The sequence below is a fragment of the Hevea brasiliensis genome, chromosome 1 (assembly GCF_030052815.1).
Source record: "Hevea brasiliensis isolate MT/VB/25A 57/8 chromosome 1, ASM3005281v1, whole genome shotgun sequence".
Taxonomy (NCBI): domain Eukaryota; kingdom Viridiplantae; phylum Streptophyta; class Magnoliopsida; order Malpighiales; family Euphorbiaceae; genus Hevea; species Hevea brasiliensis.
The window spans coordinates 17687231-17759319 of NC_079493.1; the positions used below are offsets into that span (position 1 = coordinate 17687231).

The 72089-nt window shown below is 33.4% G+C and overlaps 2 protein-coding genes and 2 non-coding genes across 4 annotated transcripts; 1 reads left to right on the forward strand and 3 right to left on the reverse strand.

The window, feature by feature from the left end:
* The first annotated feature begins 6720 nt into the window (after positions 1-6720).
* On the forward strand, positions 6721-7326 carry LOC131183042 (isoflavone 2'-hydroxylase-like). Its single transcript, XM_058152771.1, has one exon. It carries the CDS (start codon positions 6721-6723, stop codon positions 7324-7326), a length of 606 nt encoding a protein of 201 aa, XP_058008754.1.
* A 5778-nt stretch (positions 7327-13104) lies between these two features.
* LOC131169794 (small nucleolar RNA R71) lies at positions 13105-13212 on the reverse strand. The gene has a single exon (XR_009140705.1). It is a non-coding gene; the product is annotated as a small nucleolar RNA R71 (small nucleolar RNA).
* Positions 13213-23827: 10615 nt separating this feature from the next.
* Positions 23828-23930, reverse strand: LOC131169554 (U6 spliceosomal RNA). The gene has a single exon (XR_009140487.1). It is a non-coding gene; the product is annotated as a U6 spliceosomal RNA (small nuclear RNA).
* A 4039-nt stretch (positions 23931-27969) lies between these two features.
* Positions 27970-29078, reverse strand: LOC131183046 (cytochrome P450 81E8-like). Its single transcript, XM_058152779.1, has 2 exons — positions 28191-29078; positions 27970-28071 (listed from the first exon to the last, which is right to left on the reverse strand). Exons 1-2 carry the CDS (start codon positions 29076-29078, stop codon positions 27970-27972), a joined length of 990 nt encoding a protein of 329 aa, XP_058008762.1.
* Positions 29079-72089: the final 43011 nt, after the last annotated feature.

Below are 72089 nucleotides of genomic sequence, written 5' to 3' on the forward strand. Positions count from 1 at the left end.
TAATTCCAAGAAGAAAATAGAAAAGAAAAATTTTAAAAACTCAAAATATTTTACCTACAAAAAGTTTTCATCGGTAATTACCAACAAAATCGATTATTGTAGGTAATATTAAAGAGAAAATAAAAAATAAAATTTTAAATTAAATAACTACGAAATTTTTTCATTGGTAATAACCAACGAAACCATATTTAGTAAGTAATTCTAATGAGATAATAGAAAAGAAAAATTTTAAAAAGCTCAAAAAATTTTACCTACGAAAAATTTTCGTTGGTAATTACCAATGAAATCAATTTTTATAGGAAATATTAAGGAGAAAATAAAGTATATATTTTAAGCTAAATACCTATGAAAATTTTTCATTGGCAATTACCAACGAACCGTATATAGCTGGTAATTCCTGGAAGAAATAGAAAAGAAAATTTTTAAGAAGCTCAAAACATTTTACCTACAAAAAGTTTTCGTCAGTAATTACCGACAAAATCGATTTTCATTGGTAATATTAAGGTGAAAATAAAAAATAAAAGTTTCAAATAAATACCTATGAAAATTTTTCATCGGTAATTACTAGTGAACCGTATTTAGTCAGTAATTCCAAGAAGAAAATAGAAAAGAAAAATTTTAAAAAACTCAAAACATTTTACCTACAAAAAGTTTTCGTCGGTAATTACCGACAAAATCGATTTTCGTAGGTAATATTAAGGAGACATTAAAAAATAAAAGTTTCAAATAAATACCTATGAAAATTTTTCATCGGTAATTACCAACGAACAATATTTAGTCGGTAATTCTCAGAAGAAAATAGAAAAAAAATTTTAAAATTGTACCTATAAAAAGTTTTCGTCAGTAATTACCAACGAAATCGATTTTCATAGTTAATATTAAGGAGAGAATAAAAAATAAAATTTAAAAATAAATGCCTATGAAAATTTTTCGTTGGTAATTATAAACGAAATATAATTACTCGGTAATTCCAAAAAGAAAATAGAAAATAAAATTTCTAAGAAGCTCAAAACCTTTTACCTACGAAAAGTTTTCGTCGATAATTACTGACAAAATCAATTTTCGTAGGTAATATTAAGAAGAAAATAAAAAATAAAATTTTAAAATAAATGCCTGCAATATTTTTTCACCTGTAATTACCGATGAACTGTATTTAGTCATTAACTCGAACTAGAAAATAGAAAAGAAAAATTGTAAAAAACGCAAAACATTTTACCTACAAAAAGTTTTCGTCAGTAATTACCAATGAAATCAATTTTCGTAGGTAATATTAAAGAGAAAATAAAAAATAAAATTTGAAAATAAATACCTATAAAAATTTTTCATCGGTTATTACCAATGAATCGTATTTAGTCGGTAATTCCTGGAAGAAAATAGAAAAGAAAAATTTTAAAAACCTCAAAACATTTTACCTACAAAAACTTTTCGTCGGTAATTACCAACGAAATCTATTTTCGTAGGTAATATTGAGGAGAAAATCGAAAATAAAATTTTAAAATAAATACCTATAAAATTTTTTCGTCGATAATTACCAACGAACCATATTTAGTTGGTAATTCCAAGAAGAAAATAGAAAAGAAAAATTCTAAGAAGCTCAAAATATTTTACCTACGAAAAGCTTTTGTCGATAATTACTAACGAAATCGATAGTCGTAGGTAATGTTAAGGGGAAAATAAAAAATAAAATTTTCACATAAATAACTATGAAAATTTTTCGTTGGTAATTACCAATGAATAATATTTAGTCAGTAATTCTATGAAGAAAATGGAAAAGGAAAATTTTAAAGAGCTCAAAAAATTGCACATACAAAAAGTTTTTGTTGGAAATTACCAACGAAATCGATTTTCGTAGGTAATATTAAGGAGAAAATAAAAAATAAAATTTTAAAATAAATACCTATAAAAATTTTTCATCGGTAATTACCAATGAACCGTATTTAGTCGGTAATTCCAAGAAGAAAATAGAAAAAAAAAATTTTAAAAACTCAAAATATTTTACCTACAAAAAAATTTTCGTCGGTAATTACCAACAAAATTGATTTTCGTAAGTGATATTAAGGAGAAAAAAAAATTTTAAAATAAATACCTATGAAATTTCTCGACGATAATTACCAACGAACCATATTTAGTCGGTAAATTCAAGAAGAAAATAGAAAAAAAAAAATTCTACGAAGCTGAAAATATCTACCAACGAAAAGTTTTCATTGGTAATTACCAACGAAATCGAATTTCGTAAGTAATATTAAGGAGAAAATAAAAAGTAAAATTTTAAAATAAATACCTACAAAAATTTTTCATCGGTAATTCTAAGAAGAAAATAGAAAAGAAAAATTTTTAAAAACTCAAAACATTTTACCTACAAAAAGTTTTCGTCAGTAATTACCAAGGAAATCGATTTTCGTAGGAAATATTTAAGAGAAAATAAAAAATAAGATTTTAAAATAAATACCTACAAAATTTTTTCGTCAGTAATTACCAATGAACCGTATTTAGTCGGTAATTCCTAGAAGAAAATAAAAAGAAAAATTTTAAAAAACTCAAAACTTTTTACCTACAAAAAGTTTTCACCGGTAATCACCAACGAAATCGATTTTCATCGGTAATATTAAGGAGAAAATAAAAAATAAAATTTCAAAATAAATACCCACTAAAATTTTTCATCGATAATTATTAACGAACCATATTTAGTAGGCAATTCCATGAAGCAAATATAAAGAAAAATTTTAAGAAGGTCAAAACATTTTACCTACGAAAAGTTTCTTCAGTAATTACCAACGAAATCGATTTTCGTAGGTAATATTAAGGAGAAAATAAAAAATAAAATTTTAAAATAAATACCTACAAAAATTTTTCATCGGTAATTACCAATAAGCCGTATTTAGTCAGTAACTCCAAGAAGAAAATAGAAAAGAAAAATTTTTAAAAACTCAAAACATTTTACCTACAAAAATTTTCGTCGGTATTTGCCAATGAAATCTACTTTCGTAGGTAACATTAAGGAGAAAATAAAAAATAAAATTTTAAAATAAATACCTATAAAAAATTTTCATCGGTAATTACCAATGAACCGCATTTAGTCGATAATTCCAAGTAGAAAATAGAAAAGAAAAATTTTAAAGAACTCAAAACATTTTACCTACAACAATTTTCGTCAGTAATTACCAACGAAATCGATTTTCGTAGGTAATATTAAGGAGAAAATAAAAAATAAAATTTTAAAATAAATACCTACAAAAATTTTTACTCGGTAATTAGTAATGAATCATATTTGGTCGGTAATTGTAAGAAGAAAATAGAAAAGAAAAATTTTTAAAAACTCAAAACTTTTTACCTACAAAAATTTTCATCAGTAATCACCAACGAAATCGATTTTCGCAGGTAATGTTAAGGAGAAAATAAAAAATTAAATTTTAAAATAAATACATACAAAAAATTTTCATTGGCAATATCCAATTAACAGTATTTAATCGGTAATTCCAAGAAGAAAATAGAAAAGAAAAATTTTTAAAAACTCAAAACATTTTACCTACAAAAAGTTTTCGTTAGTAATTACCAACGAAATCGATTTTTGTGGGTAATATTAAAGGGAAAATAAAAAATAAAATTTTAAATTAAAATTTTTCATCGGTAATTACAAACGAACCATATTTACTCAGTAATTCTAATGAGTTAATAGAAAAGAAAAATTTTAAAAAGCTCAAAAAATTTTACCTACGAAAAGTTTTCGTCGGTAATTACTAACGAAATCGATTTTCGTAGGCAATATTAAGGAGAAAATAAAGTATATATTTTAAACTAAATGCCTATGAAAATTTTTCATTGGTAATTACCAACGAACCGTATATAGTCGGTAATTCCAAGAAGAAAATAGAAAAGAAAATTTTTAAGAAGCTCAAAACATTTTACCTACTAAAAGTTTTTGTCGGTAATTGCCAACGAAATCAATTTTTGTAGGTAATATTAAGGAAAAAATAAAAAATAAAGTTTTAAAATAAATACCTACAAAAATTTTTCATCGGTAATTACCAATGAACCATATTTAGTCAGTAATTCCAAGAAGATAATAGAAAAGAAAAATTTTAAAAAACTCAAAACATTTTATAAAAAAAATTTTTAAAGTGAATATCTACAACAAATTTTCGTCGGTAATTACCAATGAACCGTATTTAGTCAGTAATTCCAAGAAGAAAATAGAAAAGAAAAATTTTTAAAAACTTAAAACATTTTACCTACAAAAACTTTTCGTCCGTAATAACCAACAAAATCGATTTTCGTAGGTAATATTAAGGAGAAAATAAAAAATAAATTTATAAAATAAATAACTACAAAAATTTTTCATTGATAATTACCAATGAACCGTATTTAGTCGGTAATTCCAAAAAGAAAATGGAAAAGAAAAATTTTAAAAATCTCAAAACATTTTACTTGCAAAAAGTTTTCGTCGGTAATTACCAACGAAATCGATTTTCGTAGGTAATATTAAGGAGAAAATAAAAAATAAAATTTTAAAATAAATACCTACGAAAATTTTTCATCGGTAATTACCAACGAACCATATTTAGTCAGTAATTCTAATGAGATAATAGAAAAGAAAAATTTTAAAAAGCTCAAAAAATTTTACCTACAAAAAGTTTTCATTGATAATTACCAATGAAATCGATTTTCGTAGGTAATATTAAGGAGAAAATAAAAAATAAAATTTTAAAATAAATACGTATGAAAATTTTTCATTGATAATTACCAACGAACCATATATAGTCGGTAATTCGAAGACAAAAATAGAAAAGAAAAATTTTAAGAAGCTCAAAACATTTTACCTACGAAAAGTTTTCATCGGTAATTACCAATGAATCCGATTTTTGTAGGTAATGTTAGGGAGAAAATAAAAAATAAAATTTTAAAATAAATACCTATGAAAAATTTTCATTGGTAATTACCACCGAACCATATTTAGTCGGTATTTCTCAGAAGAAAATAGAAAAGAAAAATTTTAAAAAGCTCAAAAAATTTTACCTACGAAAAGTTTTCGCCGATAATTACCAACGAAATCGATTTTCGTAGGTAATATTAAGGAGAAAATAAAAAATAACATTTTCAAATAAATACTTATGAAAATTTTTTATCTATAATTATCAACAAACCATATTTAGTCGATAATTCTAAGAAGATAATAAAAAAGAAAATTTTTAAAAGCTCAAAAAATTTTACCTACGAAACTTTTTCGTTGGTAAATACCAACAAAATCGATTTTCGTAGGTAATATTAAAGAGAAAATAAAAAATAAAATTTTAAAATAAATACCTATGAAAAGTTTTCGTCGGTATTAACCAGTGAACCATATTTAGTCAGTAATTCCAAGAAGAAAATAGGAAAGTAAAATTTTAAAAAACTCAAAACATTTTACCCACAAAAAGTTTTCGTCAGTAATTACCAACGAAATCGATTTTCGTAGGTAATATTAAGGAGAAAATAAAAAATAAAAGTTTCAAATAAATACCTATGAAAATTTTTCGTCGGTAATTACCAACGAACAATATTTAGTCGGTAATTCTCAGAAGAAAATAGAAAAGAAAAATTTTAAAGAGCTCAAAAAATTGTACCTACAAAAAGTTTTCGTCGGTAATTACCAACAAAATCGATTTTCGTAGGTAATATTAAGAAGAAAATAAAAAATAAAATTTTAAAATAAATACTTATGAAAATTTTTCATTGGTAATTACCAACGAACCATATTTAGTTGGTAATTCCAAGAAGAAAATAGAAAAAAAAATTTTAAGAAGGTCAAAACATTTTACCTACGAAAAGTTTCTTCAGTAATTACCAACGAAATTATTTTTCATAGGTAATATTAAGGAGAAAATAAAAAATAAAATTTTAAAATAAATACCTACAAAATTTTTTCATTGGTAATTACCAATTTAGTTGGTAATTCCAATGAACGAACCATATTTAGTTGGTAATTCCAAGAAGAAAATAGAAAAGAAAAATTTTAAAAAACTCAAAACATTTTTCTTACAAAAAGTTTTCGTCGGTAATTACCAACGAAACCGATTTTCTAGGTAACATTAAAGAGAAAATAAAAATAAAATTTTAAAATAAATACCTACAAAAAATTTTCATCGGTAATTACCAATGAACCGTATTTAGCAGGTAATTCCAAGAAGAAAATAGAAAAGAAAAATTTTAAAAAACTCAAAACTTTTTACCTACAAAAATTTTCGTCTATAACCACCAACGAAATCGATTTTCGCAGATAATGTTAAGGAGAAAATAAAAAATTAAATTTTAAAATAAATACCTATGAAAAATTTTCAATTCAAAAGGTTTCATTTTTGAAGAAATTTTAGTCAAAATTGAAAACCATTTTGGGGAGAATTTAATTTAATTTTGCTCGTGAAGATTTTGTAAAACAAGATCCAAGGATGTTTTGTAAAGAATTTATAAATACATGGCCCAAATGTGAAATTATCAATTAACTGGTTAATTAAATTTTAATTTTGGCTTTTCTTTTTTTAATTTTCAAGTTGAAGTCAATTGATTCAAATTTAAGACGTTCATATAAAATCATCAATAAATGTAAATATTTGAATTTTTTTTTATTTAATTAGCCTCAAATTATTCATTTTAAATTTTTAAATCTTATAGTTTAAAATGATTCGATTAACACTAAATTATTCATTTTGAATTTGTATAAAAATAAAAAACCATTTTCTGCAGGTAATGTTGACTGCTGGAATAGAAGCCTCGTCTGTAGCTTTAGAATGGGCAATGTCAAATTTGCTCAACAATCCAAATGTTTTAAAGAAGGCTAAAGCAGAGATAAACACTCATGTTGGTGAAGACCAATTAATAGATGAATCAGATTTGCCAAAACTAAACTATCTTCAAAGCATCATCTCAGAGAACTTGAGATTGTATCCAGTTGCTCCACTCCTAGCGCCACACTTGTCATCTGATGGTTGCGCCATTGAAGGCTTCAATGTGCCCTCCGATACAATGTTATTTGTAAACGTTTGGGCCATTCAAAGAGATCCTAACTTGTGGGAAGACCCAACAAGTTTTAAGCCAGAGAGATTTGAGAATGGGAAAGCTGAAGCATTCAAGTTCTTGCCTTTTGGATTGGGAAGGAGAGCTTGTCCTGGGGAAGGCTTGGCAAATAGAACAATGGGATTGAGTTTGGGTTCACTAATTCAATGCTTTGAGTGGGAAAGGGTTGATGGAAAGGAGATCGATATGACTGAAAAGATAACAATCACTATGTCTAAAGTAAAACCCTTGGAGGTCATGTGTAAATCTCGTTCAATACTTCATAAGGTTCTCTCTTAAGCTACCACACGAACAATAGAAGAAGTACAGTGATTTTCAGGTAAACTCATTAGTAATTACATTATTTAGAAATATCATATATTTCATAGCATTAAACGAGTTCAGGTGCAAACAATCTTATCTAGATTTGCCTAACAAGTCAGCTTAAAAAAAAAAAAAAAAAACTTTGGTTTAAAGCATTGCTTTTCCTTAATCTTCTTCTACCTTTGAAGATAGCAAGGGCATTGAAGCAATACCTAGGCATGATGGTGACACACACCCAGAATGCCATTCTAATTGGATGATTATGGACATATCTAAAATAATTTCCTCAAGCTATGGAGGAGAATGTCATTCATTTTTTTATCGATAGAACAAAGTTTGTGTATTCAATAGTTGGCAATGAGGGCATTGCCCCACTGCCCCACAAAAATTTGAATGAATATATATCTTATTTTTGTTATTGCCCCATGAAAAAAGAGAATGTTGCTCCCACTATCCCACTAACCCTTCACTATTATGTCAGTTTCTCGTGTTAATATTTAATTGGATTTAATAAATAAATAGTTACTCATTTATTATACTCATATTTATATCTTAGCCTTTTTCCTTTTTTTTTTTTTTTTATTTTTTTTTTATTTTTTATCATAAGATGAGTATGGGTGTCCCCCTGAAATTATATCTTGGATCTACCCCTGGGTTTAGTCACGCGATTCGTTCAGTCAATTCAATCACTGTAAAACTCACTTAATAAAAGCAAAGAATCTCGATCAAAGATAGCAATCTCTATCTTGGTGGAATTATCAAAGATAATAATGCCATAATTATGTACTATAAATAGAAATATATTCTATAATTATGTTAGCTATTATTCACATAATTATATAATTGACTAACCGTAACCAACTATTGTCTACATAGAGATTAGATCATCTTCGGAGGTACTTACTTTCCCCCTAATTAATTTTATTCACCATTCTCTCATGCTAGCCTTAATTTCAACATCGGAGGGTCTCCACTAGGAACATTTTTTTAATGGACCTTTAACCCATTTGTTCTCAATTTTATAGGACTATACCTATAAAAAAATTTTCATGAACCGCAATAGGAATATCACCTATAGAAAACGACATAAAAAGCTGTGTCTTTGGCTAGAAAAGCCAACTTCGGCTGCCTGTCTACTTTTCATGCTTTTGACTTAAAAAGTTTTGCTCTTAATTGTTATGCATCCTTTGTTCAGATAGCCTTGATTTTTTAGTTGTGAAATATTGCATCGAATTGTGCCATTATTTTATGGAATTTCGAATTATGCCATTATAAATGTCGTATTCTCTGTCCTTCTTGCTTTAAATTAAAATAAAATTATTAATTTTTAATTTGTGTTAAAGGTTATATCTAAATTTATAAAAGTTAGGTGACACTTTTATAAAGTCATTATTTTAATATATATATATATATATATATATATATATATATATATATATATATATATATATATATATATATATATATATATATATTAACTTACTATGTGAAGAGCTAGGAAATGAGTGCACGCAACTTCTTTTGATTCCATCCATCTTAACAAATGGTATAAATAAAATGATAAAAGATCAAATAAGTCGAAAATCGATATTTTAACTAAATAGACCGTAGTGGAAGTATTTGCTTATTTCTGACTTTGAGTGGATCAATAGTGTAACTTTCACCTTGTAACACCCTAGGCAAATCCCACATCGACAAAACACGGGAGAGATGCTCGGTTTATAAGTTGGTGGTTCGTAACCCCTAGTGACGCTTTTTAAAACCGTGAGGGCTTCAGCCCAGAGCGGACAATATCACTAGTGGGCCGGGCCATTACATTTATGGTATCAGAGCCGCTTCGCGTGCAACCTTGAACGATGGTGGGGCAAACCTCAGCGAGGACGCTGAGTCCCATAAGGGGGGTGGATTGTAACACCTTAGGCAAATCCCACCTAGGCAAATCCCACATCGGCAAAACACGGGAGATATGCTGGATTTATAAGTTGGCAGTTCGTAACCCCTAGAGAAGCGTTTTAAAACCGTGAGGGCTTCGACCCAGAGCGGACAATATCACTAGTGGGCCGGGCCATTACATTTGTGGTATCAGACCCGCTCCGCGTGCAACCTTGAGCGATGGTGGGGCAAACCTCATCGAGGATGCTGAGTCCCATAAGGGGGTGGATTATAATACCCTAGGCAAATTGTAACGCCCTCACCGTAGGTAGTCCGTACATTTTACTGTTCCGACGACTAATGTCTGTTCGGACAGTCAGGATGTCTGGAACTACACTTAAACTATAGTGAGGAGGCATAAATTAATGAAATAAATATTAAAAAATATAGGAAAAATTTTGAGAAATAAAATAAAATTTAGAGAATTTATTAATTGGTATAAAAAAAATAAAAATAATCCGATGAGCACCATGAAAGGCATTTTGGTCATTTCACCCCTAGAGGTGAATTTTGACTTAAATGTCAAATTAAAATTTGGAAATAGAATAATTAACATAAATTAATTTTATGAATTTGAAATTGAAAAATGAGAAGAGAAAGAAGAAGAAAAGAAAAGAAAAGAAAAGGAAAGAAAAGAAAAGAAAGGAAAGAAAAGAAAAGAAAGGAAATAGATTTATGAAATTTAAAAACAATAAAGTACACATAAATGTATATATATACCCACAAGAGACAAAATCCCACCAACCATCTACTTCTTCCTCTTCTCTCTCCCTCCTTGCCGTCTCCCTTAGTGTCTCCCTCCCTCCATTTTTGTTCTTCTTAAAGCTTGATTTTCCAAACTTTCTCCTCCCCAAAACCCATAGACCCCTTCACAAAAAATTTAGCCCACACCATAAGGAAGCTTTAGATACCCATTAGAAGAAGAAAGATTAAAGTTTGAAGTGGGTCACAAGAGGTTAGTGCACTAATCCCTCTTCTTCTCTTTATTAAACATGAAAAGCATGTTTAGCTAAGCATAAATACCATTAAAACAAAAAGAAAATCTAGAGAAAAGAACCCTTGAATTTTTGGCAGCCATGGAACTTGAAGTTTATTGCTTTTAAGTGATGAAAAATGGTTCCATGAGAATGTGTAATTAGTTGAAATGTTTGGGTGTTTGATTGTGTAAATTTGAAACTTTGAAAACTAGGGTTTGTGTAAATGTTGAGGACTTTGTGTAAAATGTTGAAATTGACCTATTGGGATGATATTGTTGCTTATAGAAGTGTATTGCATGCAAATTGAAGTAAGGAAGTTGGAGGAGATTGAGTTTTGGAAGTGTTAATTTTCTGCAGGTTGTGTTTGTTGAGGGCAGTGTACAATTTAGGCCATAAATAAAATTGTGTGACCCCAATTGGTATGAGGCCAATTGGAAGTGAAACTAGACCCAAAATAGCCCATTTTCCATGAAGAAACTATGCCCAAATTCTGTTGATGCATACATTTTGCATAGTCATTTAGGTCTAATTTTATAACCATTTTTATTTGATTATTAACCATTTTTAGCTAATTTCATTAGTTAATTAGTTAGTTTTTCATAGTTGTCAATTTTGCATTAATTTGTAATTTTTACTTTGTTTTGTAGGAAAAATGATGTTTTTGAAGGACTAAAGAGAATTTTTGCCATTGAGGAGTGTCTTCTACAGCAAAAAGAGGTCAAAAACAAGTTTTCAAGCTGAAATATGCATTGACCAAACTGTGCATAACTTGCCGCATAAGCTATGCAGATCTGCATAAGGAGAAAGATCACTGTTCAGAACCAGTTAAATGTGCATAAGGAGACGCATAGCTTATGCACATTCTCACCTCCCTTATGCACATTCACGAAATTGTGCATAACCTATGCACCAAGTCATGCAACTTCTCATAAGTGACCTGAACCAGTGAAAGCGCATAAGGGACGCATAACTTATGCAGTCCACTTATGCAGTCCCATGAAGAGTTCATTAATGAGCTGGCAGGAGATTCCCTCAAATAATTCCTCCTAGAACATACCATTTTAGGGCTCCATGTCAGAAAAATGCTATAAATAGTCCCATTTTCCCATTTTAGAAGGGGGAGGCAAGGAGCAAAGAAGAGGAGGAGAAGAAAGGCAGAATTTGAGGAGTCATTTTCACCTTCCACACCATTTTCAACCAAGATTTGCAGATTTCTTCCTTCCTTTACATTTTTCTACATTTCTAGTGTTTAATTTCTTACTTCTTAGTTTAGATTAAAGCTTTATTTCCATCTAAACTCATCATATCTTGTAAGCATTATGGATAGTGAGTAGTTTACTTTTGATTCTGGAGTAAGGGATGTAATATTTTAGTTATTTTTGTGGATTTGAACTGGGTTAGTCCCAATTTAATGAATTTATGAGGTTTAATCCATTTCTTGTGTGCTTATTTACATGCTTAATGAAGGGCCCCATTAAGTTATGTTCTTAATCCTTGGTTGAAGCACCGAAAGGAGAAAACCAAGTGATAGTTAATCAAGAAATTGGACTTAATTAACTTAGATCTAGAAATAGACTAAGGGTTAAGAGGGTTTTAATAGATTGATTAAAGAACCTAATGGGTCTTGGTTAATTTTAACTCCACGAAAGTAGGATTAAGTTAATTAAGGCACTCTTTGTCTCACTCGAAAGAGTTTTCAAAGGATTTTAGAATTAATCTCCTTTAAACCCATAAATTTCATGGATTGGGCTAGCTAGGGAAAATCCCAAAATAGCTTGAATATGAAATCCCGAACTCCGGAATCGCCTTTTTATCATTGTTAATTTCTAATCGAATTTAATTACTTGCCATTTTGAATATTGCCATATTTGAATTTGCTTTATTTTAATTTGATGCAAATTTAGTTAAATCATTACATAGTTGAATAGATTATTAAATTTGCACATTTAGATTTCATACTCCATTACCCATTAAGTCATTATTTTAATTTCATAAATACTTCAATTTAGTCAACTTTTATATCGAAAATTCAATCATTAACACAACTCCTCGTGGGATCGATATTTTTCTATACTACTTGTACGACCCGTGCACTTGCGGTTGAGACGCATCAAGTTTTTGGCGCCGTTGCCTGGGAGTTGTTTGTTTAAGATTGAGTTTTTGATTATTTTAGTTGTTTATAGTCTTATCTTTGTTATCTTTTCATTTTTGTGTTTGTTTGTTCTTTTTCAGGTACTTTTAACCTTTTATGAGAAGAGCTAGAAGCTCAAGTGACACAACCTTATTGTTCAATCCTGAAATTGAGAAATTTTGTAAGGCCAACAAGAAAGAAATCAGAAAAAGAAAGGAAGCTTTGAGAGAAACCGAAATTGAAGCAGACATGGCTGATGAAAGAGTTAGAATTGGTGTTGGGAATGCTGGAAATGGTCAAAACAATGAAAATGAAGCCCAAGGGGAAGAAGTTGTTAATGCAAACGTGCCTAGGGGAAGTATGATGGATCATGCTTTTCCACGTTTTGATGACTTGAGAGAGAGCATAGCAAGACCAAGGATTGATGCAAATAGCTACAAGATGGATTTTGGAGTTCTTCAAATGATTCAGAATTCTCAATTTGGAGGACATCCTTCTGAAAATCCACACACACATCTAAAGAAGTTTGCTATGATTTGTGACATGCAAAAACAACCTGGAGTATCTGATGATGCGAAGGCTAAAATTGTTTCCATTCTCTTTGAAAGATAGAGCATTGGATTGGCTTGATTCTTTACCTCACAACTCAATTACAAATTGGGAGCGACTCACTGATGCATTTCTTGCCCAATACTTTCCACCTGGAAAAACTCAAGAGTTGAGGAATCAAATGATTGCTTTTAGACCAAGAGAAGATGAGACTCTTTATGAGTCATGGATGAGATGGAAGGAGTTGGAGAGACAATGTCCACATCATGCCATTCCTAAATGGATGATAAACCAGAATTTTTACACAAACGTCACTCCTGCTATCAGAGGAATCATTGATGCTCAAACTGGAGGGGAATTCATCATTAAGCATGAAGATGAAGCTTATGAGTTATTAGAGAAAATAGCAAAGAACAGTCATCTATGGAGTAGTCCAAGAGGGTCAACTCCAACTCAAAAAAGGCAAGTTCTTTGGAATGTATGAGCTTGATCCATTCAACATGATCAATGCCAAATTTGATGCACTCACTAATGTCCTTGCTAAGAAAATGGAGGATTTAAGTATGCTAGTTAGTTCATCATCATGCTCGGAAGTTCTCAACAAGTTACTTATGCGAAGGAACAATGAGTCGTGGAGTAGATTATCCTTCATATGCTTGGAGGAATCATCCCAATTTTTCATGGGAGAATCAAGAAAATCAAGCTTCAACTCAACTTTCCATCACAACAACAAGAGCATCAATACCAACAACCTAGGCAACCACCACCTAGTTTTCAAAGAAAAGAATGCAAATCGCACCTTTACCAAGACAGCAAGAACAAAGTTCCACCACAGAGGCTTTATTACAACAAATTCTTGCTAATCAAATTAAGCGTGATGAAGAGTTGAGAGAGATGAAAGCAAGGCTGGAACAAATGCAAACACACAATAGGATGCTGGAAAATCAGATTGCACAACAAGCATGCTCATCAAGTACCAAGTCTTTTGGAAAGCTTCCAAGTCAACCAGAAAATCCAAGAGAGCAGTGTCAAGCTATTACTTTAAGAAGTGGAAAAGTTATAAATGATGAGAAGAGTGAAAACAGTGAGAAGAGAGAAAATGAGAAAGGGACTGATGAGAGTGAAAAACAAGAGAGTGCAGAAAAATGTAAGGAGAAATTTGAAGAAAAAGAAGAGAAATATATACCTCCTGAACCCTACAAGCCACAGCTTCCCTTTCCACAAAGATTTCACAAAGCCAAGCTTGATAGGCAATTTGGAAAGTTCTTAGAGGTTTTGAAGAAACTTTACATAAATGTGCCTTTTGTTGATGCTCTTTCACAAATGCCCTCTTATGCAAAATTCTTGAAAGAAATTCTCTCAAACAAAAGGAAACTTGAAGATGATGAAACTGTAGCTTTGACAGAGGAATGCAGTGCTATCCTCCAAAGGAAACTTCCTCCAAAGCTCAAGGATCCAGGGAGTTTTTCAATTCCATGCCACATTGGGGAGTCATGTTCTATAAAAGCTTTATGTGATTTAGGGGCTAGTGTAAGCCTTATGCCCCTCTCCATCTATGAGAAGCTCAACATGGGAGATCTTAAGCCAACCCACATTTCTCTTCAGTTAGCTGATAGATCAATTAAGTATCCTGAAGGGATTTTAGAGAATGTGCCTCTGAAGGTTGGGAAATTCTATATACCTGTTGACTTTGTCATCTTGGACATGGAAGAGGATTCTAATATCCCAATCATTTTGGGGAGGCCTTTCCTAGCTACAGCTGGTGCTTTGATTGACGTGAAAGGTGAAAAGCTTACTCTCAGAGTCGGAGAGGATCATTTAGTCTTCAACATTGGCAATGATAAGAAGAAGCAACATGAAGATGTAGACTCTTGTTTGAGAATTGATATAGTTGATGAGTTAGTAAAAGAGCACTTTAGAAAGAGCTATCCGAAGGCTTCTCTTGAAAGTTGTCTTATCCATGAAGGGAGTATCAATGATGAAAATCCAAAAGAGGCTGCATTTGCACAACATTTAAAGGGTAATCCATCTTGTCCTATGGCACCAATCTTTCAAGTTGAGCAAGTGGAGAAAAGTGAAGTAAAACAACCATCTCTCAAAGAAAAAGATGCACCAAAGGTTGTCAAGAAAGAAATGGTGGGATTTTTAGACAAAGCAACAAGGATCTTCTCATGTGATGGAAAGAAAATGAAGTATAGATTCATTGAAGCACCTATTGGAAACAGAGGCAATAAATTCCAATTTCAGCCACCATGAAACATGAAAAGAGTCCAGCTAAGGACTATAAATTAGCGCTCTTGGGAGGCATCCCAAGTCCTTTTATTTTACTTTTGCTGATTTACTTTTACTTTCATTGCTTTTGTTTTTATCTTGAATCTCCCCAAATTCAATTTTTGACATTGTTGAATTTTGTCCCTTGTAGATGTATTTCAATGGAGGAAGGTTGGTGAATTGCTGGGGAGTGATTCTTAACTTGAAAATTTTGTCCTTCAAACTCTCCCAAAAACTGATTGGTTTTTGCTGCATAACCTATGCAGGAGCTGCTACCTGGTTTATGCAGAGCAAAAAATGACATTCTGCAGCAAAGAGGGTGTCTGCAGTAGATGGCTTATGTTCTTGGTGAGGTTGGGTGTGTAACTTTTAAGTAAATGTGCTTTTAATGTTAATATGGTGGTAAGTGAGCCATTTTTGCAGTTATGAGCTTATTTGGGTTGTGGGATTTAAGGTGGAAATGCTGCATTTTTCTTGGCATGACTTGGAGAGTTCATCATTTGTGAATAGATACAACTTTATGCAGATTTTATTGAGTTTTAATGTGCTAAATGTTGATTTGCAGATTTTGAGTCAAAATGGCATGGGTCACAAATGCCTTTTATGCAGGATCCATCTTCTACAAGATTGTGTGATGCATTTTTGATGAACTTTGTATATATTGATGTGTTTTTGGTGAAAATTTCTCATGGTTTATGCTTCATGGAATTATATTTCTTCATTCTAGGGTATTTTTCACACTTGCAAATCATGTTCCATTGCAATCTTAATCTTGTTGAATTGTGCATAAGCAACTGCATAGCTTATGCAATCCTGCATAACCACAATTCTTGCCATTTTCCACCTTTATTGCAAGTGCATAAGCAGAGTGCATAGCTTATGCAACTCTGCATAACCTCATTTTGTCAAATTTCATATCTGTCAAAACTTGCATAAGGTGAGTGCATGACTTATGCACATTTGCACAACTTCAAATTCTGCATTTTCTCTCTCTGCCGAAGTCTGCATAAGCAGAGTGCATAACCTATGCACTTCTGCATAACCAAAAACTCTGAACTTCCAATTCTGCCGAGGGGTGCATAAGGAAGGTGCATAACTTATGCACTTCCGCATGACCAGAAACTCCAAAAATTCAAACTTGCCGAGGGGTGCATAAGCAGAGTGCATAACCTATGCACTTCTGCATGACCAGAAACCCAGAAAAACCAAAATTGCCGAAGACTGCATAAGCAGAGTGCATGACCTATGCACTTCTGCATGACCCAAATTTCTGAAAAACCAATTCTGCCGAGAGGTGCATAAGGGGAGTGCATAACTTATGCACTCCCGCATGACTTCGCTCCTCAAAATTTCAAGGGTCACCGAAACATGCATAAGGAAGGTGCATGACTTATGCACTTCCGCATAACCACCAACTCTGAATTCCAAGACCAGCCGAAACATGCATAAGGAAGGTGCATGACTTATGCACTTCCGCATAACCACCAACTCTGAATTCCAAGACCAGCCGAGACTTGCATAAGGAGAGTGCATAACTTATGCACTTCCGCATGACCAAAAAAAAAAAAAAAAAAAATATTTTTATAGCCTATGCAACCCTTATTGCCACTTATGCAGCACCGCATGGCTTATGCACCCTACTTATGCACAAAAAAAAAAAAAAAAAATATTTATGCAAATATTTTACATAGCCTATGCAACCCTTATTGCCACTCATGCAGAACCGCACGGCTTATGCACCCTACTTATGCACAATCCAAAAAAAAAAAAAAAAAATTTATGCAAATATTTTACATAGCCTATGCAACCCTTATTGCCACTTATGCAGCACCGCATGGCTTATGCACCTTACCTATACACATGCTCGATAAAGACTTAACTCTGCATAACACATGCGACTTCTTATGCATTCCTTTATCTTGAATTCTCATACTGTAACTCTTTCTTTTTGCTCTTCATTTTTTACAATTCCTGGTCAATATTATTTGCTTTGAGTTTTGGTTATCTGCTGCTTGAGACATTGAGGACAATGTCCAATTTTGAGTTTGGGGGTGCACATTTTGATTTTTGGCTTTACTTTTCACATTTTGAGTATAGGAGCATCTCATTCCATTCCATTTACATATATTGTAAATATTTTACATATACATCCATACACACACACACATTACACATTTACACACACATTATACATTACATTGCACACAAACATACAAATAGACTTCCTCCATTTAGTTAATACATTACTCATCTTAGGAATCATACACCATGCATTAAAATCTTTTGCCAAATCCCTTGAGTATTGAAAATGTGCCAATGAGAGTGATTTGACTCACCCTTTAGCTAGGTTTGTGGATTGAAAGTTTCCTAAGAGGTGCAAGGTTTTGAAGTGTCTATCCCTTGCCCATATCTTCTTAGCCAAAAAGCCACCCAACTAGTCATTTGGAGATGGAAGTGTTTAGAGGGAATTATTGGATATAAGGTAGTCAAATGATGTCTCACCAATCCTAGAACAAATTTTCTAAACCTTTCAAGGCGAAATACCAGCTTGTACTTGAAAAGAGAGATGATTAGGCATTCTTTGATTTAAACCTTCTCATTTTAAACCTTTGGCCCTTTTCCTAATTAAAATTGACCCTTGCAAACCCCTTTGAGCCTTTTTATCCCTAATTTTTCTTGAAATCCTTATTGTTACCTAGCCAATGAACCAAACACTCCAACCCTTTTCATGAGAATAATTATTTATAACATTAGGTACAAAAAAAAAAATAAAAAAAATAAAAAAAAAAGAAAAAGAAAAGAAAAGAAAAAAATATATACAATAAAAGGGAGAAGAAATGCTTGTCATCTTGTAAAAGTGCTAGTATATGTTTTTTTCACTATTGCCATTCAAAATGAAAGAAATCCACCCAAAGTATTAAAAGGAATGAGTTTGGGGGTGGCAATTTTAGGGACAATCATCAAAAAGAAAATGCAAGATACAAGTTTAAAATATCAAAATGTCCCTCCATTTTTATGTGTTTTGTAAACTATGCTAGCACTTGACAATTCTCATTGTGTATTTCTCTCCTCCATATATATATATATATAAAAAAAAGAGAAAAAGAAAAAAAAAAGTATAATAAAATAAGAAATGTACCTTAAGTTGTCAAGATTGAAAATATTCTCATGCTTTGAATCCTTTTTACCCATTTTTCTTCTTAGCCTCATTTTTGAACCCCATGGCCCCATTACATCCCTAAAAAGACCTTTGATCTCTTGATAGTATTTGCTACATTAGTGGAGATAGGAGTAGGGAATTTGCCTATGGGATTGGAAAATTATCCATTCATTCATTTAATTCCATCATTCTATATAGAGACACTTTGACTATTGATTGTTCTAGAATTCCTTTTGAGCATGACCCTCTCTTTTGATTGGTTGGTTTGGGGATTTTGAATGATAATTGACTTGATGGCTAAGCGGTGAAAGCTTGGATAAGCATTAAATTCCTTGCATTTTGAAGGATGGGTATATGGATTGCTGGTATGGCTGAAGGTGTGTTAAGTTACTTCAATTGGTAATTTTCATAGCTCTTTGGATAAGGCACCCCTAAAAACTTTGCATCACATTCTAAGGTTTGCTTGAGGACAAGCAAAAGCTTGAGTTTGGGGGTATTTGATGCATACATTTTGCATAGTCATTTAGGTCTAATTTTATAACCATTTTTATTTGATTATTAACCATTTTTAGCTAATTTCATTAGTTAATTAGTTAGTTTTTCATAGTTGTCAATTTTGCATTAATTTGTAATTTTTACTTTGTTTTGTAGGAAAAATGGTGTTTTTGAAGGACTAAAGAGAATTTTTGCCATTGAGGAGTGTCTTCTACAGCAAAAAGAGGTCAAAAACAAGTTTTCAAGCTGAAATATGCATTGACCAAACTGTGCATAACTTGCCGCATAAGCTATGCAGATCTGCATAAGGAGAAAGATCACTGTTCCAGAACCAGCCGAAATGTGCATAAGGAGACTGCATAGCTTATGCACATTCTCACCTCCCTTATGCACATTCACGAAATTGTGCATAACCTATGCACCAAGTCATGCAGCTTCGCATAAGTGACCCAGAACCAGCCGAAAACTGCATAAGGGACTGCATAACTTATGCAGTCCACTTATGCGATCCATGAAGAGTTCATTAATGAGTCAAGGAGATTCCCTCAAATAATTCCTCCTAGAACATACCATTTTAGGGCTCCATGTCAGAAAAATGCTATAAATAGTCCCATTTTCCCATTTTAGAAGGGGGAGGCAAGGAGCAAAGAAGAGGAGGAGAAGAAAGGCAGAATTTGAGGAGTCATTTTCACCTTCCACACCATTTTCAACCAAGATTTGCAGATTTCTTCCTTCCTTTACATTTTTCTACATTTCTAGTGTTTAATTTCTTACTTCTTAGTTTAGATTAAAGCTTTATTTCCATCTAAACTCATCATATCTTGTAAGCATTATGGATAGTGAGTAGTTTAATTTTGATTCTGGAGTAAGGGATGTAATATTTTAGTTATTTTTGTGGATTTGAACTGGGTTAGTCCCAATTTAATGAATTTATGAGGTTTAATCCATTTCTTGTGTGCTTATTTACATGCTTAATGAAGGGCCCCATTAAGTTATGTTCTTAATCCTTGGTTGAAGCACCGAAAGGAGAAAACCAAGTGATAGTTAATCAAGAAATTGGACTTAATTAACTTAGATCTAGAAATAGACTAAGGGTTAAGAGGGTTTTAATAGATTGATTAAAGAACCTAATGGGTCTTGGTTAATTTTAACTCCACGAAAGTAGGATTAAGTTAATTAAGGCACTCTTTGTCTCACTCGAAAGAGTTTTCAAAGGATTTTAGAATTAATCTCCTTTAAACCCATAAATTTCATGGATTGGGCTAGCTAGGGAAAATCCCAAAATAGCTTGAATATGAAATCACGAACTCCGGAATCGCCTTTTTATCATTGTTAATTTCTAATCGAATTTAATTACTTGCCATTTTGAATATTGCCATATTTGAATTTGCTTTATTTTAATTTGATGCAAATTTAGTTAAATCATTACATAGTTGAATAGATTATTAAATTTGCACATTTAGATTTCATACTCCATTACCCATTAAGTCATTATTTTAATTTCATAAATACTTCAATTTAGTCAACTTTTATATCGAAAATTCAATCATTAACACAACTCCTCGTGGGATCGATATTTTTCTATACTACTTGTACGACCCGTGCACTTGCGGTTGGGACGCATCATCTGTCCAAAACTTGAGCTAAATACTGCCCAATTTCGGATTTCCCTGCACCCAACCCAGAAAATGACCAAATGAACAGTACGTGTTCATTTGGTCATAACTCTCTCTATACTGGTCCAAATGACCTAAAATTTTACCCATGGAAAGTTTAGACATAGGGCTACACTTTTTATGGGGACCACTTAACCCAGTTTTGCCTTTAACAAATTCAAATTGTTAGCACAAGTTGGGTCACTGAAACTGCCAACCCAAAAAATGACCAAATGAACAGTACGTGTTCATTTGGTCATAACTCTCTCTATACTGGTCCAAATGACCTAAAATTTTACCCATGGAAATTTTAGACATAGGGATACACTTTTCATGAAGACCACTTAACCCAGTTTTGCCTTTAACAAATTCAAATTGTTAGCACAAGTTGGGTCACTGAAACTGCCAACCCAGAAAATGACCAAATGAACAGTACGTGTTCATTTGGTCATAACTCTCTCTATACTGGTCCAAATGACCTAAAATTTTACCCATGGAAAGTTTAGACATAGGGCTACACTTTTCATGAAGACTACTTAACCCAGTTTTACCTTTAACCAATTCAAATTGTTAGCATAAGTTGGGTCACTGAAACTGCCAACCCAGAAAATGTCCAAAAATATTGTTCCTTTGGTATGCTTGACTAGTTTTGGCCAAAATGCCATAACTTGGTCTCCAAAGCTGCAAATTGAGTGAAACTAGTGCCAAAAGTTTTATAAGACGCAGAACAACAATTTTTATGTTTTGACCAAGCTCTAGAAACCATTGCATCCTAGGGAAAATATTAGCCAAAGTTAGGAATTAAAATCTGGAAAATGTTAAGTTGAACCCAGAATGCCATTTGATACCCGTGTGTTCATTTGGCCATAACTCCCACTAGGAAATTCCATTTGAGATGTGCCAATATGATCTGGAAACATGATATTTAGGGCTACAACATTGATTTAGACACCTTTGCCAAATTCCAAGTGTAAAGACCCTAAAAAGAGGGTCAAACATACTACCCTGAAGTTAGTTTTTGCCCTTATAGGACTGAGAGTCCAGGTTAATACATTGACCATAACTCACTATACCAAGCTTGAAAAATTATGAAATTGTACCTGGGAGTCCCTAAGACATAGAGAAACATATCTTGTGAAGGAACCTAAGTCTAAAAATGACCATAAAATGATCAAATGACTGGTCAAAGTTTATTGACCAGGAATTGTAAATTTTGGACAGCTTAGAGGCAAACGGACCAGTTATGGTATTTTGACCATAAGTTGAGTTCTATAACCCCAAATTCAGTAATTCAAAAACTGAAATTCAAGTTTAAACATAGAGGAGAAATTGTTATGAAGGAAGTGTGACTAAATAGACATCCTAACCTAGTCAAATTCCTAGATAAAGATAACACATCAACATGAACCTAAAGAAAGGTTCATGGGAAAAATGCTATATATGATAATTAAAATACTCATAAGGATAATTAAATATTAAAAATGATATGAATATGTAAATTGGGACTAATGTCCCATTAATATGAAATTAATGGTACCAATGAACAGTACCAGAAAATAGTAACAGTGAATAGTGCTAAAATAATTAAAAATGTTTAATTGCCCATAGTATACCTAGACTTATTTATTTAGTTTGGATAAATTGGTATACCAATTAGGGACCATAGATAGCGATCGCTTCTGAGCAAATCATGAACCGACAATATATGTCGGTATGATTGTTCTACAGGCTATATGCCTACTTCATCGCCATTGTGCCTACTTTATTTCTCGGCTTTACAAGCTCGACAATGGTCTCGTGCCCGACGGTGCCTCGTGCACAGATGTATACAGGGTAGACATATGGCTGTCTAACCCATATACTCCCGTGTATCCAGCTTTTATAATTTGTTATAGGTTTCTTGGGCATTGATAATAATTAATTAATACTGAATATACAATAAGTAAACAGGAAAGATCCCAATAATTTTAATTATTTTCAAAGTGTAAATAAAAAAAAATGTAAAAGACCCAGAATTTATGATTTGTAAATATTAATTCAATTGTTTAATTATTGTTATTATAAATTATGCACCACTAAGCATTATGCTTAGCGCGTTGGTTTTCCATCGTGTAGGTACTGAAGATCAGCAGTCGCCACAGTAGTATTTGGACAGAGTTCCAACCAGATCTGCCACCGATCAGAGTCACCTCACCGGTCTGTTTTATTTTGGTAGGGCCCATGTATAGACTAGTATTTTGGTTCATTATGTCTAGTCATGATGTAATTACTAGTTTATGAATTTTGGACTTGTAATTAAACTTTGAGATTGAAATGAAAACTTGTAATTTATTATCTATGAATTTCTATATGAATGCAATAGATAATACTTCATTTTGAGATCTCATAAATAATTGTAAATGATATGATACATGAGAATATGATATGGAAATGTGTGAAATGAATATGGACATGTTAACAGGTGATTAGTGGAACCCGCCAAATGCTAATAAAATAAGGGAGGCTCTGTTTGGGTCTCCACAGAAATAAGATATAAAAAAAGAAAAAAAAAATTTCTATACATAGAATACATGTTTTAAATGACATCAAAAGTTTACAATAGATATGATAAAACAAGATAGGGTGCTCCGGCACCGAATGTGGCACTTCTTGCTCGGCTATACGGTAGACGGGTAAGGGGCGTCACACAAATCCCACATCGGCAAAACACGGGAGAGATGCTGGATTTATAAGTTAGTGGTTCGTAACCCCTAGTGACGCGTTTTAAAACCGTGAGGGCTTCGACCCAGAGCGGACAATATCACTAGTGGGCCGGGCCATTACATTTGTGGTATCGAGCGCTCGCGTGCAACCTTGAGCGATGGTGGGGCAAACCTCGGTGAGGACGCCGAGTCCCATAAGGGGGTGGATTGTAATACCTAGGCAAATCCCACATCGGCAAAACACGGAGAGATCTTTGGGTTTATAAGTTGGTGGTTCGTAACCCCTATTGATGCGTTTTAAAACCGTGAGGGCTTCGGCCCAGAGCGGACAATATCACTAGTGGGCCGGGCCATTACATTTGTGGTATCAGAGCCGCTCCGCGTGCAACCTTGAACGATGGTGGGGCAAACCTCAGTGAGGACGCTGAGTCCCATAAGGGGGGTGGATTGTAATACCCTAGGCAAATCCCACATCGACAAAACACGGGAGAGATGCTGGGTTTATAAGTTGGTGGGTCGTAACCCCTATTGACGCGTTTTAAAACCGTGAGGGCTTCGACCCAGAGCGGACAATATTACTAGTGGGCCGAGCCATTACATTTGTGAAAAATTTGGACCATTTCTCGATTTGTGCGTGTCATCCTTGCGCAGGGGCCATGCTAATCTTCTCTGTATCGTTCCAATTTTATCGGATGTCCCCAAATGGCCCGGCCCACTAGTGATATTGTCCGCTCTGGGCCGAAGCCCTCACGATTTTAAAACGCGTCACTAGGGGTTACGAACCACTAACTTATAAACCCAGCATCTCTCCCGTGTTTTGTCGATGTGGGATTTGCCTAGGGTGTTACAATCCACACCCCTTATGGGACTCATCGTCCTAGCTGAGATTTGCCCCACCATCGTTCAAGGTTGCACGCGGAGCGACTCTGATACCACAAATGTAATGGCCCGGCCCACTAGTGGTATTGTCCGCTCTGAGCCAAAGCCCTCACGGTTTTAAAACGCGTCTCTAGGGGTTACGAACCGCCAACTTATAAACCCAGCATCTCTCTCGTGTTTTGCCGATGTGGGATTTGCCTAGGGTGTTACACTCCTAGTTGCGAGGACCGCAACTTCCCACTGGGTTACCCATCGCTAGGGCACCGGCTCATTTAACTTGGTTGTATTTTATTTCTAAAATTTTTTCTAAATTTTTCTTATTATTATTTGACTTATTTATGACTCCTCACTCTAGTCTAAATATTTTTCTAGACGTTCTAGCTGTCCGGACCGACACCGGTCACCAAAACAGTAGAATGTACATAATTGCTACAGTGTTATACTAGGTGTTAGAATTGGCATAGGCAAACCCAAACTCCAAGTTGCCCTTTTTGCCTAATGCTAAGCTTAGAATAAAATTCAAAAAATATTCATGGGCAGCCAGAAAATTATAATTCCTTTTGCAATAGTATAATTGCATTGCTAAGGACTGCGGGGCATGTTTATAGAATTTTTGGGGCTGGTTTGGATGGTTTATGAAAAATGTTAGTTTTAAGTCTTATAGCTGAATTGTATAGTTGCTTGAGATTTGTCTAGTTTGGAGGGCCCAAAAGGGGCTGTATATTGTTGTTGTGATGTGGGCCTGAGGCCCTTGGATTTAGAAGTGTTGTTTGAGCTGCTTTACAGGTTGGGTAGGTCCTAGGTGCAGGAGAAAATATGTCGGATTTCTAGCATAAAATTAGAATGTCTTTGACCTTTTAAATTATTATTTTCTTTTAATATTAATAATTCATGGATATAATAGTTTAGGTGATCTCAGTCAACCTTTTTCCTCTGCCCAGCCCCCACAATGATCTTCGGTTGTTCTGTGAGTAGATATTGATTTTGTTTATAATTTTAATATTATTATGTATTCAAGACATGTCCATGCATTCACTTATAAATATATATATATAGTTAAATACTAGACACACCTTATATTGGATATTTATTTGATGAAATTGTTATGGATATTGCCTTAAGGTAATTTGGAGCTGTGTGCATGTGTTGGCGTGCGTGAGGTGTGGATATAGATATGGGTAGGACTATAGTCGCGGCTGGAGCTTAACTCGCTGGGGCTCGATCCTTATGCATGGATAAGTCGGGTTGAGTATGGCTTTGAGTTGATCTCGTTGACCCCCACACTTAGATTATTAAGTGAAAGTCCAGCTTAAGTTGATCTCGCTGATAGGTATTGGAATTAAGAGAGCTGTATAGGGAATCAGCTCCCATATGTATAAATGTTGATGTGACATACATCTGTGTGTATACTCCAAATTATCTTTTGTGCGAATATTGCTTGAATTGTTTGATACTATATGACTATGCTGCATTTCATATCCAGGCAATGCATTAGTTCTAGATAGTTATATAAATTGTATTTAAAATCAATATCTTATTCTATGAGTCAAACGCTCACCCTTATTCAACTATTTTTCCTCAGGTGACATGTGGGCTTTTTGAGAATAACCTGCTTTCTTTCTCGCAGGTTTACCAGAAGAAGTTTAATTGTGCTTTTATTTTCTTGATTCATATTCTAGAACTCCGTATATACCAGTAGTGTATTAATTTTTTATGGGGTTATAAAAACTTAATCTTTGGGTGTTGTAAACCTATTATGTGGATATGCATGGATGCATGAGATAGTTTTTTCTTTGGATGTGGGAGCTAAGCTCCCATTTGATTATATATATCTGCTTTGTGGATTATGAGGGAGAGCTAAGCTCCCCAGATTGTGATATTTTGTGTTTATAGGTCGGGTGAGTTAATGCTCCTTGTTAGATAGTCTAATTTATGGCCAGACTCTTTCCGTTTGTTTTCTTAAAATTGGACTATATTTATGGGCTTTATTATTAGGCTAGGAATAGTCAGGCTTACTACAGGCTTCGGGAGCCTTATGCTGACCTAAGTCCAAGTGCCGGTCCGGCCCAGAATTCGGGTCGTGACATATCATATAAGAACTTACACTTGTATCACAAAGTAATTTTTAAAATTAAATCATTTTTAGAAAAAAAAAAAACTCAAAAATTAGATGTAATGAAGAGATGTTGAAAATTATAAACTTACAATTATCAACATCTCTTCCTTATTATAATTTTGTTGATAAAATTGATTAAAATTGATTATGTTCTGTTTTGAGTGCTGATTTTTGTTTTACTATAGGTAATATATGGTTTTTTTTTTTATTGTTACATTTTTAAAATTTATGGCAATTATGGTTATATTCATAAACATATTTTTAAACTTATTTGGTTGGTGAAATGTATACCAAGAAAAATGGACAAAGGAACTAATGTGTAGGCTGAATCAAATCTTATAGATATTTTAATATATTTTTCAAATAAAAAAGACAAAAATATTAATAATAAATATAATAACAATAGTCAAATTTAAAATTAAATAGTAATTTATTCTTAATTAATTAATTAATTAATGCTTTTGACTTGCCAAGTGAAGGACTTAGGAAATAAGTGCACGCAACTTCTTTTGATTCCATGAATCTTATTTGAATTTTTAATTAACAAATAACAAGTAAGTAGCTTACGCTACATTCCCTAATTGTTTTAATTAATGTTTGCATTTTGGGATGTAGACCATAATGTATGTACCTCTTTATTTCTAATTTTTTAGTTTGATCGATAGTGTACCTTTCACCAAGTCAAGGAGATATATGATATCATTTTATCTTATTTTTTAAAAAAATTTACTATATATTTTATCATCTTATCTTATATATAAATTTGGTTAAGGTCCTGCAACAGGCACCTTTTCCATATTAGGGAAAGTAATGAGCAGGTATTTTTGGATATTCGATCTGACTAAATTTAAATAGGATAGATTTAAGTAGCATATAAGTTTGAGAGGTCATGAATAATATTTGTGTTGGATTCAGATTTTTTATATTAGATATTCATTATCCAAACTCGTTTATATAAATATTTACTTAAATATAAAATTTATATTTTATAATAATTTTTATTTATTATTTTTAAATAAATAGAATTTAATTATTTTTATAGAATTATTAAATTTTTAAAATATAAATTATTGATGAAAAAACATTTTATGTAGATAATTAATCAAAATATATATAATTAAACGAATTTGAGTACTATTTGAGTAATTTTGAATAATTAAGGATACATTATAATTGAGTTTGAAATAAATTTAAATATTAAAAATATTAATCAAATTCGAATTCAAATATGATAATTTTACAGGTGCACTACTCATTATCATTCTTCTTGTTGCAGTCACCTTGTATATATGCTACATCTATAGCACAAATATCAAATTCTGCCACTTCTTTAATCGAGGGGCCATCTAACTCACATGTTTCGCTGCCTACTGGCCTGGTTCTTTTATTTTAAACACATTTCTATTTTTCAACTATGAAACATAAATTTATCGAACACCTCAATATCAAATCAATATTTTTTTTTCGTTTTTTAATCTATCAATGCATAATTTAGGTGATACCACATAAATTAAGATATTTTTCTTGATCCTTTCATATCAAAAGCATTTTTTTCGAAACTACATTAGAAAGACTATTGGATTCATTTTAAGAGAATATTATAGTAGTAAAAACACTCCAAATCTCTATTAATGAGTGTTAAATTCGAGTCTCCTTAAATAAAGTAGAAAGATTTATGAAAAGGAAAAGGAGGTCCTTATTGTGTGCAGATTATCTAAGAGAAAAAATATTACTTATAACATTCTAGGCAGCTTAAGGAAGAACCTTGTCTACTTTTGTTTCAAAAACTCGCCTAAAAGCAGATGATTGTATCCACAAGGCAACATATATATGGGTTGTATAGACCTGGTGTTTCTTGAATTCAAGAGACAATATGTAGTGGCACTCCACAATAAATATAGGTGAAACTCACATATTTGTGTTGTGTTTGAGTTTATGATAACCAGGTCTGTAAAAAGAGAGAGTCCACTAACCAGAATCAGGCCTTTGATGATTTCATCAGTATCGTATTGAGGCTGCGATTCTTGCATAGAGAGTAAGTGATTTATCATTGTGTTCCTATCCTTATCAATTTTATGCTCATCAATCAATCCTTGCATGAAGCAATCAACTTTTTGACCAAGCCTAACCAGTTTCCTTACAAATCCATCATAATCAACCCACTTCAAAATTGGAAACAAATCTTCCAAATGGGTCAGCTCACTACACTCCACAAACTCTTGTAAGATCTCCCTGAACTTTCTCCCCTCCTCTACAGCTGATTCTTTCACATCTTCACCGTAGTACCTCTTCCCTGCAGCCATTCTCATTATTATGTTAGTGGTCAGATCGAAAAACATCGATCTCAGCTCTACCTTAGCAAAGCCCTGGCAAGAAACCTTATGAAGCCAGTGAAGTAATGTACTGACTTCATCCCTTCGGATGCTTCGAAATTGGTTTAGACGATTAGATGATAGGATTTCAACAGTGCTTATGCGACGGAGATTGCGCCAATTGTCGCCATAGCTTGCAGCGACAAGGGTGGTGCTGTTGTAGTTTACATACCTGCCAATGGAGAATTCAGGGCGATTGGCAAAAATAATATCGTTCTTGGTGAAACATTCTTCGACAGCCGACGGTGATGAGACGACAAGCACAGGGCGGGAGCCAAAGCGGAGAGAGATGATGGGGCCATACTTCTGGGAGAGATGGTGAAGAGTTTGATTAATGGGTGGTTTGAGGAGATGGAGATGGCCTATGATTGGAAGAGAAGGTGGACTTGGTGGAAGTTTTTTTTGCTGTTTTCTTGTTTGTAAAATCAACTTCATAGCCGAAATTAGAAAGAAAGTGCACACAATTATGTAGAGGATTGCTTCTTCCATTATTGCATGGGATTGAGTGTGATTTTGATCTGCTCTAATCTTAATGCATATATTTATATTGTGAGGGGAGCAATAATTAATTAATTAATGGATAAACTATAATTAATTTTTATTAAAAAAATAAATTACAATTTAATTTGTGGATATTGTTGTTATTAATACTTTTATCCTCTATTTTAAAAAATATATTAAAATATTCCTAAGTTTTGATTTGTATCTACAAATTGATCCATATGTCCATGTTTTTAGCTTTTTGCCATTAATCAAAAGGGATAATACCTTAATACCCTCCTTTACACCCCACCCATCCTCATCCTCCTCCCCTTTACGGCACCACCCAAAAAATAAAAAAAAAATGCCCTATGAACCCACTAACGCCTCCCTCCAAGCCACCTTCCCTAGCAGCTACCCCACTTCCCTATCTCAAAACCACCCCACTCTCCTCCTCCTCCTCCTGCTGCTCCTCTCCCCTCGCATCAACCTTGTTCACCGTTCCCCTTTCTAGTTTACTCTATAACCTCAAAAACTTACATTTGACTAGTAACATTGCTCTCTCAAAATAGAAGTTTCAATGGCTGAAACTAAAGAAAAATAATGGAACTAAACAAAAAGAAGCAAATAAAGGGGAATTAGAGGAGGACAAAGAAAGCTAACCTCTAAGCAACTTGAGCTCAGCCCTCATTAATTTGAGGTTTAAATAAGAAGGAAATTAATATTACGAAGCAAATCCCAATCCAATGAATCAATATTCCTTAATACTTATGAATTTCTCTTTATAATACAATTTTTCTCTGTTTGGATTATCAATTTTCTTGGAAACTAGTTAGATTTTTTCTTTTTTTAGGGGTGGATTAATTGTTGTGAACTTGTAAGTTTATGTTTATAGGAAAGGAAGGATGTAGTTACCTTAGCAACGATAGGATCAAGGAAGACCTCTGCTTATCTGCTTATTTTGCTTCAAAAGTAGCTTGAAATTTCTAGTTCCAAGGAAAGGCTTGCCCTATTTGCCTTTTTCTTTGGCTCGCTCCCTCCATCACTCAGCTTTTTTCTTAAATTTTTTTTGTTATATTTTGCTTTTGAGTGTTGATTTTTGTTTTGCTATATTTAATACAACGGACAATGGGCTTCTTCTGATTGTTATTTTCCTAAAATTTGTGGCAATTATTGTTATATATTTATAAATTTATTGGCAATATATTGTTATATTTTATGATCGAGGCTCCTTTTGGTATTCATGATAATGGGTTGCCATTAAATTTTTTTTTTTTAATGGCATTGAGATGTCTGATTGCAGCAGCACCCAATGTGTGTGTGTGAGAGAGAGAAGGATGGAGGAGAGATTAAAATGCAAATAGAGAGAGAGAGAAACGGAGAAGATAGAAATAAAAAATTTACTCTCATTTGACTTACTTTATTGACCAAATATCCTGAGAAAAATGGATAGAGGACTAATGTGTAAACTAAATCAAACTTTAAAGATATTTTAATTTATTTTTTTAACTTATGAGATGAAAGCAATGATAAAATTTAACAGCTAAACTAGTCATTTTTCCTGTGCATTATGTGGATTATTTTTTTTTATTTTAATAATATAATTTTAATATGTAATTTTTATATTTTATATTTTTAGAATCATATTATAAAATTATATTAATAATAAAATTTTTAATTAGTAATAATTTAATTGCAAGTGTTGGTAAAAAAATAAGTTAATTAATAAATTATTTTTTATTTTTTTGAAATTTAAAAAAATTTAGATTAAAAATTGATGTATAAATGATAAATTAATTATATATATATATATATATGCCTTTGACTTGCTGTGTGAAGGAGTTAGGAAAGATTCCATCCATCTTACTTAATTAATATAATAAATAATTTCTAATATTTAAAATTAGAAAAAGAATTTTATTATTAAAAAATTATTTTATTAGACGAGACCATTGGATAGAAGTATAGGACTTATTTATTTTTTTTTTTTTTTTTTTTTTTTTTTTTTTTTTTTTTTATGTCACTGGGTTTATATTATCTAATATTTTTAATCAATGTAAGTATTTGTTTATTTCTAACCTTGAGGTGGATAGTAGTGTACATTTCACCAATTCAAAGAGATTTATGATATCTTTTTATTCTGATATTAAAAAACTATTTATCATAATTTAAAGTTAGTGGCATGTGCATTAAATTATAGTTTATACATAAATTTGGTTAAGTTTCCTTCAGAGTATGGGTTAAATGATTACAATATTTTTTTGCTAAGATATAAGAAAACTATTCTACCAACAAACATAAATTTATTCATAGGAATTGAAGTCTAAGAAAAGGCCAAAAGCTTAGTGTGTAAAGAATTATACAAAATGCAAGTTAGATGTAACTTGAAAGAATAAAGTTAATAATTTTATCAAAATTATATATTTGAGCCATCACAATTTTTCTTATGTTAACAAAAAATTGTAATAATTAATCAATAGTGATTCCACTTATTTACAATTTGATATCCCAGCAGCCTTTAAATCAATCTTCACTTGAATTAAAAATGAAAAATTGAACCAAAAATTTTAGTCTCTTTTTGAAAAGTAATTATTCACATTATACATATCACTGTACTCAGTGGTAAAGCCATATATATTATGAGGAAAAAGGTAATTGCCTCATCATTTTTGGCCAAATTCAAAAATTAACGCATCTTAGCTAATTAAAGTTTGCCCTCCTTTTGAATAAATTTTGATTCCTTAGATTTATTTTTTATAAAAATTTAAAAGATCATATTAAATTTAACTAGATGATACAAATTTATATAATTAGACTTACAATTATCAACGTCTCTTTCTTATAATAATTTTGTTGATAAAAATTGATTATCATAATTGAAAGTCTAATTTTGATTAATTAGCTGAAATTGATCAAATTCACAAAAAAGTTTAGCTTTTTCATGGTTAATTAGATCTTAATTTTTTTTATATATATTATTTAACTATTTCTAGTTGGTCACGATTTATTTCGAGGATCAAATTGGCACTGATATTCAGGTAGACTAACGCAGAAACTTTATTTAGGGTCTATATTAAAAAATTGTAGGAAAATAGATATATATCTCCTCTTAAAAATAAAAATAAAAAACCTTAAAATCTTATATCAAATTAAAAGTGTTTTAAATTGTTATAAAGAATTGTGACTACAATCTTTTTTATAAATTTACAAATATTTCTCCTATTTTTTTAATATTGAAAATTTTGATATCCCTCATCTGTTTCTTTCAATTACTTCAATTTTGATATTAAAAGAATAAGAATATAGAGAATTTTGCATAAAGTTATATATTCAAAATCAATAATTTTTTTAATAAATTTATTAAATTAAATTATTAAAGAAAATTTACCAAACTCAGTAAAATATTATAATATTGATTAAATAAGAGAAAGAGAACCATACTCCAAAATTGATATATAGTTATTAATTTACCAAAAATCTTTATCACTAGATTGAAATTTCTAGCTCTATTGCTCTAGAATATGTTTGATAGAATAGTTACTTTCAAAATCTGCAACATGTTAAAATGAAAAAAACTCGTTGACTTTTGAGTATAGATTTTTTTCTTAATTTTCTTCTTATAATTCAAAATATGTTGTTTATCTAAGGAGAAATAGGTTGAATTTTATTTTAATGGGCGAATTGCTAAACCGATTAATAATTAGTGAAATTCACATTCGTACAACCAATTTTTAAGAATTTAGTTAAATTATTCTTAAATTTAAAAATATAAAATGTAATCCTTTTATTATATTTTAATCTCTTATTATTTAAGTTAAATAATTTTTTATTATCTCTTTTTTTTATATAAAATAAACTTTTAGTCTCTTATCTTTTACTTTTATCAGAAATTAAAATTAATTTTATCTGAGAATTCAATAACTAAAATATTATTTAAAACAATATATAATATTTTAATTAATATAAAAAAAGTGTTATAAATTTAAAAATTTGAGTGCCTCTTGACTGTTAAAATAAAAGAAATAGTAATTGCTACATTTCTCAAAATAATAATAACAGTAGTAGTAGCACTTAAATGTGAATTTATTACAAATCAGGGGACTTAATGTAATTTAAATTTTGTTTTTAATTTTAAAAAGACTATTATACCCCTCGTATTTTTGTCAAAACCTAAGAGAGCCTAAGGTCCCCTTGGCCTCTTAGTAGGCTGGTCACTAGGTCAATAACCATCAATTTACTGAAAGATAACATTTTATTAAATAGCATATCAAAGTGCACATCTACAGTTAGACCAAGGGTCTGTACGGCATTGTTATTGACACTGCTATTACAAAAATCACATTTTTAAATATAGTATTAAGAAAGTATTAAAAATTATTTAAAATTAAAATTAATAAGTTTTAATAATTAAAACATTAGAACAATAAAACAGATTTTTTCAAATTGTTTTTCTTTTTTCAATAAAATATAAAATAGTGCTTTTTATTTTTATTTTTCTAAAAACAGTTTTAGCCTTCAAAACACAATACGAGGCACTAAATATCCTATTTTTTCATACTTTCATATCTTTAAGCATAGTTGGGGTTTGGCAAAAGACATTTAAATTGAACATCTTCTTATGGATAATCACACATATCACACATGCCACTTAATTCAAAATACGAACGGAGCAAGCTCACATGTTGACAATCACGTAAGGCACTACTTGCACAGACAATTATCTCAATACAAAAAGCACACATGATGGATATTTAATTGACACTTATGCAGAGTTTTTGACATGCATCTTTATTGAAAAATCTTTTTGTCTTATAAAAAAACTGAAAAAAGGTGAAAAGGTGTGATTGTTCGATTAATGTAAATTAAATAATACACACATCTATAAAGTTTACATACTATCCTTTGCCACAATTCCAATTCCTGTTAGCTGCATGAATGCAGTTTAAGAGCCATAATAGAGAAAATATATCAAGGATTCTAATTTTCAGAGTTTTGAATTGTTTACCCATTAGGTTATTAGCCATGGGTTTAGCTTAGTGATGTGGTTAATTAAAAAACAAAATTAATTGTTACTTATCATTATGATTGGCATGCATTACACGTGGCATTAGTCAAATCCCCCAAATTTTAATTTGGGTATTGGATAAAAATTCTTTAATTTTGAAAACTTTTGTTTAATTCTCAATAATTAAAAGGTTTGCAAAAAAAATGAGCTACAAATGCAAACATGTGGATTTATTTTGCCAATAGGCCATAATTTTTTTGTTCATGGTATTGAGATGCCCAATTACAGTGACAACCAATGAGAAAGAGAAAGAGACAGAGAGAAAGACATAAATTGTGAATGAAATGGAATAGTAATTAATTAATTGATAAATTACTATTTAATATGTAAGTATTCCTATTATTAATATTTTTATCCATCAATTTTGAAAAACATATTGAAACATACCTAAAATTTGGTTGTGTCTACAAATTTGTCCATTCGTCAATATTTTTACATTTTTGTTGTTAACCAAAAGTGAAAATATCTAAACACCCTATTTTACACCTCACCCATCCTATGCTTTTTTCTCCCCTGCCAACTATCTCTTCAATCCCTAGACCTAATGCTTGAAAACCGTCGTTCTATGAACTCATAAGCTCTGTCACACCCTACCCCTCTGTAAGGCATAACATGATCCCGTAGTATACCTAATGAATTACCAACTCCGTCTACTGATAATCCATTAAATACACTACAAGGGATTTTAAAAACTTTTCTTACTTCTTTTACAGTGGTGAGCACAATTTACAGGTGTTAAAAACATTTTTGAACTGAAGTGATAGAACTAACACATTTGAATTATTTAGAGTTTCTGTAAAAATTTTGGCAGAGTGCCATCTGTATTTTGGATAAAACAGTTCTTCAGAAAACCTGTAAAAAGCACTTCAATAGATTTCCAAATCTCAACTCCAACATATTTCTCAACACAACACATTTCTCAACTCAAATCCACAGTGATTTTTCAAAGACTGAGATAAAAGAAATATAATACAATTTTTTACAAGCCAAAATAACTCATAATTATTTTACAACTTCAATGTACAATTTTTATTTACAACTGCTCAAAACCAACAACAATATGTACATACAGTGAACATATATTACATTACAAAATACAAAATATTGGTATACTCATTATACCCGGTAGTCTCTCGCTGGAGGTACTAGCAGCCTAGTCTGCTGCCCTGTCTGTCTGTCTACCTGCGACAGCAATAAAAAGCTATCACTGAGACAATGTCTCAGTGGTGCACAACATTAATCAAATACAATTTAAATCACAATTCATAAGTCATGTAAATAGTGGATACTTAAAACTATAGTTAAATTCAATACAATAATGTCATAAGGAATTTAACACAATATTACAATAAATCTAAGTAATCAAAACATAGCTAAATTCAAAAGACAGTGAATGTCAATAAGAATTTAAACTCATTTTACAATCTTACAATATGCATCAATAAATCACACACAGCTTTAATCATGTTCCCAAGTTCAATTCATCCCAAAAGCCGATGGCTAATGAGGTATTCAATTCATCCCAAAAGTCAATGACTAATGAGGAATAACATAGCTAGCTAGCAAAAATATGAGTACTCATTCTATTCGTCCTCAACAGGCACACACCTCAACACTTCAGCCAGAGAGGGAATTCAATTCATCCCACTAGACAAGCTAGCGAGGAATACAATCAATGTACATGATAGCTGTGGTTTCAAACCAATTACAGTGCTTTTCAATCAATAAGTATCCATCAAATATCATTCAAACCATTTTTCACAATTTCACAACTTAAAACAATAATATGCAAATAGTCATAATTTATTTCAATTGAAAATAATTCAAAAGAAATAGTTGTTGTGCACAAACCTCTGATAACTGTCTCTCGGTCTGGACTCAGTGTTTCCTTCCCTTTTCCTGAGTCTTTGGTAACTGAGAAACACAATTTGAAGTGTTTCAGTACTAAATTAAACTGTCTCTAACGATAATGTTCGATAAGTAATTCACTGAAGGCTATTATTTGCTCAATCACCTAATATACCGACCCTCGATGCGTTTTAGGTAAATTAGGTTTTAGTGTCATTAATATGTCACATTCGATAGGGTTTTAAGGTTGGTACGTTTTACCAAACTCATTTCCTTGTTTAGTGCATTTTAATGCAACTTGCTGGATTCCGGGATACTAGTTTGACCTAGCCGGACGACCTAGTTCCCTCAGTTCTCGGGTTTCGGTTAAAACTAAAAACTTGTAGATCTATGTCTTATGGAACGCGGGGCAAAATTTTAGGTCATTCTGAGTTAAGTAGACTAAGTTATGGTCATTATACTATTGCTAGTCAAATGGCATCAAATTAGGTCAATTTTAGGTCAATTTGGTCAACTTTGGTTCGGCCAGTTTTTGGACCCGAACTTGTGCAAGTTGTTTGACTTGCTTCTGGTCATTTTTGGGCTTTGGTGTCTTCATAAGACTTGTAGGTATGGGTCCTAACTATTCATGGTTAAAATTTCAGGTCAATTGGACCTGTTTTGAGTGAGTTATGGCCTAAACACTAACTGCTGCCCAAATGGTCAATTTTCAGGCCTCACTTGCACTTAATCCGAATTGGTCATTTTTCATATCACCTTGCAAGCAGAATTTTGGTATGCTTTCTCAATGAAAGTTGGCACATTTTGTGCCTAGTTTCACCTCCAATTGGTCTCATACGAATTGAGGTTACACATTTAAAGTTATAGGCTAAAATGCATACTGCCCTTAATTACCTTGCTTAAACATACATCAATGACACATTCACCTTACTATATGTCCACTTCCCTTACCAATTCTGTTTTGGTACATTACCAAAACCATATACCACTTCACTTTAAAGTCACTTTGGGCAGATTACACACATCCTCAATACACCAAATAAACTCAAATTTACAAAGTCTAAGTACAATCACATATACACCTAAACATTACTCATTCTTACATACACTTTACACAACCAATCTATATACATATCCATCAATCCTCAATGTCAATATTCTTACATTTATCAAAGTGTCCCAAGGCTGCCGAAATGTTCTACAATGCCAAAGTGTCCCACAATTCGTCAATCTCCAATTTAAGTGCACAATCACCACATTTTCATGGAAATAACTTACTAGGATATTAAATCCCTCTACTCAACATGAATTTACATCAAATATATGCAATAATAAATCATTAAATACATAACTCCATGGCTGTCCAAAATGAACATATCAATAACTCCTCAAACTTAAAAATTTTCTTCACAAATCCAACACCCATAATATGTACACAAAGTTTAACAAAGCAATATTAAAAAATGTAAACTTACCTATGGTTGGAACTTGCTAAACCTTGATTAAACTTCTTGATTTTGGTATTAAGCTCTTCCTTATGATGTGTAGACAATCTTTAATGAAGAGCCCTAAATGATTGGAAGTGAAATGAGGAGGTTAGGTGAGCTTGAGAGAAAACGGCAATGGAGGTCTTTTAATTCTTCATTTCGGCAAGGTTTGGTGATTTGGAGAAGATGAAGTTTCTGATGGTGTAATGGAATTACAGCTGCCCCATTTTGCTTTTAGTTTATTCATTAGTGGCCCACTCACACAATTTAATCATTTAATAAGTTAAATTCCCACTTATTCCACATTAAACCCTTAATTCTTGCTATTCACTTTAGGTACCACCAAATTAATTTTTCATTTAATTTTCTAAGTGTAATATTATTTATTTTAATGGACATTTAGGTCAAAAGACAATTTGGGATGTCGATTGACCATAATGCCCCTGTTCGAGTTGCATTCCCGATTTTTCGGTAATACCGGGTTTTGTCTGTTTTTCGATTTCTCACTTTTCTTTGTACTAATTATTTAATTTTTCTTTGATCTTCCTAATGATATTTATTCTTCAATAAGGGTCTATTTAAGTCCTAAAAATGTTTTCCAGGGTTCCCCGCAGTCTAGGGCTAGTCAACGGTCCACGCCGTGACTTCCCGGTGCGGTCACCCATCGCTAGGGTTCTCGACTCGCTTAACTTGATTACATTTCTTTGCTATTATTTTTCCTTTGTTTTTCTTGTGTTTTCTTTTCTTGTATTTCATTATTTTATGTCTCCTCGCTCATATCGAAATGTAGTTCTAGGCATCCTAGCTGTCCAGATAACACTGGTCACCGGAACAGTAGAACACACTACCGAACATAGGGGTGTTACAATTCTCCCCCCCTTAAATAAATTTCATCTCGAAATTTTACCTGGCATTAGTCTCTGAATAGCTGTGGGTGTTGTCTCCTCATATCCTCTTCACGTTCCCAAGTAGCTTCCTGGCATGAATGATGGTTCCACAACACTTTAACCAGGTGTATCTGTTTATTCCTCAGCTGCTTCACCTCATAAGCCAGAATTTTTATGGGTTCTTCCTCATATGAGAGGTCTGGATTTACCTCAATCTCTTCAACTGATAGTACATGAGATGGGTCAGATCTGTACCTCCTTAACATGGACACATGGAAGACACTGTGTATCCTTGCTAGCTCTGGAGGTAATGCCAACCGATATGCCAAAGGACCCACTCTTTCCAGAACCTCATATGGTCCGATGAAACGAGGACTCAGTTTCCCCTTTCTGCCAAATCTCATAATCCTCTTCCAAGGAGAAACTTTGAGGAATACCTTATCACCCACTGCATATTCAATATCTCTTCTTTTCAAATCAACATAGGACTTGACGGTCCGATGCACCTTGAGTCTATCTCTAATCAACTGATCTTTTCCTCTGTCACTGAACAATTTCTGGCCCAATCATCTTCCTTTCACCTACTTCATCCCAACATAAGGGAGTTCTGCACTTTCTGCCATACAATGCTTCATATGGAGGCATCCCAATGCTTGATTGGTAGCTGTTGTTATAAGCAAACTCAATCAAAGGCAAGTGTGTATCCCAACTACCTTCAAACTCAATCACACAAGCCCATAGCATATCCTCCAATATCTGAATAACCCTCTCGGCCATCACATGCGTGGGTGGAATGTCTTTGAAGTTCAATCTAGTTCCTAGGGCTCTCTGAAGACTACCCCAGAATCTAGAAGTGAACCTAAGATCTCTATCAGACACAATTGATACTGGCATTCCATGCAATTTTACAATCTCATATATGTACAATCTGGCCAATCTTTCCAGGCTATAGTCCATCCGAACTGGCAAAAAGTCAGCAGACTTGGTCATTCTGTCAACTATAACCCATACTGCATCATGATTACTCTGTGTCCTTGGGAGTCCTGTAACAAAATCCATAGTTATCCGTTCCCATTTCCACTCTGGTACTGACAAAGGATGTAACAAACCAGCTAGAACTTGATGTTCTGCCTTTACTTGCTGACAAGTTAGGCATTTGAAAACAAATTCAGCTATATCTCTCTTCATACCCATCCACCAGTAATGCTCTTTTAGCCCTCTGTACATTTTAGTTCCACCAGGGTGCATAGCAAATGGAGACTCGTGTGCTTCCTTCATAATGATCATCTCAATTCAAAGATCATTTGGAACGCATTCTGTCTCGATGTAGCAATAAACCATCATCTCTCACAGAGAATTCGGTTTCTTGCCTGCTTGACTTCTTTCAAGAGCTTCGATATTTTCATCACTCGAGCAGCCATTCGACCGATCAATCAACACTGGCTGTACATGCCATGAAAAATACTGTCTGTCCCTCATCATCAATTTCTAAACTGGCATGCTGTGCTTTCAATTCATATACCATGGACAAAGGAGAAACTCTGAGACTTGCCATAGTCTTGCGACTTAAGGCGTCAGCCACCACATTTGCTTTCCCTGGCTGATAGTCTATTAAGTAATCATAATCTTTGATGAGTTCTAACCATCTCCTCTGCCTCAAATTCAATTCCTTCTGGGTGCCTAAGTACTTCAAGCTCTTGTGATCCGTGTAAATGTAGCATTTCTCTCCATACAAATAGTGTCTCCAGATCTTCAGAGCAAAAACAATAGCCGCTAGCTCGGATCATGTGTTGGGTAGTTCCTCTCATGCGGTTTCATTGGCGTGATGCATAAGCAATGACATTCCGATCTTGCATCGATACACGCCTAACCCATTGTGAGAAGCATCACTATAAATCGTGTATTCTTTACCCGAAATAGGTAAAGTGAGCGAGCTTGATTAAACACCTCTTTAACTCATCAAAACTCGCTGGCATTTATCATCCACTTTGAAATTTTACATCTTTCCGCGGCTTGGTCGGTGGAGAAGATAACATAGAAAACCCTTTCACAAACCGATGGTAATATCCGGCTAAACCTAAAGCTGCGAATTTCGTGATATTCTGGCGGCTTCCAATTAAGGATAGCACCTTCTTTGGAATCTACCTTGATCCTTCAAATGACACAACATGTCCCAAAAAGGAGATTTCTTTCACCAAAATTCACATTTTGACAACTTGGCGTATAGTTGTTTCTCCTTAAAGTCTACGATTACAATCATGAGATATGTCATGCTCCTCTGCATTCCTTGAATATATCAAAATGTCATCAATAAACACCACTACAAATTGATCAAGATATGGCCTGAAGATAGTGTTCATCAGATCCATAAAAGCAGCTGGAGCATTTGTTAACCCGAATGGCATTACTAAAAACTCATAGTGGCCATACCGAGTTCTGAAGCGCTTTTGGAATACTCGCTCTTGCACCTTCAATCGATAATAACGGATCGCAAATCAATTTTGGAGAATACAATGCACCCTTCAACTGATCAAACAGATCATCAATGCAAGGCAATGGATATCTGTTCTTTATTGTCACCTTATTCAACTGCCGGTAGTCAATGCATAAGCGGAGAGTACCATCCTTCTTCTTAACAAACAATACTGGTGCTCCCCAAGGTGACACACTAGGGCGGATGAAGCCCTTTTCAAGTAGTTCTTGCAATTGTATCTTCAACTCCTTCAACTCTGCTGGCGCCATTCTGTATGGTGTTATGGAGATTGGATCCACACCAGGCATAACATTAATTTCAAATCGCACTTCTCTTCCGGAGGTAATCCCGGCAATTCATCAGAAACACATCCGAAAGTCATATCTCGTAGGGATGTCCTTCAATCTTTGGACTCCCACTTGGGTGTCTACCACATGTGCCAAGTAGGCTTCACACCCCTTTCTGATCATTTTTCTGGCTAGTGCAGCTGAAATGATGTTTGATGGCAATAACTACCTTTCCCATGTATTATCACATCATCATCGAGGAAGGCCAAAAGTGATCTTGACCCACAGTCAATCATGGCATGATGCCTAGCTAACCAATCCATGCCCAAGATGATATCATAGTCTCTGAAGGGCATTTCAATGAAATCAGATAGGAAAGTGTGTCCTTGGATCACCAAAGGACAATCTCTATACATTCTATTAACCCTGACCTCCTGTCCTAGTGGACTTGTTACTAGCACCTCAAAGTCCATTTTTGTACATGGAACAAAGAATGCAATCAATGATGCTAGCACTCACATAAGAATGGGTAGAGCCGGATCAAATAACACAAACACATTTTGGTTAAAAGTTGAGAAGGTACAGCCACAACATCGGATGTCTCGGCCTCTTCCTCTATCTCATTGCATACATTCGATTGGAGCACTATCTTGCTCGATTGTTTCATCGTGCCTTGGCCGTCACTGGCTACCTCTACCCCGCCTCTACCTCTTTGGGTGGTTGTGAACTTCGTGACAGTGGCTCGAATCGACCCTTCTGCAGTAGTAGGAGGTGGTCTAACTCTGCGACTACTGGTGCAATCCTTGGCAAAGTGTCATGTGCCTCCACAGTTATAACAAGCTCCAATAGCCTTATAGCATATCCCACCATGATTTCTTCCACAAGTTTCACATTGGCGGGGAGGTTAGGAACTTCTGGTACTCTGCTGACCAGATAGGGGAGGTCTCTGTCCTGAATATCTTCCCCTACCAGACTTCTTGCCACCTCTGCCATGTCCCCCATGGTTCTTTCTCTTTCCAGTAGGACCACTGGAACTCTATTCTACAGATTTTCCCTCTTTCTCTGTCTTCTCTGATTTCTTTCTCTCAGGAGTAGTTTCAGACTCAATTCTTTCTAACTCTAGAGCTTGAGAAATAAGTTCAGAGAAGTTAGTGTGTTTGAAGCCGACTACTTGTAGTCTGATACTGGGCTTCAAGCCGGTTTCAAACCTCTTGCATCTCTCCCTGCTGGTAGAGAGTAGACTCACTGCATAATGGCTAAGGCAGAAAAATTTCCTTTCATACTCAGCCACTGATCTGCCCCCCTGTTTCAGACTTAGAAACTCTTGCAGCTTCTGGTCTACATAAACATCAGGGACATATTTCTGTCTGAATTCTCTGAGAAAGTCATTCCATGTTAGCACTGCAGGTTCTACCAGACTGTGGAGAATGGTTTTCCACCAATCATAAGCATCCCCCTGTAATAAAGACACTGAATATTCAAATCTGAGCTCCTCTGTGCAATGCAGTTTCTTGAATACCCTATCCATCCTCTCTAACCACTGTTCAGCTTCTAGAGGATCTACTGTCCCCTTGAACTCTGTAGCCCCATATTTCATCAATTTATCATCTTGCTGGTAGTAGATCGTGGTTGTACCACGTGTCTGTATTGGGACTTGAGTAGGTACATTACCACCATTTGTTGGAACATTGCGACCATCTCACGAGCGAATCGAGCAGAAATCTGATCGCAGTGGTGTCTTGAACCACTGACATTGTGTAGGCCTGGGGCATCCCCTTGCACCTCAGCCTCTATAGATTGATCAACTGAACGATCACCCTCTTTCATAGTCAATGTGAGGATTTTAGATCTCCTGAATAAATAACACAAGGAGATTTCCTCCCGTTAGTGCATATTTATAATGTAATGTACTGTATGTATCAAACAATGATATTGAGCAGTTGTATTATGAAGAAAGAATATTCAAATAACAGGTGAAAACAAAATTTAAAAACTTTGCTCTGATACCACTAAAACATGTCACACCCTACCCCTCTGTAAGGCATAAAATGATCCCGTAGTATACCTAATGAATTACCAACTCCGTCTACTGATAATCCATTAAATACACTACAAGGGATTTTAAAAACTTTTCTTACTTCTTTTACAGTGGTGAGCACAATTTACAGGTGTTAAAAACCTTTTTGAACTGAAGTGATAGAACTAACACATTTGAATTATTTAGAGTTTCTGTAAAAATTTTGGCAGAGTGCCATCTGTATTTTGGATAAAACAGTTCTTCAGAAAACCTGTAAAAAGCACTTCAATAGATTTCCAAATCTCAACTCCAACATATTTCTCAACACAACACATTTCTCAACTCAAATCCACAGTGATTTTTCAAAGACTGAGATAAAAGAAATATAATACAATTTTTACAAGCCAAAATAACTCATAATTATTTTACAACTTCAATGTACAATTTTTATTTACAACTGCTCAAAACCAACAACAATATGTACATACAGTGAACATACATTACATTACAAAATACAAAATATTGGTATACTCATTATACCCGGTAGTCTCTCGCTGGAGGTACTAGCAAACTCTAGTTCACGCTCTGTCTGTCTACTGCGACAACAATAAAAGCTATCATTTGAGACAATGTCTCAGCAGTACAACATTAATCAAATACAATTTAAATCACAATTCATAAGTCATGTAAATAGTGGATACTTAAAACTATAGTTAAATTCAAGACAATAATGTCATAAGGAATTTAACACAATATTACAATAAATCTCAGTAATCAAAACATAGCTAAATTCAAAAGACAGTGAATGTCAATAAGAATTTAAACTCATTTTACAATCTTACAATATGCATCAATAAATCACACACAGCTTTAATCATGTTCCCAAGTTCAATTCATCCCAAAAGCCGATGGCTAATGAGGTATTCAATTCATCCCAAAAGTCAATGACTAATGAGGAATAACATATCTAGCTAGCAAATATATGAGTACTTATTCTATTCGTCCTCAACAGGCACACACCTCAACACTTCAGCCAGAGAGGGAATTCAATTCATCCCACTAAACAAGCTAGCGAGGAATACAATCAATGTACATGATAGCTGTGGTTTCAAACCAATTACAGTGCTTTTCAATCAATAAGTATCCATCAAATATCATTCAAACCATTTTTCACAATTTCACAACTTAAAACAATAATATGCAAATAGTCATAATTTATTTCAATTGAAAATAATTCAAAAGAAATAGTTATTATGCACAAACCTCTGATAACTGTCTCTCGGTCTGGACTCAGTGTTTCTTTCCCTTTTCCTGAGTCTTTGGTAACTGAGAAATACAATTTGAAGTGTTTCAGTACTAAATTAAACTGTCTCTAACGATAATGTTCGATAAGTAATTCACTGAAGGCTATTATTTGCTCAATCACCTAATATACCGACCCTCGATGCGTTTTAGGTAAATTAGGTTTTAGTGTCATTAATATGTCACATTCGATAGGGTTTTAGGGTTGGTACATTTTACCAAACTCATTTCCTTGTTTAGTGCATTTTAATGCAACTTGCTGGATTCCGGGATACTAGATTGACCTAGCCGGACGACCTAGTTCCCTCAATTTTCGGGTTTCGGTTAAAACTAATAACTTGTAGATCTATGTCTTATGGAACGCGGGGCAAAATTTTAGGTCATTCTGAGTTAAGTAGACCAAGTTATGGTCATTATACTATTTCTGGTCAAATGGCATCAAATTAGGTCAATTTTAGGTCAATTTGGTCAACTTTGGTTCGGCCAGTTTTTGGACCCAAACTTGTGCAAGCTGTTTGACTTTCTTCTGGTCATTTCTGGGCTTTGGTGTCTTCATAAGACTTGTAGGTATGGGTCCTAACTATTCATGGTTAAAATTTTAGGTCAATTGGACCTGGTTTGAGTGAGTTATGGCCTAAACACTAACTGCTGCCCAAATGGTCAATTTTCAGGCCTCACTTGCACTTAATCCGAATTGGTCATTTTTCATATCACCTTGCAAGCAGAATTTTGGTATGCTTTCTCAATGAAAGTTGGCACATTTTGTGCCTAGTTTCACCTCCAATTGGTCTCATACGAATTGAGGTTACACATTTAAAGTTATAGGCTAAAATGCATACTGCCCTTAATTACCTTGCTTAAACATACATCAATGACACATTCACCTTACTATATGTCCACTTCCCTTACCAATTCTGTTTTGGTACATTACCAAAACCATATATCACTTCACTTTAAAGTCACTTTGGGCAGATTACACACATCCTCAATATACCAAATAAACTCAAATTTACAAAGTCTAAGTACAATCACATATACACCTAAACATTACTCATTCTTACATACACTTTACACAACCAATCTATATACATATCCATCAATCCTCAATGTCAATATTCTGCCAATACCTTCATAAACTCATACATTTATCAAAGTGTCCCAAGGCTGCCAAAATGTTCTACAATGCCAAAGTGTCCCACAATTCGTCAATCTCCAATTTAAGTGCACAATCACCACATTTTCATGGAAATAACTTACTAGGATATTAAATCCCTCTACTCAACATGAATTTACATCAAATATATGTTATAATAAATCATTAAATACATAACTCCATGGCTGTCCAAAATGAACATATCAATAACTCCTCAAACTTGAAAATTTTCTTCACAAATCCAACACCCATAACATGTACACAAAGTTTAACAAAGCAATATTCAAAAATGTAAACTTACCTATGGTTGGAACTTGCTAAACCTTGATTAAACTTCTTGATTTTGGTATCAAGCTCTTCCTTATGATGTGTAGACAATCTTTAATGAAGAGCCCTAAATGATTGGAAGTGAAATGAGGAGGTTAGGTGAGCTTGAGAGAAAACGGCAATGGAGGTCTTTTAATTCTTCATTTCGGCAAGGTTTGGTGATTTGGAGAAGATGAAGTTTCTGATGGTGTAATGGAATTACAGCTGCCTCATTTTGCTTTTAGTTTATTCATTAGTGGCCCACTCACACAATTTAATCATTTAATAAGTTAAATTCCCACTTATTCCACATTAAACCCTTAATTCTTGCTATTCACTTTAGGTACCACCAAATTAATTTTTCATTTTATTTTCTAAGTGTAATATTATTTATTTTTAATGGACATTTAGGTCAAAAGACAATTCGGGATGTCGATTGACCATAATGCCCCTGTTCGAGTTGCATTCCCGATTTTTCAGTAACACCGGGTTTTGTCTGTTTTTCGATTTCTCACTTTTCTTTGTACTAATTATTTAATTTTTCTTTGATCTTCCTAATGATATTTATTCTTCAATAAGGGTCTATTTAAGTCCTAAAAATGTTTTCCAGGGTTCCCCGCAGTCCAGGGCTAGTCAACGGTCCACGCCGTGACTTCCCAGTGCGGTCATCCATCGCTAGGGTTCTCAACTCGCTTAACTTGGTTACATTTCTTTGCTATTATTTTTCCTTTGTTTTTCTTGTGTTTTCTTTTCTTGTATTTCATTATTTTATGTCTCCTCGCTCATATCGAAGTGTAGTTCTAGGCATCCTAGCTGTCTGGATAACACTGGTCACCGGAACAGTAGAACGCACTACCGAACATAGGGGTGTTACAAGCTCCTCCCCCAAGCATTTTTCCCTAATAGCTATGTACCTTCCCTCTCTCAAATCCAACCCATCCTACTCCTCCTCATCCCTTTTTATTTCAACCTTTTTCACCGAGTCCCTTTCTAGTTCTCTCTCTTTAACCTTACACCCATAATGTAACAGCCCAAACTAGGGGTTGTTATGGGCACTAGGGATCAGGTCTGCTTATGGCTATCGAAACCTATTGTAAGCTTAAAACCTATTAAACATACACATGTTCTTGTATTTCACCATCTAAGCATACTCTAAACTATTACACTTTATTCTTCCCACACATACTTAGACAGTCATAACATAATTTTAGCTCAAAATTTAAACCTTAATATACATAAAACTCTAAAGCATAATGGTTTAGCATGTATACTCCTAAAAGAGTTAATATAAACATCATACTTAAAATATCACAAAACTCCAATCTTTTCATAGTTATCAGCTTAGTACTATCCATTCGCATCTTACATATCCATCTACCCATCCATTATATATATAGAAGAGCCCTAAAACTATCTCTGATGACCTCTCTTCCAAAAACTCTTCTAACCTTACTAACCTACATCTGGGGGTTAGGGAAAAGGGTAAGGTTAGACAAGCACAGTGAGCAAACTAACCAATATTAATTATACCATTCATTTCATACATATGCAATGCATCACTCTAATGGGTTTTCACATCACAAACATTTCATGTAGGATGGACTTCTCTCTAGTAACTCCCCGAATCTAATGTGCCCGGCTCATATAGAGGCTCTTCAGAACTTTCACTTAAAACATGACATGTCTCATGCACTAAGGGCAACTTATAGATCTCCCCTGATGGGGCATCATAAAGATCTCCCCATGGGATTTACTTATGGATCCATAACATACATAACATAACATGGTTATAAACATGGGGGGAGTCAGTAGGTCATCCAACATCCATCAATGCACCAACAATAATTATGCAATTATACAACATCTTCGTGTTCTAGATAGATACATCCTAAATAAATATGACATGACGCATGAGGATGATCATAGATTAAATTTAAAAAGTTTGCATTTTATTAAGGTTAGAGTCACTCACCTCTTATAGCCTATCAACCACCTAATTTGAACAGTAGCTACCCTTAAATCCTTAACCCTTTGAGTCCCTTAAGTTCGATCCTATAAAATCGGACCCTAAAGAGTTATAAGAGGTTCCAAAACTCTATACACATAATAAACATCTTATTCTAGGCCTTTAGGAACCATGAAATCATATTTTGGAATCTTAGAAAAGAAGAGAGAAAAAAATCATGTAGAACCTACTTCAGTTGTCAAAGTCTTAAACTTCGGCTGCCAAAGTCTCAAGCTTGGGATGGCCCTTTTGTCTAGTGCTGACTACGACTACCGAAGTCTTAAACTTCGGCTGGCGAACCTGGAAATTTTTTAGATTTTCTGAAAAACTGCATGCTTTAGCTATTGAACCTTTGGCTTTCAACAACAGAATCTAGGAATTTCAAGAATTCCCAAGTTGAAAACCTATAAAATCTTTCTTCCATTAGCACCTAAACTCACTCTAAAGTTTCAAAGCACAATCCCATCACATATATACATATCTACAGCCTAAATCAACTTACAAATATGCTTAGTACCCACACACATTAATAAAAAACTCAAACTAGTTTATCCCAAAACTCAACATTGAAGGAGTGGAAGCGTGAATAAAGGGCATTAGAACCTTGAATTTCAAAAATTATTTCTAAGGTTTCATGCACCATACCAAGTGTTTTATGATCCTAATTAATTTTCAACGCCCAATTGCATACCAAAACATATTTTAGCATGCATTAAAATTTTATTTGCCATTAAAGATTATGAATTAATATTTAATTCAATTAAACCCTAACTAAGAGAGGGATTTTTAGGTACTAACCTCTTGATGCACAATTGAAGCCTCTTAAGATGTATTTAGGACCCCAAATGTTGTCCCTCTAGTTTGTCCACCACAAGCACACACTAAAGATGCAATGACAACCCCTAGATTGGGATGGGGTTTATGCTTTGTGAAGGTTTTATGAATGTATTGGGTGTTAGAAACACTTTCTAATAATTTTAATTCAAGAGGAAATCAAAGTTTTTCCCTTGAATCAATTGAGAAATTGAAGAGGAGAAGAGAACTCCATGTTGCCGTCCAACATGAGAGAAAAGAAAGAGTGGGCTGATTTTTTTTTATAACCTTTCTTTATATACTTAAGTCGAACCCTAACTCCCTTGCCACATATCATCACAAGATCCCATCTTGTTATTATTTGATTTAATCCTATGAAGCCAAGTGTCAAGCTCTATTTAAATCATGACATGTGGTCTTCCATCATAGGAAGACAAGTGGCAAGATCATATGGTGCCATGTGTCACCATCTCATGGTACCACATGTTACCATCTCATGGTGCCACATGTCACCATGTGAAAAGACTAATTTGCCTTTACTCTTTAATTTGAGTTCTCAATCCAAAATCATAATTTCTCCTCTTTAAATCAATTTATATCAAATGTAAATTAATTAATTAATTAATCTCCAATAATTAATCTCTCATAATTAAATTCATATTTAATCAAATTAAATATAAATTTAATTTATATTATACATCGAATAACCTAGATTTGGTTTCAAGTCATGCTAGGGACTTTGCAATCTTATTGCAAATCAAACCTCTTTAATTAATTAATTAAACTCTTTAATTAATCAATTAAATCACATTTTAATTGGTGATTAGCTTGTGTAGATATGTGACTTACTAGGCTTATTACTTATTGGCAATGAGAAATGATATTAACTCTTAATATCATTAGAACTCTTTCTTACCGTAAATGATTTCTCTAAATCATTTCAGGCATCTCATAGACCATGGTTGACACCTAGCATAGTATGCCATGGCCACCCAATCAGTAATAAGGAATGCCTTAAATGAACCTTTAATCATATGTTACCATGCACTAGAATCTCTCCGTTACAAAATCCCAATTCGAGCTGGAGTCATGGTTAATGTTAAACCCCATTTGCTATGAACATTATGTTCTCTTTTAATTTCAGTTCTTGATTAATTAGATTTTCTTATCAGAAACTCTTTTCTGACTAAATTTGTCTGTCCTGGCTAGGAATTTGAAACATCAAGAACAATTAAATGAACATAGGATTTTTTTCCCTATTTTCTTAGGGTAACAGATTCCATCTTGATCAACACCTATCTCCATATATAACTAGCAGGAGCCAACACATGCCCATATACCCATACACAGTGCAAGTATGAAAACAGTATCAAACTCAAACCACCTATATACAAGATAACTGTGTTATCTCAGGTCTAAAGATTATATGTACTGATATGATATATGATAATGCATTGACAAGAGTAAACTCCATGTGCTTGTCATAAGCGTCACTGGTTTGGCCTACTTATCATGTATAAGTGCCTATCATATTTGTTATGTGGCATGAGACTCACCACTTTATCTTATTTATATCTCATATAAATACCTTAGGAACAAACATGATTATAATCTTTCTGGATAAGTCATGTCCTTTGTGAAGTATCCTCAATTGTGAACCAATTTATGATACTTTGTGCTAAACATACAGTCACTCACATTCTTAACAACTTAAGAATAGAATTTCTAAAAAAATATCAATGGACCTTTTCTGTTATACATAAATATATTATGTAAACAGAAAAGTGAAATTGTCTTTTATTAATAAAATATGTACAAGATACATACAAAATGATATGCTCTCGGGCATACTACTAACAATTTCCCACTAGCACTAGAGCCATTCATTACAACATCTTAGACCCATCTTCTTAAGATGTCAGTCTAACTAAGTTTGTGACATAGGCTTTGTGAATGGATTAGCTAGATTTTCTGCTGATGCTATTTTTTGCATGGCTACATCGCCTCACCCAACTATCTCTCTGATAGTATGATAGCACCTTTCTATGTGTTTGGATTTATGGTGAGATCAGGTTTCCTTAGCCTGTATGACCGCTCCATTGTTGTCACAGTAGAGAGGAACTGCTGACTCAATGGAAGGAACTACTGCAAGTTATGACATGAACTTCTTTATCCAAATAACCTCTTTTGCAGCATCTGATGCAACAATGTACTCGGCCTCTGTAGTGGAATCAACAGTCGTACTCTATTTGGAACTCTTCCAACTGACTGCACCTCCATTACAAATGAACACAAATCCAGATATAGACTTTCTATCATCGATATCTGATTGAAAATCAAAATCAATAGGACCATCCAATTGCAAGTCACCACCTCCATAAATCAAGAATAAATCCTTAGTTCTTCTCAAGTACTTAAGGATATTCTTGATAGCTATCTAGTGTTTCAAACCTGGATTGGATTGAACCTGCTAGTCAAACTAATAGCATATGCGATATCCGGCCTAGTACACAATATTGCATATATTAAACTTCCAATAGCCGAAGCATATGGAATCCTGGTCATTTTATCTCTTTCTTCTGGTGTCTTTGGAGACATCTCTTTAGAAAGGTGGATACCATGTCTTACTGGTAACAATCCTCCCTTGGAATTAAGCATGTTAAACCTCTTTAACACCTTTTCTAAGTATAGACTTTGTGATAAACCAATTATTCTTTTCGCTCTATCTTTATAGATGCGAATTGCAAGAATATAGGTTGCCTCCCCTAAGTCTTTTATAGAGAATGTATTTGTCAATCATACCTTGACAGTTGTCAACATACCTATGTCATTACCTATTAATAAAATGTCATCTACATATAAAACAAGGAAAGTGACAGCACTCTCACTAGCCTTCTTATATACACATGGCTCATCCATATTTTCGATAAAACCAAATGATTTAATGACTTCATCAAAATGGATGTTCCAACTCCTCGAAGCTTGTTTCAATCCATGAATGGATCGTTTTAGCTTGCATACCTTGGAACCATCTTGGGATTCAAAACGCCTAGGTTGTTCCATGAAAATGTTTTCATCAATGTTTCCATTGAGAAAAGTTGTTTTGACATCCATTTGCCAAATCTCATAATCATAGTTTGCAGTTATTGTTAATAAAATCCTAATTGATTTAAGCATGGAAACAGGTGAGAAAGTCTCCTTATAGTCGATTCCTTGCCTTTGGCGAAACCCTTTTGCAACTAGCCTTGCTTTATAGGTCTCTACCTTTCCATTAAAACCAATCTTCTTCTTGAAAACTCATTATTCCCTATAGGTACAATACCTTTAGGTGGGTCAACAAGGTCCCAAACTTGGTTCTTATGCATGAAATCAATTTCAGATTTCACAGCTTCAATCCATTTTGAAGAGTCTATATCTGATATAGCTTCTTCATAGGTAAGAGGATCATCTCCATGATCTATTTCTTCATGAGTAAACAACTCTTGTTCATCTTCATGAAGAAAACCATATCTCTCAAGTGGGTGAGATATCCTGGTCGATCTGCAAGGAATTACTGTAGATGTTTCATCAATAGGTGTAGGTTGACTAGATGGATCTATATCCATTTGATCTGTTGGTTGGTCAGAATTTTCCAATTCTAACTCTATTTGCCTTCCTTTGCCACCTTCTTGAATAAACTGTTGTTCAAGAAATATGGCATCTCTGTTTGCCACAACCTTTTGTGATGTAGGCAAATAAAAATAATATCCAAAACTTTCTTTTGGATATCTAACAAATCGACCTTTTTCTGATCTGGTTTCCAATTTATCAGTGTTCAGCTTTTTAATATAAGCTGGACAACCCCAAATCTTAATATGCTTAATACTCGGTTTTCTTCCATGCCATATCTCATAAGGTGTGGAAGAAACTGATTTTGATGGAATCCTATTCAGAATATGCAAAGCTGATTCTAATGCAAATCCCCAAAAGGAGACTAGCATATCAGTATAGCTCATCATACTGCGTACCATATCTAATAGGGTACGATTTCCCCTTTTAGATACACCATTCAATTGTGGCGTTCCTGGAGGAGTCAGTTGGGAGACAATGCCATGCTCTTTCAAGTATTCATCAAATTCAATACTTAAGTATTCACCTCTATAATCTGATCGAAGAGTTTTAATTCTTTTTCCTGTTTGATTTTCTACTTCACATTTAAATTCTTTGAACTTTTCAAAGGATTCATGCTTGTATTTCATCAAATACAAATACCCAAATCTTGATTTATCATCAGTAAAGGTAATGAAGTAATGAAAATCACCTCTAGCCATTTCCTTAAATGGACCACATACATCACTATGTATAAGTTCCAAAATATTTTCAGCTCTTAACCCCTGTCCAACAAAAGGTGATCTAGTCATTTTTGCCTTGAAGACAGGATTCACAAGTTGGAGTAGGTTTACAACCCAATGAGGATAAAATCCCCATTTTCTCTAGCTTTGCAATCCTATCTTCTATAGCATGACCTAATCTTAAGTGCCAAATATATTTTGAACTTGAGTTGATTTTCATCATGGCATTACATTCATTTAGATTGCTTGCATTAGATTTGTATTTAACATTATTATCTAAATAATAAAGTCCATCATGCATATAACCCGAGCCAACATATTTATTTCCAAAATAAATATTGCAAACATCATTTGTGAACATAAATTCATAGCCATTTCTAGTCAAACTAGATATAGAAATGATGTTTTTAAAAGCATCAGGTATATACAAAACATTATTTAAATACAAAACATGTCCATACATGTATAGAGATTTAGATCCTATGGCTAAAGCTTCAACAGTTGAGCCATTGCTAACCAGGAGTCTAATATCTCGTGACTACAAGCTGCTACTACTTGCTAGTTCCTGCATATCAAAAGTAATGTGAGAACTAGTATCAGTATTTAAAACCCAAGATGTAGATGAACTATGAGTATCATCAGAATCTAAATAACAAGACACAGACATACCTTCTGAAGGTCTATCCTTCTTGTCCTTCAGAAAAGCAAGATACTCTGGGTAGTTCTTTTTCCAGTGCCCATCCTCCTGACAGTGGAAACACTCTCCCTTGCCTCTATCAGCTTCGGTTTTGCTGTTTGGCTATCTTCTCGGAAGGTCCAGGAATTTAAGGTTTCTTATTCTCATTGCCCTTCTTCTTTTTGGACTTTTCAACAGAAGAAGAAGATGTAATCAAAGCCACCTCTTTTTCTTTATTGCCCGGCATATTCTTTTAGGTAATAACCAGCATGTTAAGTAACCCAGCCAAAGTACACTCTTGCTTTGTCATATGGAAATTTGTCACAAAATTCCCAAATGACTCAGGCAGGGACTGAAGGATCAGATCCGTCTGCAGTTGGAAATCCAGGTGAAAATCAAGATGTTCCAGCTACTCAATAAGCCGAATCATCTTGTGGACATGATCTCCTACATTCTGTCCCTCAGACATCCTCATGCGGAATAGCTGTCTAGATATCTCATACCTAGCATTCCTGCTGTACTCACCATACAACTCTTACAGGTGAAGGAGGATCTCACTTGCATTCTGCATATTTTCATGCTACTTTTGTAACTCATTAGTCATAGAAGCAAGCATGTAACATTTGGCTCCCATATCATGCTCCTTCCACTTGTCCAAAGTGTCTAGTTCCTCTTGAGTGGCCTCTGGAGGTAAGGGACTAGGAACCTTAAAGTCTAAAACATATCCAAATTTGATCCGATCACACAATTAAACCTCATAAACAATCTTAATGGCAAATATAGTGGCTCTGATACCAATTGAAGGAGTGGAAGCATGAATAAGGGCATTAGAACCTTGAATTTAAAAAATTATTTCTAAGGTTTCATGCACCATACCAAGTGTCTTATGATCCTAATCAATTTCCAATGCCCAATTTCATACCAAAACATATTTTAGCATGCATTAAAATTTCATTTGCCATTAAAGATTATGAATTAACATTTAATTCAATTAAACCCTAACTAAAATAGGGATTTTTAGGTACTAACCTCTTGATGCACAATTGAAGCCTCTTAGGATGTACTTAGGACCCCAAATGTTATCCCTCTAGTTTGTCCACCACAAGCACACACCAAAGATGCAATGGCAGCCCCTAGATTGGCTTCTTAAGCCTTGTCAATCAATTTTGAGATAGAGTTTATGCTTTATGAAAGTTGTATAAATGGGTGTTAGAAACGCTTTCTACTATTTTTAGTTCAAGAGGAAATCAAAGTTTTTCCCTTGAATCAATTGAGAAGTTGAAGAGGAGAAGAGAACTCCATGTTGCCATCCAACATGAGAGAAAAGAGAGAGTGGGCTGATTTTTTTTTTTTTATAACCTTTCTTTATATAATTAAGTCAAACTCTAACTCCCTTGCCACATGTCATCACAAGATCCCATCTTGTTATTCTTTGATTTAATCCTATGAAGCCAAGTGTCAAGCTCTATTTAAATCATGGCATGTGGTCTTCCATCATAGGAAGACAAGTGGCAAGATCATATGGTACCATGTGTCACCATCTCATGGTGCCACATGTCACCATGTGAAAAGACTAATTTGCCCTTACTCTTTAATTTGAGCTCTCAACCCAAAATCATAATTTCTGCTCTTTAAATCAATTTGTATCAAATATAAATTAATTAATTAATTAATCTCCAATAATTAATTTTTCATAATTAAATTCATATTTAATCAAATTAAATATAAATTTAATTTATACTATACATCCAATAACCTAGATTTGGTATCAAGTCATGCTAGGGACTTTGCAATCTTATTGCAAACCAAACATCTTTAATTAATTAATTAAACTCTTTAATTAATCAATTAAATCACATTTTAAATGGTGATTAGCTTGTGTAGATATGTGACTTACTAGGCTCATTACTTATTAGCAATGAGAAATGATATTAACTCTTAATATCATTAGAACTCTTTCTTATCGTAAATGATTTCTCTAAATCATTTCAGGCATCTCATAGATCATGGTTGACACCTAGCATAGTATGCCATGGCCACCCAATCAGTAATAAAGAATACCTTAAATGAACCTTTAATCATATGTTACCATGCACTAGAATCTCTCCGTTACAAAATCCCAATTCGAGCTGGAGTCATGGTTAATGTCAAACCCCATTTGCTATGAACATTATGTTCTCTTTTAATTCTAGTTCTTGATTAATTAGATTTTCTTATCAGAAACTCTTTTCTGACTAAATTTGGTTGTCCTGGCCAGGAACTTGAAACATTAAGAATAATTAAATGAACATAGGATTTTATCCTTATTTACTTAGGGTAACGGATTCCATCTTGATCAACACCTATCTCTATATATAACTAGTAGGAGCCAACAAATGCCCATATACCCTTACATAGTACAAGTATGAAAGCAGTATCAAATTCAAACCACCTATATACAAGATAACTGTGTTATCTCAGGTCTAAAGAGTATATACACTGATATGATGATATATGACAATGCATTGACAAGAGTAAACTCCATGTGCTTATCATAAGCATCACTGGTTCGGCCTACTTATCATGTATAAGTGCTTATCATATTTGTTACGTGGCATGAGACTCACCACTCCATCTTATTTATATCTCATATAAATACATTGGGAACAAACATGATTACAATCTTTCTGGATAAGTCATGTCCTTTGTAAAGTATCCTCGGTTGTGAACCAATTTATGATACTTTGTACTAGAAATACTGTCACTCATATTCTTAACAACTTAAGAATAGAATTTCTAACAAAATATCAATGGACCTTTTCTATTACACATAAATATATTATGTAAACAGAAAAGTGAAATTGCCTTTTATTAATAAAATATATACAAGATACATACAAAATGATATGTTCTAGGGCATACTACTAACAAACATAATATATACATGGATTTTAGTCAATCCATCAAGTGAAGTAGCCATTTAAGGCTCATAACACTTAAACATAACTAATCTAACAATAAAACACACAATTTCAACATAAAATCACAAAAACCAAACTCAAACATGCATAACTTGCCAAAACTCATCTTAAAAGCAACTTTACATGAAATTGAAGTTAGAGAAACCTAATCTCTCAACAACTTTCTTAGATCTACTATTAGATCAAGAAGAAAAGAACGTTACCTATTTTCTTGGAGCTTGGAGGTGAGAGAACTAAAACCCCAAAGTTTGAATTTACTCTTCCAAACTTCTAAATGGAAGAATCCATCTCTAGATCTTTAAAAACTCAAGAAAACCTCTTTAAAGAGCTTCTTGTTTGCCCTAAAGTTGAGAGAAAGAAAAGAAGAAGAAAAACCCAAGTGTTTTGGGTAGAAAAACGAGGTTTGGTCCCTTTTATACCTTTGAGAGTCGAGAGACTTTTGGCTACTGAAATCCATACTTTCAACTGCCAGAGTCCGTTCTGTCCAAATATGCATTTGAATCATAAAAAGGACTTCGGCTACCAAAAGTCCATCCTTCGGCTACTGAAATTCCTTTGCCCAAAAGAGTCACTTTTAAAACTTTTAGGAAATAAAACCTTTAAACCATTTTTCATTTCTAAATACATTTTGAACATCTCAAACACACATACACGAACAAACTTTCACATCTTACTACCACTTCCTTATTGGTGAAGTTTTAATTTTCACTAGAGTATTCCATCAAGGATTGATATTCTGACATCGAAAAATGACGGGTATTACATTCTCCCCCCTTAAGAACATTCATCCAGAATGTTAAAACAAACACATAAAAACATAGCATTACAAGCATAATATACAAAATATATAGAATATACTTAGAAAAGGTTTGGACATTATTATATCATGGAACCATGGGTTTCCCACGTGCACTTTTCCATGTTGTAGTGATTTCGTAACACCTTGACTATAGGTATCTCTTTATTCCTTAGCTTCCTTACTTGAGTGTTTACAATCTAAACAGGTTATTCAACATAAGAAAGATCTTCTAAATTTTCATGCCTGGTTCACTTATAACCTTATTCAGATTTGACATAAACTTTCTCAATATAGAAACATGAAACACTGGATGGATTCTCTCCACTTCTGGTGGCAAAGCTAACTTATAAGATACATTTCAAACTTTTACAACATTTCATATAGCCTAATGTACGTTAGAGCTAGTTTGCCTCTCTTTCCAAATCGGATGACACCCTTCATTGGAGATACCTTCAGAAGCACCATGCCCCTTCCTGGAAAACCACTTCTCTTCTACTGAGATCTGTGTAACTCTTTTGTCTACTGGTTGGTGTCGTTAACCTTACCTTGATCGAAAGCATGGCTTGATTGGTGATTTCCATCAACTCTGTTCCCACTACAGCTCTTTCACCTTCTTCTTCCTAACACAAAGGAGACCTACACTTTCTCCTAGAATGATAGCTATTGTTGTATGCAAACTCAACTAAGAGAAGGTACTTTTTCCATGATACTCCAATGTCAGGTACACACATTCTCAGCATATCCTCCAAATTCTGTATGGTCCTTTCTAACTATCCATCTGTCTAAGGATGAAAAGCTATACTGAAGTCTAACCTAGCGCTAAAATTGTTTTGAAGACAGTGCCAAAACTTTAATGTGAGTTGCAATCCTCTGTCAGAGATTATTGTCATTGGAGATCCATGCAACCTTGTTATCTCTGCCACATAGACCTAAGCTAACTTATCTACCAAATAGTTAGCTCTATTAGAAATGAAGTGAGCAATCTTGGTCAACCTATCCACTATAACCCATATGGAGTCATGTCTATTGGAGGCTATTGGTAACCCCACAACAAAGTCTATAGCCACATTTTCCCATTTCCACTTTAGAATGGGTAGTGGATTGAGCATATCTACTGGCTTCTAACGCTCCAGCTTCACTCTTTGGCAGACACAAACTCTGCAATCTCCTTCTTTATGGAAGGCTACCAATACCCTTTCTTTAAATCTTGAGACATTGTGATGGCTCCAGGGTGCACACTATACTCAGCATTATGAGCTTTCCTCATAATGTCTCCCTTAAGTTGGATATCATTACGTGCACATAACCTATTGCCATACCTTAATACTCTTTTCCCATTGAACTAGAACTCACTGATCTTACCTTTATGTTCTGCTTCTGCTATCTCTACCAACTCAGGGTTTTCATGCCGTTTCTCTGCTATTTGCCTTAGGTACACTAGGATCACCTTCATCTGAGCTATCCAGGTACCCTTAGCTGATAACTCCAACTGTAACCCTCCTCCAATCAGCTGGTGCAATTCCTTTTAGATAGGCCATCTTTTTACAGATATATAAGCCAAACTACCAAATGATTACCGACTAAGGGCATTTGTAATAACATTTCCTTTCCTAGATGGTACTGGATTGTACTATCATAATCACTGAGTAGTTTTACCCATCTCTTCTATTTGAGATTAAGCTCTTTTTACTTAAAAATGTACTATAGACTCTTATGGTTTGTGAAGATCTCACATTTTACACCATAAAGATAATGTCTCCACATCTTTAAATCAAAGACTATGGCTTCCATATCTAAGTCATGAGTGGGATAATTGCTCCATGCTTATTCAACTATCTTGAAGCATAAGCTCCTTCCTCATAAGAACACATCCCAATCCCACTTTAGAGGCATCGCAATAAACAGTCAAATCTTCATTGCCTGTAGGCAAAGTCAGTACTGGTGCTAAAATCAGACACCCTTTAAGCTTCTAAAAACTCTCCTTACATCCATCACTCCATTCAAACTTCTTATTCTTTTGACTTAACCTAGTCATTGGAGCAACTATCTTGGAGAAATCATGTATAGATCTTCTATGATAGGTAGCCAAACTTAGGAAACTCTTGATCTCTATCATTGTAGTTGGCTTTCGCCAGTCTGCTACTACTTGAACCTTCTTAAGATCCATTTTAATACCATTCTCTGACACAACATGCCCTAAGAAGGATATACTCTTTAACCAGAACTTACACTTAGAGAACTTTGCATACAATTGGTGATCCCTTAACATCTAAAAACCATTCTTAGATGTTGTGCATGCCCTTTAGAACTCCTAGAGTACACTAGTATGCCATCAATATAGATGACCACAAATTGATCCAAATAAGGCTTGAACACCCTATTCATGAGATCCATGGATGAAATGGGGCATTTGTTAACCCAAATGGAATCACGAGAAACTCATAATGCTCGTATCTAGTTTGAAATGCAGTCTTTGAAATATCTGTCTCCTTAATCCTCAACTAGTGATATCCAAATCTCAAATCTATCTTTAAAAAACAACTAGCTTTATCTAGCTGATCAAACAAGTCATCAATACAGGGCAGAGGGTACTTATTCTTTTTAGTGACCTTGTTCAACTGCCTATAGTTAATGCACATCCTCAAAGATCCATCCTTCTCTTTATAAACTGTACTGGTGCACCCCAAGGAGAAGTACCTAGTCAGATGAATCCCTTATCCACTAATTCCTACAGTTGCTCTTTCAACTCTGTAAGAGCCATCCTATAAAGAGGAATAGATATGAGTCTAGTATTAGACACTAGATTAATTTTAAAATCTATCTCCCTATCAGGTGGCAAACCAAGTAGTTCCTCTAAAAACACAAATGGAAACTCCTTTACCATAAGAATTGCTCCTGATCCACTTCTGTTCTCTATAACCTCTCTAACATGGGCTAGGAACCCTCTACATCCTTTTCGGAGTATCTTTCTTGCTTGCATTGTGGAGATCATCCCCTTTACTGATGATGTTTGATCTCCCTAAAAAACTACTTTTGACCGATCTTGTCCTCTAAACCTTACTACCTTGTTCCTATAGTTTAAGGTGGCATAATTGGCTGAGAGCTAATCCATCCTTAGAATGACATCAAAATTTATCAATTTTATGACCACTAGGTCAGTTGGAAAGCATTTATCCTCCACCATCATTAGACAAGTATAACATATAATCTACATAATTGAAGGATCACATTTGGTCCCACTAACAAGCAATGGACATTGTAGACTCGAGATTATTAAACCCAATCTTAGAACCACTTCGGGGTTAATAAAAGAATGAGATGCACAAAGATCAATCAAAATGCATAGTAAAACTTCCAATATAAAGGTTACTTAACACCACAGTGTTGTATTGGCTTCTTATTATGTCATGGTAAAATTTGTGCCAGTGCTGTCAAACCCCTCCCTTGTGAAGTTGCTGTAGAGGAAGAAGTACCTCATCCTCTACCCTGTTCCTTTCTTAATGAGTGCCTCACAGAAGTCTGTCTCGCTGCAGGTTGAGCCACACTGCCTAACCTGGTTTATTGAGAAGCCATCTTTTCCATGTTAGGATACTCCCTAAATATGTTCCCTCTGACCATATCTATAGCATTGGGAGGTTCCAAACCTACAAACTCCTTGATGAAGCTTCCCACATCTTACACAACCAGAGGTATCTAACCCCAAACTAGATCCACTTTCCATTTTGAGGCCTACCTTGATTCTACTCCAAAACTTATTCTTTTTTTGCTTTTTACCAAACTTCCCTTCCTTATGGTCAAATGTCTAAACCTCCCTACATCTGTAGCCTTAGGAATTGTGGATTGCTTGGCTTTTGTACTTTTCAGTTCCTCCTTTCAATGTTAGCCCAGCTTCCATCTTTCTTATAGCATCTACTATCGAATGGAAACTATGGGTTTCTGCAACTAAAATCAATAAGGAGTATCTAGAGTGCAACCTTTAAGTGTGCCTCTTTGCTTTCTTTTTATCAGTATCATACTCTTACCTTACATACTGTAGAAGATCAACAAACTTATCTGTATACTCATCAACACCCATATCAGCAGTCCTTCTCAACTGCTCAAACTCCACCACCTTCAGTTCCCTAAAGCTTTATAGGAAAGCCCAATTGATAAACTTTGCCACAAACTATGATTAGGTTATACTGTCGACCCTGTTAGTAACTTAGGTTTGTACCAATCCTTTACCTTCTTACATTTTAAGGCAAAATTGGCCATTTAAATGACCCTACTGTCACTTGCCTCCAATTCATCGACTATCATCCTAATCACCTTAACGTACTCGAAAAGATCATCTCTTTCCTTGTACTTGGGGGCATCCAGCTTTAAATAGTCCATTATCTTTGCTCTACCTTTAGTACTTCTCTCGGTCTCTTGTGTAAGAACTATAAGGGCTGCAGGGGATGGTGGTGGTGGTACATGCTCTCTTGTAACTCCGTCCATGGGATTTTGAGTTCCCATGGTGGTTGAAGAACTTTAGGGGTATTGTTATGGAGGGTATATGGGATATGGGTTATATGGTGGCAAGTGAGGTAGGTAGGGCATAAAAGAAAGATATTCGGGATAGCCTATAGACCCAGGATTTTTAAAACTTCCCTATTGAGGATATTAATACCCAAAACCATACTCTGGTCCTAGCTCTGGAGGAGATAAAAACCCATACTCTAACCCTAGCTGTGGAGGAGATACAAACTCTAAATCATCTCCTCATTCCACAAAATTGTCTTCTCCCATCCTTCCCATATTGGAAGGCTCAGGATTTTTATGTTGTTAAGAGAAGCCATGAGAACCCCTTTGTGCATCTATCGACATTTTGGGTGCATGAATAGCTTCTCTGCTTACTTCAAAGGACCTTTTAGGACCTCTTAAAGATTCTTCCTTTCCACTTATGCTTGCTCTTTCCCAGATAAGAGGGTTAGCAGATAGTGCTCCAATACCCTCATTCTCAGGTAGAGCGCCGATCAACATAGCGGACCATTTTGAACCTCGTATTTCTTTAGAGCATAAAAAGTTCATGTGGAGTCACATGAACACGCAACATATAATTAGGCATAACATGAAACCTAATGTACACATAACATTTATCATATAACACACTGGGACTCAACCCTATTAGACATGTATTTTCCTAACTGTGCTAGTCAACATAATTCTTTTCACCTCTATTCTATACTTTTACTAGAATCTAGGTTGACTTATCTAACCTAGGGCTCTGATATTCCAAACCATTACACTTTAGTATTCCCATACATACTTAGACATTTATAACATAAATTTAGTTTAGAATTTGAACCTTAACATACATAAAATGCTAAAGCGTAATGATTTAGCATGTATACTCCAAAAAGAGTTAACATAAACATCATACTTAAAATATTACATAACTCGAATCTTTCCATAATTATTAGCACAGTACTATCCATTCACATTTTACATGTCCATCTAGCTATCCATCATATATATAAAAGGGCCCTAAAACTATCTCTAATGACCTCTCTAATAAGAACTCTCTGCAAACCTGCATCTGGGGGTTAAGCGAAAGGGGTAAGCTTAAGTAAGCTCAGTGAGTAAAATAACGAACATTAATTATATCGTTCATTTCATACATATGCAATGCATCATTCAAATGTATTTTCACATCACAAACATTTCATGTAGGATGGAGTTGTCACAAATAACCCACCAAATCTAATGTGCCCAGCTCATACAAAAGTTTCTCAGGACTTTTACTTAAAACATGATATGTGTCATGCACTCTAGGCAACTTATAGATCTCCCCTGATGAGGCATCATAAAGATATCCCTATGCGATTTACTTATGGATCCATAACATACATAACTTAACATAATTATAAACATAGGGGGAGTCAGTGGGTCATCCAACATCCATCAATGCACCAATAACAATTATGCAATATCTTCATGTTCTAGATACATGCATCCTAAATAAATATGATATGATGTATGAGAATGATCATAGATTAAATTTAAAAACTTTATATTTTATTAAGGTTAAAGTTACTCACCTCTTTTAGCCTATTAACCACTTAATTTGAAAGGCAACTACCCTCGGATCCTTAACCTTTTGAGTCCCTCAAGCTCGATCTTACAAAATCAGACCTTAGAGAGTTATACAAGGTTTTAAAACTCTATACACATAATAAACATCTTATTCTAGGTGTTTAGGAACCATGAAACCATGTTTTGGAACCTTAGAATAAAAGAGAGAAAAAGTCATGTAGAACCTACTTCGACTGCTAAAGTCCTGAACTTTGGTTGCTGAAGTCTCAGGCCTTAGATAGCCCTTTTATCCAGTGCTAACTATGATTGTCGAAGTTTGGGACTTTGACTACTGAACCTGGAAATTTTTCAAATTTTTCGAGAAATTGCTTGCTTCAACTGCCAAACCTTTGGCTTTATATAGCTAAAACTAGGAATTTCTAAAATTTCCAAGTCGAAAACTTGCAAAATCCTTCTCCCATCAACACCCAAATTCACTCCAAAATTCTAAAACATAATCCTATCGCATATACACATCTCTATGGCCTAATCAACTTGAAAACATGCTTAGTACCCACATATATTAATCAAAAACTCAAACCCTAGGTTTTTCCCAAACCTAACATGACATATACATGGATTTTACTTAATCTTTCAAGGGGAACTAGCCATTTAAGGCCCATAATACTTAAACATAACAACAAAACATGTAATTTCAATATAAAATCATAAAACCCTAACCCTAACATCATAACTTTCCAAAACTCATCTTAAAAGCAACTTTACACGAAATTGAAGTTAGAGAAACCTAATCCCTTACCAACTTTCTTAGATCTACCTATTAGATTAAGAAGAAAAGAATGTTACCTCTTTTCTTAGAGCTTACAGGTGTGAGAACCAAAAACCCTAAAGTTTGAATCTGCTCTTCCAAATTTTTAAATGGAAGAATCCACCTTCGGACAATAACAAAACATGTAATTTCAATATAAAATCACTAAACCCTAACCCTAACATGTATAACTTCCCAAAAATCATCTTAAAAGCAAGTTTACATGAAATTGAAGTTAGAGAAACCTAATCCCTTATTAACTTTCTTAGATCTACCTATTAGATTAAGAAGAAAAAAAATGTTACCTCTTTTGTTGGAGCTTAGAGGTGAGAGAACCAAAATCCCAAAGCTTAAATCTACTCTTCCAAACTTCTAAATGGAAGAATCCGCCTCCAGATCTTTAAAAACTCAAGGAAAGCTCTTCAAAGAGTTCCTTGTATGCCCCAAAGTTGAGCGAGAGAGAAGAAGAAGAAAAACCCAAGTGTTTTATATAGAAAAACGAGCTTTGGTCCCTTTTATACCCTTGATAGTCAAGAGACTTTCAACTACTGAAATTTTGTTCTGTTGAAATGGGCATTCGAACCATAAAAAAAGGACTTTGGCTACCAAAAGCCCATCCCTCGACTGCCAAAGTTCCTTTTGCCCAAAACAATCACTTTTAAAACTATCAAGAAATAAAATCTTTAAAACATTTTTCATTTTTAAATAGATTTTGAACATCTCAAACACACATGCATGAGCATACTTTCATATCTTACCTCCACTTCCTTATCAATGAAGTTTTAATTTTTGCCAGAATATTCCATCAAATACCAATATTCTTACATCAAAAAATGATGGGTATTACACATAGCATCTCTCTCTCTCTTTCTCTCTCTCTCTTTCTCTCTCTCTCTCTCTCTCTCTTTCACACACACACAGAGGATTCAATGGTGAAAAGTAAAGAAAAAAAAATGAGACTAAATAAAAAGAAGAAAATAAAGAGCAATTAGAGAAAGAAGAAGAAGAAAAAGAAGAAGAAGAAGAAGAAGAAGAAGAAGAAGAAGAAGAAGAGCAAACCTATTACTTAGGCTCAACCCTCAATTGATTTGAGCTTTAGATTAAAAGGAAATAAGCATTTTGAAGCCAACCCTAATCCAGTAAGTTGATATTCCCCTAATATTTGTGAATTTCTCTTTCGAATATAATTATTTCTCTTTGATTGGATTATCGAATTTCTTGGAAACTAATTAGTTATTTTTTTTTTCTTTTAGGGTCTATTTTCATGAACTTGTAATTTTAATGCTTGCAGTAAAGGGAAGAATATAGTTGTTAGAGTAAAGATAAGCTAAAGGAAGACCTTAGATTATCTGCTTCCTTTACTTCGAAATTGTTTGCAATTTCTAGTTATAAGAGAAAGCTTTCTCCATCTGCATATTTCTTTGGCTCGCTTCTTCCCTTATAGGGCTTTTTTCTTCAACATTTTGGGCTTATGTTCTATTTTGAGTACTAATTTTTGTTTTGCTATATGTAATAAAATTATTTCGTAGGCCTTTTTTTTATTGTTACCTTCCTAAAATTTATGGCAATTATTGTTATATGCATAAAATTTTTCTTACTTAGACTCGGCCCACTGTGAACCCAAGATACTTTTAGTAGTATGCCCTAGAGCATATCATTTAGTATGTATCTTGTACATGTTTTATTAATAAAAATGCATTTTCGCTTTTCCATTTACATAATATATTTATGTGTAATAGAAAAGGTCCATTGATATTTTGTTAGAAATTCTATTCTTAAGTTGTTAAGAATATGAGTGACAGTATTTCTAGCACAAAGTATCATAAATAGGTTCACAATCGAGGATACTTCACAATAAGGACATGACTTATCCAGAAAGATTGTAATCATGTTTGTTCCCAAGTTATTTATATGAGATGTAAATAAGATGGAATGGTGAGTCTCATGCCATATAACAAACATGATAGGCACTTATACATGATAAGTAGGTCGAACCAGTGACATTTGTGACAAGCACATGGAGTTTACTCTTGTCAATGTATTGTCATAAATCATATCAGTGCATATAATCTTTAGACCTGAGATAGCATAGTTATCTTATATATAGGTGGTTTGAGTTTGATACTGCTTTCATACTTGTACTGTGTATGGGTATATGGGCATGTGTTGGCTCCTACTAGTTATATATGGAGGTAGGTGTTGATCAAGATGGAATCTGTTCCTCTAAGTAAATAGGGATAAAATCCTATGTTCATTTAATTGTCCTTGGTGTTTCAAGTTCCTCGCCAGGACAGATAGATTTATTCCGAAAAGAGTTTCTGATGAGAAAATCTTTTTAATCAAGAACTGGAATTAAAAGAGAACATAATATTTATAGCAAATGAGGTTTGACATAAACCATGACTCCAGCTTTTGTTGGGATTTTATAACAGAGAGATTCTAGTGCATGGTAACATATGATTATAGGTTCGTTTAAGGTAAACCTTATTACTGATTGGGTGGCCATGGCATGATATGCTAGGTGTTAACCATGGTCTATGAGGTGCATAAAATAATTTAGAGAAATCATTTATGGTAAAAAAGAGTTCTGATGATATTAAGAGTTGATATCATGTCTCATTGCCAATTAGTGATGAGCCTAGTAAGTTACACACATACACAAGTAATCACCAAATTAAATATGATTTAATTAATTAATTAAAGAGTTTAATTAATTAATTAAATAGGTTTGGTTTGCAATTAGATTGCAAAGTCCCTAGCATAGCTTGAAACCAAATCTAGGTTATTGGATGTATAGTATAAGTTAAATTTATATTTAAAGTGTTTAAATATGAATTTAATTATGAGAAATTAATTAATAGAGATTAATTAATTAATTTATATTTGATATAATTAATTAATTTATATTTGATATAAATTGATTAGAAGAGGAGAAATAATTATTTTGGATTGAGAACTCAAAATTAAGACACAGGGGCATTTTGGTCATTTTCACAGGGTGACATATGGCACCATGAGATGGTGACACATGGCACTACACATAAGCTTGCCATATGTCTTTTAATCATGTAAGATGATTAAAGTCAAGATTAAATATAGGTTTGACACTTGGCACAATGTGATTGGGTCAGTTAAACTTAGGGCTAATCAGAATATGAAATGTGACAAGGGTTTTAGGTGGTGACTTAGCTATATAAGGGAAATGATGAAAAGAAAAATACCTAGCTGCTATTTTTTTCATTGGTGCAGCCCCGAAGCACCTCTCCCTTTCATCTTCTTCATCTCTCATCAATTCAAAGAGATTTCCCAACAATCTCTTGAATTAAAAATACTAGAAATTGTTTCTAGTGTCCTGTTTACATCTGTAATCTCTTAAAAGGCAAAACTTAATTTTCTAATTCATAGAAAAAGCTTTAGAAGCTGTTCAAGGGCTGCCATAGGTGATGTTGGTGTGGACAAGCTAGAGGGACAACATCTGGCGTCCTAGGAGCATCCCAAAGGTGCCAAACACACTGCAGTGCATCAAACAGGTTAGTGCACTTGTTCTTGATCTAATCTAGGGTTCTAATGAATTAATCTGTTAATTCTAAAATCTTAAATGGCAAATGTAGATCTAAAAATATATTAAAAGAGTTTCAATATGCTGTTTATCATTGAAATCAAATAGATAAAAATAAATCTTGCATGATGCATGTGACCTTAAAAGAAAAATTTTGAATTTCAATGATCTAAACTTATGTTTTTTATGCTTCCGCTCCATCAGATACAAGATGTATGGTAGGACCTATCTATTAAGAACATGGATCTTATGTGTTTATGTCTTGGGCCCATAGTGGATCGATTCTAAGCAAGAATTTTGCTATATTCACAAGTATATTGGCAATTGTGGCTATGTTATGAGACTAGGACTACTTTATGTTTTCACAATAAGAGGATTCCAATTATTTTTTTTAAACATGGTATTAAGATGTCTAATTGTAGTAATGACCAATTGTGTCTGTGAGTTTGTGTTTTAGAGAGAGAGAGAGAGAGAGAGAGAGAGAGAGAGAGAGGAGAGACAAAAAGAAAAGAGACAGGAAAGAGAGAGGCAGAAAAATTAATTCCTAAATCTTTTAATCAATGTTTGAATTTGGGAAGTAGACCACAAGGTTTGTATTTCTTTATTTCAAATTTTGGGTACCTTTCACAAAGTCAAAGAGATATATGATATCATTTTATTTCAATTTACAAAAATTACCTATATATATATATATATATATATATATATATATATATATATATATATAGGTTTCCATCAGACATTGAATATGGTTAAAGTAACAATCAACATTCCCATAATCATCATGTCTATTGCTTCTACCATACAATCATTTCTTTAGTGAAAGGGCCATCTAACTCGCACGCTTTGTTACCCACTAGCCTAGTTCTTTTATTTTAAATGCAATTTTATTTTTCAACAATGAAATATAAATTTATCAAACACCACAATATTAAAAAAAAATTAGGAAAATTAACTTAGAAATAATTAGTGCTTATAAGCTAATTTAAACGTATAACCATATAAACTTTCAAACAATTACATATTTAATTAAAATGCTTATAAGTAATTGATAAATTGGTTAAAAATAGCTTATACGCACATTTATTATGAAAATTATTAAAAAGGATATTAAATAAGATATGTGATAAAATTATAAAATTTAAATGAGGTTAATATGGTTAAATGATTGTATGATCATAGTGTTTATAAGTATCAAAATGAAAAGTTTGTCCCCTAACTTTATTTTTTTCTATTATTATAAGCTAAGCTTATAAACCTAAAAAATATTATAAACAAACAGGTAATCATAGCGTCTAACAAGCTTTTATATATATATATAATCAAATATGCCCTTGAACTTTTTGGAGTGGTTCAAATAAGCCCATTTTAATTTTTTTTTTTGGTCCAAATTAATCCTTAAACATTCTATTAAGTTCAAATGCCTTAATAAAATAACACATTTTTAATAATAAAATAAACAAAAGGCCTATTTAGACCCTTAAAGTATGGTCCAATAGTCATATAACTCATTAAAGTATTTCAGAATCCAAACAAATCATTCAGATTTAAAAAAGATCAAATAAGTCCTTCAAATTTTAAAAATAAATACAATAAGCCCTTTTCCTATTTTAGGGATAAATAAGCAACTCCAGCTTTTAAAAATGGATTAAAAAAAAATACTAAACTATAATTTGCCTCTAATATAAATCCAGTCAAAGTCATGCATGAAGATCTTCTAATGGATGGAGTCCTCATCAGCAATTCTGTGTATTTAATTTGCAATATCCCAATTAATGTCTGCTACATCCTGGAACAGATTGATAAGTTATTTTTTATCGAATGATTCAAGAAGTTTCTCTATGGGTTCATCATCTTCTCATAGTTTCTTTACAGAAGCTTCTTTAACCATTAAGTAAAGAAAAACTTATCAATTTACTTTAGGATGCAAAAGATATCCACCAAATGTTGCAAATTAGATACGTGTAAGGGCCCTATGCACTAGAATATCTTCATGCACTGCCTTGACTAGATTTATATTAGATGCAAATTATAATTCAGTCTTTTTTTATCTATTTTTAAAAGTTAAAGGACTTATTTGTCCCAAAGGGCTTATTTGATGTATTTTTAAAAAATTTAAAAGACTTATTTGATCTTTTTTAAAAGTTTAAGGGCTTAATTGGACCTTGAAACACTTTAAGACTTATATGACTATTTAGCATAACTTTAAGGGTCAAACTAGGCAGTTTGCCAATAAAATATTAATTTTCTAATTCTAAAATTTTAAAATTATTTACTATTTTTAGTTAAATTAAAATTAAAAAAATAAAAATTTTTAACTAACAAGAACACCTCTAGATTCAACAAGAATCCAGCAAAATTTCAAATATACAAAGTAATTTTAAAACATCCAAAGCAACAATACTAAACCAAATTACATCCATAAAGAATTGAAACTAAAAATATTCATAGAACTCTAAAAACACAAACCAGGCAACCATGATCTCCCAACCCAATCATTAAAATGCGGTAACTCAAGCACACAACCCCAAATCTAGAACACTAAGGATCTTAACCAAGCAAACCCATAAATTTAAACCCAAACATCAACAATTAAACCCTAGAAATTTCAGGTGTTAGATGTGAGCCTATCACTGCTTATGACCCTAAACAAAAGAGCTTATCCCACAAGTTGATGGAAACCATCATTTCTTCATCATTTGAGGCCTCCCAAAATGCCGAAGGAAGCTGAAGTGGTAGATGTTGCCGTTAGTCTGCTGGTCTTCACCAAAAAGAGTACTTAATGGGAGAGATATGTTGAGAGGCAGAAAGGTCCTTGTGGTCTATAAAACTCATTTATGTAAAGAAGAAGAGTTTGCAAAAGAAGAATATCTGGTTTTAATTGTTGTATAATTGAATGGTTAGGTTTTGGGATCTATGTTTTGTAGGTTAGAACGGTTAATTTTCTAATTTTTGTTTTTAATTAAAAATAATAAATAATTTAAATATTTAAAATATAAATTTAATATTTTGTTAATAACAATTCAAAAGGTTATTATTTAAATATTTTTTGCCAAAAATTAGGCTTGTTTGACCTTACCTGGAAACTTATGGGCTTATTTAAGCCAAAAGTTCATTTTGGACTTTTTTTTCCATATATTAATCTATTAATGCTTAAATTTAGGAGATACCACATAAATTAAGATCTCATCTTAATCCCTTTCAAATCAAATGCAATTATCTCTAAACAATATTAGAAAGACTATTAATGGATTCATTTTAAAAGATATTACAGTAACAAACACTCTGAACCTCCATTAACAAGTGTTAAGTTCAAGTCTCCTTAAATAAAGTAGAAAGATTTATGAGAAGAAAAAAGGGTTCCTTAGTATGTATAGATGATACAAGGGAAAAAAATGTTACTTATAACGTTCTTGGTAGCTTAATGAAGAATCTTGTCTAGTATCAGATGCGATTTACACCTGACATTAAAGAGATGAACTTTAGACATAGTGACAGTTGGCTTTCCACTGATATCAATCTCCTTCCCATCAACCCTCTCCCATTCATAGTGTTAAATTAATGATCCAAAAGTCAAGCCTAAAGATCTGTTTGTGACCCCTTTCCCTCTATCAAATCCACCCCACCTTGCTCCTCCTCCTTGCGTCTACCTTTTTCACCAATTCGCTTTCTATTTCTCTCTGTAACCTTAAAACCCTACATTTGACCCATAACATCTCTCTCTCTCTCTCTTAACAGAGGCTTCAATGGCTAAAACTAAATAAAAAACAACACATAAGACTAAACAAAAAGAAGAAAATAAAGAGTAATTATATCACAACCCAAGCTCGTGGGTCGGAATGACATTAGAACTTAGGCTAGCATAAAGCCTCCAAAGCTTGTAGTAAGCCTCACTATTGCCAAACTCATAACTAGCCCCAAACTTAAAGCTCAAAATTTCATAATAAACAAAATAAAATATTATAAAATAAGTAAATGAATAATAAACACAATAAGACTACTAATTAAGAAATACTACAACTTACGAAGAAAAATGTAGATTAAACTCTAAAATAAAAATTGCTTATCTTGACTCTAAAATAAAAATTGCTCCTTCTAAAACCTAGGACAAATATTGATCAAGAATGAGCGTTTGATATAGAGAGTTTAAATATTAATTATAAATGTAATTTAATTCTACAACTACC

Excerpts from the sequence above, each read along its gene's own strand:
- LOC131183042 (XM_058152771.1), top strand. The coding sequence starts at position 6,721 with ATGTTGACTGCTGGAATAGAAGCCTCGTCTGTAGCTTTAGAATGGGCA.
- LOC131183046 (XM_058152779.1), bottom strand. The coding sequence starts at position 29,078 with ATGGAAGAAGCAATCCTCTACATAATTGTGTGCACTTTCTTTCTAATT. Across the intron at positions 28,072-28,190 it reads TCATCAAAGGCCTGATTCTG|AAACACCAGGTCTATACAAC; the intron begins GTTAGTGGACTC and ends CTTGAATTCAAG.